General features: G+C 35.1%; 5 protein-coding genes and 1 long non-coding RNA gene across 7 annotated transcripts in view; 2 read left to right on the forward strand and 4 right to left on the reverse strand.

Annotated features, from left to right (window-relative positions):
* Window positions 1-4,262: 4,262 nt before the first annotated feature.
* Window positions 4,263-28,003, reverse strand: LOC108763755 (uncharacterized). Its single transcript, XR_001940236.1, has 3 exons — window positions 27,772-28,003; window positions 7,652-7,751; window positions 4,263-5,290 (listed from the first exon to the last, which is right to left on the reverse strand). It is a non-coding gene; the product is annotated as an uncharacterized LOC108763755 (long non-coding RNA).
* Window positions 28,004-41,269: 13,266 nt separating this feature from the next.
* On the forward strand, window positions 41,270-43,012 carry CycH (cyclin H). Its single transcript, XM_018511603.1, has 6 exons — window positions 41,270-41,503; window positions 41,823-42,047; window positions 42,130-42,303; window positions 42,381-42,606; window positions 42,690-42,801; window positions 42,871-43,012. Exons 1-6 carry the CDS (start codon window positions 41,387-41,389, stop codon window positions 43,010-43,012), a joined length of 996 nt encoding a protein of 331 aa, XP_018367105.1. The 5' UTR covers window positions 41,270-41,386.
* A 1,241-nt stretch (window positions 43,013-44,253) lies between these two features.
* Window positions 44,254-56,264, reverse strand: LOC108763753 (homeobox protein ceh-19). 2 transcript variants are annotated; one of them, XM_018511615.1, is made up of 6 exons: window positions 56,198-56,264; window positions 55,381-55,588; window positions 54,196-54,318; window positions 48,365-48,591; window positions 45,902-46,038; window positions 44,254-44,607 (listed from the first exon to the last, which is right to left on the reverse strand). In XM_018511615.1, the coding sequence occupies exons 2-6, from the start codon at window positions 55,553-55,555 to the stop codon at window positions 44,397-44,399; spliced, it is 873 nt and encodes a 290-aa protein (XP_018367117.1). In that variant the 5' UTR covers window positions 55,556-55,588; window positions 56,198-56,264; the 3' UTR covers window positions 44,254-44,396. The 2 variants fall into 2 exon arrangements, with proteins under 2 accessions (XP_018367117.1, XP_018367116.1); XM_018511614.1 differs by lacking the exon at window positions 56,198-56,264 and having other exon boundaries at window positions 55,381-55,632.
* A 2,428-nt stretch (window positions 56,265-58,692) lies between these two features.
* Window positions 58,693-61,798, reverse strand: LOC108763758 (UBX domain-containing protein 4). Its single transcript, XM_018511617.1, has 7 exons — window positions 61,555-61,798; window positions 61,217-61,351; window positions 60,633-61,081; window positions 60,287-60,559; window positions 59,868-60,173; window positions 59,556-59,788; window positions 58,693-59,345 (listed from the first exon to the last, which is right to left on the reverse strand). The coding sequence occupies exons 1-7, from the start codon at window positions 61,634-61,636 to the stop codon at window positions 59,210-59,212; spliced, it is 1,614 nt and encodes a 537-aa protein (XP_018367119.1). The 5' UTR covers window positions 61,637-61,798; the 3' UTR covers window positions 58,693-59,209.
* A 1,589-nt stretch (window positions 61,799-63,387) lies between these two features.
* Window positions 63,388-68,293, forward strand: LOC108763759 (partitioning defective 3 homolog). Its single transcript, XM_018511619.1, has 3 exons — window positions 63,388-66,802; window positions 67,438-67,953; window positions 68,016-68,293. The coding sequence occupies exons 1-3, from the start codon at window positions 63,952-63,954 to the stop codon at window positions 68,240-68,242; spliced, it is 3,594 nt and encodes a 1,197-aa protein (XP_018367121.1). The 5' UTR covers window positions 63,388-63,951; the 3' UTR covers window positions 68,243-68,293.
* A 2-nt stretch (window positions 68,294-68,295) lies between these two features.
* Window positions 68,296-72,089, reverse strand: part of LOC108763757 (uncharacterized) — an 8,072-nt gene continuing 4,278 nt past the window's right edge. The window contains exons 4-9 of the mRNA XM_018511616.1: window positions 71,810-71,982; window positions 70,896-71,077; window positions 70,187-70,298; window positions 69,923-70,105; window positions 68,853-69,095; window positions 68,296-68,727 (exon numbers count right to left, since the gene is read on the reverse strand). Coding sequence (XP_018367118.1) covers window positions 68,647-68,727; window positions 68,853-69,095; window positions 69,923-70,105; window positions 70,187-70,298; window positions 70,896-71,077; window positions 71,810-71,982 — 974 coding nt within the window. The 3' untranslated portion in view covers window positions 68,296-68,646. The remainder of the gene's footprint in view (window positions 68,728-68,852; window positions 69,096-69,922; window positions 70,106-70,186; window positions 70,299-70,895; window positions 71,078-71,809; window positions 71,983-72,089) is intronic.

Consider the following 72,089-nt stretch of genomic DNA (forward strand, 5'->3'; position numbering starts at 1 on the left):
AAATAAACACTAATATTTTTTGCATTTTAATTGCATTATAATCCATATTTCTTTAAATTTTAGGTATTTATTTCTTTAAATTTTAATGTTCAAATGTTGGCTACACTCCATATTTCTTTTGTATTAAAGCATTCCCCTCTGACTGCCCGCCTCAGCCTTACAACCTCCTTAATAACTTTCAAGCTTCGTAACTCGAAAAGTACTAAAAAAATAACTTTATTACAGTGTTTTGTCTCATTCATCTCGACTTTTGACCTCCTTCTACTCAACTGAATTTAGTTTGTACCTCGGTGAAGTTAAGGTCTTTACATACCTATTGCCGAAAACAGAATTTCGAAAAGCCATTTTGGGGAATCTTGAAAACAGATAATAAAAAGAACAGACAAATGGACTATTGGATGAACGAACAGATGAAAGGAAGGAAGGAAGGACGAATGGATGGATAATCAAAATAACGCTGTAAAATTATAAAGTAGTTTGCAACGCTGAAGTATTTAATAAGAAAAAAATTCTCTTTCAAATTACTTGCGATTGAGATTAGGTGTTATACTGCATGAAGATATGCCTAAATAACTTATGCAATATAAGTGCCATATATGTCTCCAGATTGGCAAGCAAGCGTTTATAAATTATATATTACTAGTTTTGCATTTCGCGGTTAATACAACTGGCAGGAATACTCGACTGGACCACTTCACGATTAGGTATTGAAGTTAAAGCTTGTCAGACTTGACTACATTTTCGAGTGCTTGAAGGTCCTCTTTAAATCGTAAACTTTTATTTGCGCACAGTGTATGTTAGTGTAAACTCTGAGCGACCCGTGTTTTCTTACAGATCCACTTGGCCAAATACGCCTAAATAAGAAAGCTGTGTCAAACGCTTACACACCTAGTCAAGAGGATAAAGTAGGACGAATACGGGAGCTAGAAGGATAGCGTTATCAAATAGAGAGTACGTTGGTTACATGTGCTTATAAGGTAAATCTTTTCTATACACATGTTTAATGTTCGCATTTAGAAATCCTTTGCGTTGCCGGGGGGGCGAGGGTCAAAATTTATTCCAAGTGAAGAGCATTTCGCCAGAGTATACACACGAATCATAATCTTCTTCAATATAAAGTAATTTAATCAGTCTCTCTCTCTCTCTCTCTCTCTCTCTCTCTCTCCCTCTCTCTCTCTCTGAATATGGCAACATGCAACTTCTGTAAATATTATGCTCATGGTATTTACCATTGTTGTTCTAATAATTAATTTCTGATTCACATTGAAAAGTAAACATATAATCTAAGTATAAGCATATTCAAGCCTATGACGGTCAAAGCTAAATCTTTTTTGCCTAAATAATTCCCAGTGAATTATCTATATCGTATATATGTACATGCATATATAGTTTTGTAGTTATTCAAACTGAGCGACGAAATTTTTCCGGGCTTTATCTAACGCAATTAAACTACTGCAATAATATCACAAGTTAAATTAAATTGACAATGTGCTGAAAACCTTAAATAAATTTATTGAATTATCTCGGCCGGGACTTGAACCCGGATCTCTTGTGCCCTTACGAGCGTCCTAAGCCATTAGACCACTGAGGCGTTAGATAAAGCCCGGAAAAATTGGCGCGCAATTTGAATAACTAAAAAAATATGATATACTTGCATGTACATATATAGGATATAGATAATTCACTGGGAATTATTTAGGCAAAAAAGATCTAGCTTTGACCGTCATAGGCCCGAATATGCTTATACTTAGTATTTTAATTTCCTGTCGGTCCGAATAAAATCTTAATATTGTTTATTTATTCAATGTAGAAGAAATCGACACTTTTTGAGAGACGGAGAAAATAATATATATATAAAATTACACTTACGTCCAATTTCAAAAAATAAATTACAAATCCAGGATTACTTCAACTATCGTATATTTCTCAGTAATTTAATTTAACGCAAGGTTTACTTTAATAATGAAGCGATTTGTTCAATGAATTAGTAAAAAATACAATTGCGCAAAGAGGAAAACCTCAAATATCCTTTCTACGTTTTAACTCTTAGCTAATGTTTCTTTTAAATTTTTTTCGAGAAATCTCACGTTTGCTTAAACAGCCGAAGCCAATGATCCGAAGGTTTTGCTCGCTCCCTGCCCTTCCCCCTTTCTCAGGATACAGCGAAGGCCAAGAAAAAGCCGATGGAGCTGGCATTACACAAGGTGCGCATAAAGTCTCATGAATTATCGCGTGGCTCGGCGCGCTCGGCGAGCGCGGCGGACTTACGTGTTCGGAGAAGCAATGCTCCTGGTATGGCCGCGGGATGGCTAGAACTGCCGATCCAACCTATACTTACCGTCACTGAGATAATCTAGCCCTAGCCTAACCCACCGTAATCCGAACAGCGAAGGGGAAGCCGCGAACTCTCGTGTTGAGACTCGCCAGGGTTCACCTTCCTATCCACCCGGCGAAACGTGTTTTGTCTTCAATTCGATATACCGTTCTCGACTTGGCTTTCGAGCACTTTCGACGCAAGTGGTAGCTTAGTTCAGCTTGTTGAGCGAAATTTAAACAACTCTATTTATTGTAGACTGTAGTATATATGTATGTTTATAACAACTTTTGTATTTGCTTCTTTAATATTTAAAAGAGAGTGATAAGAGCGAAAGAAGTACAATGATTGCCAAAACTTTCCGGCCATGTAATCTTACAATAATTTCTGCCAATCTGTTTTTCAGTTTATAAATTAATCAAATTCTTGTTATATTTAATTTAGAAACATAATATATATTTTATATATTAGAATATATTATGAAAGTACAATATAGGTCTTTATTTGCATAGATTTTTTTATCGATCAATACAATAAAATTATTCATTGATCGGAAACTTTCGGCAGTTACTTAAATAAATTTTCGTAACTAATAAAAAAAGTATTTAATGTATATTTATTCTCTATTAGAATTTTAGAACCTATGTAGTAAAAAAATATACGTAACATAAGCATTCAATCAAAATAAGACACACATATTCCAAATTAAAACAATATTTATATTAATGAACAATTTTTCAATTAAACCGTTAACGAGGATTAAATTAAGACTCTTCGGCTTCTAAATTATTATCAATAATATATAGATAATATTCTATCGGCTCGAATTCACGGACGTCCTGTACAAACCTGATAATGGACTGGGTCCGTGGGTGGTGTGGTATCCCATGGATGAGGACGCTTCGACCAATGAGATTGGGACGTGGGTGGTTGCGGTGGTGTGAGTTTTCTTCGTCGGCCGTGGGTTTGCGTGGGCTGCACGGTCCGCGGGATGCAGCATCTTTCAAAATGGTGGTTCCCCGAGAACGCGGCTCTCTCGTGACCACGCTCTCGTGCCGCATGCACGCCATTTCACGAAATCGCAACAATACCCAGAGTCCCACACGCGGGCGTACCACCACGTCGCCATTTTTTTTTACTTGCGCAACATTTTCCTAGTATCAAGATACTCACGCCAGTAAATGACTTCCACGAAGAAATTTCCTCTCTCTCGCTAACGTCGCGCGTAATCGATAGGCTTACTCGCAAACGCCGCAGAAACGTTCCGATGCAGTAGGTAAAAAAAAAAAAAAAAAAATTATCAGCGAAGTGTAAAAATGGTAAGATAAGTGATATTGTTTCCTGGGAACTTGGCTGGCGTGGTGTGACGACTCTTTATCGATTACTGATTGTAAGATTAGCAACGAGTGAAAATTGCCACCGCAATACGGCATGGTAGGAATGTTTCTAATATTGCGCAAATTATACCCTACATACGCTCACTAAATATTGACTACATTTGATCACATTATTGTCGAGCCATATTATATAGGTAATAAATAATCTTAATAAATACAAAATTATTAAGATTTATCGTGAATAAATAAGAATATCAATCTTGTTTTCATGTACATTTATTAATAATTATTATAAAATTATAAAAATGCATTATACATATACATAACATTTATTAAATTCTTTCCTGTTATAATCATAAATTTTAGTTTAACTGGATTTTACGACCTATTCATATTCCGTTCTTATTTTAAAATAGCCTTAAATAATATCTTAATATGTTAATATGTTTCTGTGATTAGTTTATAGTCTGAACACTGTACTTAAGACGGTCTTAAATATAAGAACCGATTACGAATACTGGTATGATAAAATAAAATCATAAAGATAAAATCAGGTATATTAGTTATATACATTATATATTATATATAATTAAAATTGTTTCGGCCACAAGTCTATTCCTAACGAGGTGTTGAAATATCCAAATCTCGCGCGGAATAATTGACCACGACGGTAGAGAATATCGAACATGGTGGACGACAAAAATTTCGAGGGAGAGTGTTTAAGGGCTGAGGGCAATTAAACGAGATCATCCGTGACTGGCGTTCCTGCGTGACCACCCCGCAGCGAAATATTTCGCTCGCTCTCGAAACAGGTTTCCGAGAATTTTTCTTGAATTTTAATTGCGGCTTACACGTATCGTAGGTAGGCACAGGGGAATAGGGCTCGTATAGATACGCTTGCTATCGAGTGCGATCGTGATGTAATATGTACGTCGTGTGTAATGGGCGTGTCGAGATTAAACCGGACCGCCGGCGCCATTCCGGGTTCGCGCTCTAAAAAAATCATTTTTTTTCCTCCCCTCCCCCGCTGACGCACGTATCTCCGATATTTTCTCGTAACACGCGAGAACATTGCGAAATGCGTAAAAAATTTCGCGCGTAGGCTATTGATTTGCGCTCATATCTCGCACCGTGAGACGTGAAAAAATTACATCCACAGGGATGTAATCTGCATCGAAGGAAAACAGTTTCTGAAATTATCTAGTATCCGAGAAAATAATAAACAACGAGGAAAAGCTAGTAAGATTCGTGACTTACTTTTACGTTTTGGATCATGTTCGATGGCTTTGAATCTTCTCGTATAGAGTATGAAGATTATTTCGACAAGCATTGTTTTATTAATATATTTTCGTGTATTAAAAAAAATCATTAATTGCATGATGACATCCGTTCGGAATGTATAATAAAATGAATGCGTAACATTACGCAATTAATTGAGTTTTTCTTCATCTTTTCGCGATGGAAACTGCGCGGTAATCTAGAATTGGATTAATAGTCCGGCGGGTATCATTACGAAGAAATTTGCATATTATTCGATTAATTATGTAATCGCCACCATCGGAAAAAGCTCTTCCAAGGATAATCTTCCAGCTGTGATCTTAAGACTTATCCTTTTTAATCTTCATCGCGCGGGGTAAATCTGGAAGCAAATAAAATTAATCGTTGCTGATTTATATCTCGAATTTCGTAATTTATTATATCATTCTCAACGAGTAACAAATTCAATCAGACATGTTAACATCATCGTTTGCTTGGCGTGTTTCTAATAATTTAATTTCACAGATCGCCTATTCCATTTGATTATTTTCGGCGTTATTACCTTACATGAAGTTCGAATAAGCCGCCGATAAAGCTTAAGGTTTTCGACGCTGCAAGCTTCTAAAAAAGGCAACTTTGCATGATCACTGATAAAAATACAACCGTGGGCTTCCTTCGAGCTCGCGAGATTACAATCGACCGAGGTAGTCGTGACTAGCGGCACTATCATTCGAGCTTCCCGCGGAAGCCAACTAATATCACGACATTTTCAAGCAAGGTCTCACCGATATCGGTGCCGTCAGAGTCATCACGTGTATTTGCAACTTTCCAAATTTAAATTTAACAAAACTCTATGAAGTTCACGTGCCATTGTGTTATGTTAATACAGCACTTGCCATCATGTTTAAGTAGAACTATGTTATTGTTTCGTGGCTATAACTTCGTCGAATTTACATTATACCTCGTATTAACATACTTCCCTGTACATTTTGATAAGTTAAACAAGTTAAACAAGCGCTAAAAGATGAATGAGTTTAAGTAAGTCAATTAATCAATCATTTTAATTTGTTTCGCTCAACTTTATCCTTGCGTTTCTTTCGTAATTTTAAAAATTAAGATTGAGCTTTTAAGCTTAACAAAAATAAAAGTAGCTAAGCACGAATTGGATCAATAATTTTCAGTTTTATTCCTATATAAGTACATATATCTTATAATTACGCTTTTTTTTTTACAGCCAATCCTTTTTATGATACCGGCACTTCACAATCGTAATATCGATGCAAATTCTAATTCGTAGTTCTTTCTTGCTGCTACAATTAGAATGAAGCAAAGTGATCGTGACTACTGGCATTATTACTGAAAGGTCCTGTAGAAAGACTGTTAATATCTCTGGTTCTCAGGCAAGGTCTTCTCCATGTCGGTTCCTTGGAAACAATTACGCCCCGTGGGTTATAATAACGAACCGTTCCTCTAGAATCGTACGTACATATGTATACGTGCCGTGCGCACGAATACATACACATGTACATACACGCGTAGACGAGCTGTGCTTTTATCGCGAGCGTGAGCATCAAGTGCGTACTACGAAGACGGATGGCCTCGTAAATCTATTGGCAGGGCGCATTCCCTCGTTTTCGCATTTTACTTTCTTCTTTTCTAACACGGCGAGGGCCTCTAAAGCCCACTCACCTCGAGATTTATCGCCTAACGCCAAAATGCCGATGGCGAACTAAAGCGCTCTAGAAAGGCATACCATTACTATTCCATTTTCTCAACAGCTATTCGCAACGATAAAAAAATATGTACCTATTCTGTAACAAAGGGATTTATCGCAATCAACAGCAGCAAGATGTGTATATACAAAATAAATTGAAGGTATACAAATGATAAAAAAAAACGTCGATTAACAAATGTATAAATATCAAAATCTCAGAGATTAGCATAATAAGCTAGATGTAATCAACAGCAGCAAGATGTGTATATACAAAATAAATTGAAGGTATACAAATGATAAAAAAAACGTCGATTAACAAATGTATAAATATCAAAATCTCAGAGATTAGCATAATAAGCTAGAAATATTACGAAGATATCCTTGAGGCAAGAACAATGATCGAGAACGATTGTCATTGAAACGATAATGTCACTTTCATTCCGTCAACAATCGTCCAGAGTTCTTACCGCATATTGTTTGCGTGATATTAACTATGAAGGGATTACAGTATTGCAAAAGTTCTTGACATTATCAAACAAATGTATACGATACACAACGTTCTAATCGTTTTAGCAAGCCTAGAGATAATAAAGCAAAGCAGCTAATTCGTGTAAGGCTAAAGAGTTACGCAAGTTTTACGGTATTCAGTGTCTATCCACACCTTTCCAACTTGTACTATAAGCTGGAACTGTCGTGTTATTACACTCGCGTGTCATACGGTGCTCAATTGTCTCAATAATTGTGGAGCAATACAGACCGTTTCGGCTACATCGTTTGCGACATTAGTCAACCGTTCATCTTTTTCGTGCAAATTTCAGTGCCACCAAACGATGTAATTTGCCTCGTGTCGTTTTACGCTTTCCTACTTAATGTATTTTGTCATGAACACCCTAACAAACAGATCGTTGCGCGACGATGATGTATTATTGGCGTAATAATGTGGGCCAGCTGTCAAAAGTAACGAACGCGCATCTTCTGCCCCTTCGAGAATGATGAAATTGATAGAATTGCGTTCCTGTGATGGTATACCTTGTCGTATGACATGTGTGGAGCGTGCACGGCATCGCATGTTGGCGACAATTTTCGGAAAACGCCATAAGTAGGACCCTTCTCGTAGTTCCTCGCCACCCTGAATATGAGATAATCGTGCAAATGTTCATCAGAGCTGCATCTGACGAAGTCATTGTTAGAAAGAAGTGAAAAATAGATTTGAAATATTCAAACTATAATAGCTTTTCTTAATATAATTTTAAGAAAATATGTAAATATGTATATTAATATTGTAAGTACTGCACTGTTAGAAATGTTCTTAAATTTCATTAACTTTTAAGTTACATAATTGAATTTAATTTGAATTTAATTTCATGACATTACATTAAATTTAATGTATTTGTAACTAAAAAGTATATTTATGTACATGTACATAAAATTTAATGTATTTTTCATGAAAATTTATGAAATTTAATGTACACGTTCATTACATTTAGATAACTACTGTAACTTAATTTTCAGTTAAATCATTCATTACTTTTAATTTCATTCATAACCACCAAATACACGTTCATTACATTTAGGTAACTTAATTTTCAGTTAAATCATTCATTACTTTTAATTTCATTCATAACCACCAGCTTCATTTACATATAAAGGAAGCTCGTGGTTACATTTCTAACAGTTGTACATTATTTATTATTAATACTTTATTAATTATGTCTTTCGCGATCATTTAATCTACGTCAAAAACAACGAAACATTTTAGGAAATTGATCACGTTCAACAGAACGTTTATTTTACAAATGTTCAAAGTTTTCTTCGTGTTGATTGGATTATACTTTTAGATAGGAACAGTCCTAATCTCAGCAAAGAAAAACTCAACAGTTGTAAAATAAATTTTGCTAAACACAGTTACAGCAATATGTTGTTAATGATCTTAATTTTGATTTATATTGATTCCTTTTTATTTAACACACATACTGTATAATAAAATCATCTCAGTTCTCTCGCTATTTTGCTTTTCTACGGCTCACTTATAGGACCCAGACACATTCTTGTCCATCGCGTTTCGACCCCCATATTTTCACGAACACGCACTCCGTAGAATCTTCACGTCGATGCTGTCGACGGTGGAAAGATAAATCCTCCCTCTCGCTTCTCGGTTCGCTTTCTCAAGCTGACACTAGCGAATTAACAGATCGCACAGTGGCAATTAAACCCCCCAAAAGGATTCGAACACTCCACGGCACGACGGTTCCCATGGTTCCTCTATAGTGTCCGCGTGCGGGAAGAGAACGGCGGGCGATAATAAAAGAACACGAACGAGATGCTCGCGAGGGGGATGAGGCACGAGTATCGTCGACAACCCCAGCGCGGCGTGATGCACATGAGAAAGATCCCCTGCGTTGCGGCGGGGTCGTGAGACCGTTGTAAAAAAAAGAAGTGAAAACTAAGAGAGGAAGAAACGACGGAGGACCTGGCGAAGATGCTACGTCGGTGCGCAGAGGGCAATATTTACGAGAGGGGTTGGGTTCAGCCATGGAACGTAATTGCACCGGCTGGGGTACCCTGATTTATTGGGTTATTACCGATCTCGGCGCAAGAAGAACGCGTGGTGTATGGGCATCTTCGCCCCCGCGCCCTGGTCCTTCGAGACCTTACAAAATGGCGGGAAAGAATATTGTTGAAACGTATATGTGCGTATTCTACGAACGTATAGTCACAATGGCGACATAAAAAAATTGATGGAAGCTAGCTTAAAAATTTACAAAAGAGATTCCTACAAAAAAGTTATAACCTTTCTTCAAAGAGTTGGATATATGTGACCATATAAATTTGATGTTACCAGAGTAAAAATGTTAAGAGACTAATAAACTACATTTCGATGTGCAAATAAAAATCATAGCAAGAAGAAACCTAAAAGTTGACATGTGGTATTTATATCTTCATAGTGCAGGTCTTTGAAGTGTTGGGTACACACGACTATATAAATTTCATTTTATTAAAGGAAAAGATTTTATCAAAGATATAATATCTCGATAGATAAAAGTCAATAAAAAGAGGCACCAATTGACACTATGCTGCTTATATCTTTATAACTTGTAACACAGCGACAGTTATTACACTAAGTGATCAAAATTACAGGGCCATTAAATCACAATGTGACATTTATTACTTTCATGTAATACCATATCATTTAACTGCCAATAGTGTTCTTCCTCGATAATGCGCTATGTGTTTTTCATGTTTAGTTAATCGGCCTCTAGTTAGTTAAACTGTATAATAACGATGGTCGTTGGATTGCAAATAAAATATAGCAATGTGACGACAAGTCGCTATGTCTGTATGCGAATATGAAATGTAACAGATGTAAATATAATCGTATTTCTCACATGTAACATAAATTATTGATTTTAAGCACCTTTAAATTCATAATGTCAAATTATACTCAACTTGAGTTATTTTTAATAATTTCTGTAGGTGGTCACTGCTCCTATTCTCAATATGTCTTTAATTTTAATTAACTAGAACAATGAGATAAAACAGTTTAACTTAAAAAATGTATTTAATTTAACTTAAAGTTTGGTTTATTATTTACCAAGTGCATATATATTAATATGAACGTCCGTTTACTAAGCAATTCAACTACAGAAATGGATCGATTTACATTTTGACACACATGGAAGTTAAATATAACAAAATGTTATTTAACTTAAGAAATTGGGTTACTATTGCTCTTTTGTAGTATATATCTAACAGTAGATAACTTAGACAGATAATCAATAATCATTAATTTTTTTTTTCTTCATGTTTCATGTGTTGATGTATTGAACAATAATAACGAGTTACAAGCCAAAGGCTTTCTTTGGTATGCCTATTCCATCACCTCGAAAGGACTGGATCGACGTATAAAAGAATGGAACAAAGTGCAGTGCTTTACGTCTACCTAACATCAAATCTCGCATTGCAGCGCGTACGCCTTCACTTTTACGCGTGGCAAATAAAACCAAGAGCCAGTCGACATCAAAATTATACGTATAGATGGCATTGATATATGGCCGAGCGGGTTTTGATAGACCCGACGGCCCTCGCGGCCGAGTTATAATCGCGCCGCGCATCGCATCGTTTTCTCGCCGAGCCGGAATCCTCCATTTTGAAACGCGCCGTGGTAATGTTAATGCCCGATGTTCGTATACTGCAGAAAGGATCAGCGGGATCATTGGATTTCAACTCCTTCTCAAATCATAATTATTATTTCCTATGAATATATAATATTGCGCGTACGTTGTGTTCTTTAATTGCATATTTTTTAACATTGAATTTATTCACTTTGCCTTATTTAAGCTCAACTTATATGTTGTATGAAACACTTGTTTAGTGTATAAGAATAGTTTAATAATACATTGCATACAATTAACGTACGAATTTTTGCATTTATTATTTTACTTACTATTTAGCATAAGAATTATGTATTAATATCGACACTAAACCATATTTAATTCTATAACACCGTATCTGCATTCGAATCTCTATCATGTGATCCACAAAGTATTAAAATACGACGTTATGCTTCGCGTGCCGCAAAACGATAGCCGTAAATATATAATTAATTGAGTGCTAGTTAATTACTTTCCTGGGATCGTAATAAACAAAGACTGTCGTCCAATTTGCTAATAGGCGTTCTTATAGATTTCCGTTTAATCGTCGAAAACATTCTCACACATGTTTTACATATGCAAGTAAACATGATTTCATCCGATTCATATTGTTAGCTTTATTTCGAGTTGTAATTAGTATTACTGGTTATCCGAGTTATAACTAGTTGAACTTAAATAATTATATATTAAAGTCAAAGTCTTAACTTTAGTAACTATATACATTGACTACAACAGACTGCAATAAGTGTGTACATTTACTGACTTAATACTTCGACTATGAGATAATACGCGTAAATACAAGTAAATCTGTTAGAACATTTTAATCCATAATGTAAGAAACGATTTGTTTAAGGCGTCGATTCACGAATTCCAAAACGAAGTTTGGCTTTTTGCCCAGCACGACCTCGAGTCGGGAATGGGTAGAAGCAACCTCGGCCTCAGGATATAAATCTTTCGCCGACAGATGCACCGCCCTCGACGTTCTGCATCGACCAACCAACCGACCAGAATTTCTGAGGGTAACGCCCTGAAAAACCAGACTCGCCTTGGATACCTATTGCATTTGCATGTCATTTCGAAGAAAACTATACCCTGTGAGTAAAACTAAGAGTAAAAACAAGAAATGCAATAAAATTGCCCGATGTATAGCCTTTAGTCACTTTTTCTCAATAAAGCTATTATTTTACATATGTTATACGTATCTATGCACACATTTGATTTAATATCTCATGACATTTGATTTAATATCTCTATTCTTTAACGAATGTAGTATCGAAATTTATTCTTTATTACAAAATAGGTAAAATTTTCATTTACATTTATAACAATTCTATTAACCCTTCGATGCTACACTTTACGTTTCAAAAAGCAAGAAATGTTTTAAAACATTCCAGCAACGATGCAGCAACGTTACACCGCAGCAACGTTAAATTCGCTTTTGATATTTTATCACGTGAATATTGTATAAAAAGTATTGTGTAAAAATATACATAAAAATGAGCATATTGTAACCAATTTTTCTTTAAATATTAATGAATATAACGGTAACAATGCAAATATATGTATCTTTATAAAAATCTTGATAAAAATGTAAAGCATATAAAGTAAGGAAACTTTTGATATACCGTATGAGAGTGTCACCGAAGGGTTAAGGTAAAATTCGATAAAAAATTGAAGATGCATCTTGTGTATCCAACCGTGCAGAGGAACCGCGATGCAATGCTTCTGTAAAGAACGCAATAAAGTGCCACGATAGTAAATAATTGGTAAACAATTCCGCGATGCGGCGAGTTTTTTTTCTACGAATTTTTGATGAAATTAATAAAATAAACGTGGATATGAGAGGAAGTTAACCTCAGGAACAACACGTGTCGCGTGATTCGTGAATTCCCCGCGGTTGGTTTCTAGCTTTTGTTGTACATACTTGCATTCGTGACGATTCGCGCCGTCGGCGAGTACGTAGCATGCGTTCCTGTACGCAACGATAGATCTTGGAACTGTACATGCGCCTTCGGTTACATGCACACCAACATATGTACGAGTTTTCCTCCCTCGAGGATACACGGATGCTAGCCTGTCACGCGATTCTTCAAGAATCGCCTTGAATCCCGCTACTACTTCAAGAACTTGAGAAATTTTCAAAAAACTACTACTTCAACAAAGATATTTATACGATTTATTCTTTGAGTATTGAGACATTAAGATAGTTAATTTTTTAATATTTAAGCATATATTAAAAATATTTATATGGACATTGTATGTATAAAATATAGTAAAAAACGATGCAATAATTAATTAATTATTTTAAACATATTGAGGTTTGAGGTTAAGATAATTTAAATAATATGCAGAAAGGCGATTGACAAAATTTAAGTATAGTAGCGAAGACTATTTATTTATTTAAAGAAATGATATATGCAGTAAGTATCGACAAAAATTCTAATATTTCATGAGGATCGGGACATGTTATACGAGCAGAGAATATCTTATCGTTGCGGACGTTCTTTCCGCACTAATAGTGCGGAATCTCGTTCTCTCCTCGCCGCTCTCAGTCCTGCCATTGTATAACGCGGCAGAGATCGATGAATATTCACGAGGAGAACAAGCCCGATCGCTCTTCCTCGCGACGGCCCTGACTTATGTCTACTGTCGGATTTTTCATTATGCCGTCGTACTTGCCTCAGATTTAATACGAACGTGAAGCTTCCCGAGAGCCCATCATAATTCTCTTCCCTCCAACATGTACTTTTACTGATATTACTCCATCCATTTTAAGGAGAGTTTTATGATATATTTCATGTAATACCGATTTTATAATAAACAACCTAAGGAAAATTTTCTAAAAATATACAATACAAAATACAACTATAAATATTTCTCTATCATATATATTTAAATATTAGGAAACTATGTAAATATATGTATATGATAGATTGTGTATCTCTTTCATACAGATTCTTTAAAATTCTTTAAATTAACTTTTAATGAAAAAAAGTTCTTTTAAATTAACTATATAATAAAGTTATATTATTCACTGGTATCAAGATAAATACGCAAAACATAATATGCGACATTCTCTTGTATGTTACAATCGCGTCAAAGTTTTGTTCTTGCTATTTCGCAAAACATTGTGAAATTTTCGTGCGGTTCACAGTCGTCTGGCGAGGACTCGAGGTCCAGTATCGAGGCCCGGAGGTCGTGCATCACCAGAGTCTGGCAGGATAATAGCTCTCTCTTTCGAGGAGTCTTATTGTCGGACCATGCGTCAAGTGATTGATAGGCACCGAACCGTAGAGCGGAGCGCGCCACGATATTTCGAAAGCTGCACGCGCAGCAAGAAAACGATGGCCGAGAGCTTCGTGATGCGAGGTACGCGTGCGGTACGCCTGCACGCGGAAACTCGCGTGAGAATCTCGCTGTATTCCAGCCGAGTCCGCCCGCAGACTCGGATGCAATCTTCCTGGATCACGGTCATGAACTTCCTACGTGAAGCGATCAAGGCCGCTAGTTTCGCGGCGGACAGAGAAAAGTCGATAGTTTGATATTTCGTCCGCAAAACGTAAATGCGCTATCTTATTACAAGCTGACACAGGGCATCTTCCTTTTCAATACGGTATCGGATAATATTACCAAGGCACTTATCGTACTAATAAAATATCAAAAATGATTGAAAATTATTAGACGTACCAGCGTCATTATGCTTTATTTATGTAATTATTTCCGTCGTGGAATTTTTTGATTATTTTAAATGTGAGTAGTCTCGCAAATTTTTTAATTCAATATTTCTCTTATTTTTAATGCTTTAGAAATCACAAATTGACTTTCGATGCAACAAGTCAATACATAGAAAAACAGTTTCGTTAAAATATCTAAAAATTTAACTAGATAACAGAAAATAATTTTATTAACTATCAAAATAATTACGAGGGTAGTTCGAAAAGTTCTCGGCCTGACATAGAAATGACACCGAGAGTATCAAATGGCTATGATTTTTCTTAAGTTTGATCCTACAGAGGGCCTCCGAAAAAGTTTCAGACAGATGCGGTTAGTAGTTGATCTGTTGCGTCGAATAAAGCAAACAAGTTTTTTGGTATTTCTCGAAAACTTGTTTCTCACATTTCTGCAATTGCAGTCGCAAAACTTTATGAGTTGTGCTTCGAATTGCTGCTACACGCATCGTACTCACTAGATTTAGTCCCCAGTGATTTTTTTCTGTTTCCGAATCTGAAGAAATGGCTCGCTGGAAAAAGATACACTTCAAATACGGAGATCATCGCTGAGACAAACGCTTATTTTGAAGGATTAGAAAAATTGTATTATACTGAAAGTCTAAAGAAGTTCGATATCGTTGATCTAAGTGTATTGATTTACAAGGGGACTATGTCGAAAAATAAAAAAAAAAGCCATAAATCATATGTTTTCTTTGTCAGGCCGAGAACTTTTCAAATTACCCTCATATATAAGACGTTCAAACTAATTACCAGAACATCAAAACTTTTGCAGTATTGCTCATTATGTTTGAGTATTTTGCATATTATTTTGATAATCAATAAAATTATTTTCAAATTGCTATCTATATTTTTAGACACTTTATCAAAAGCATTCTTAAGATTATCATTAACATCAGATTATTAATATTCTTATAAAGATGCTTATTATAGTATAAAAAATTATTAAATTGCTTGTCAATTCGATAAGTGATATTACTATTTTAGTTCTGCTCATAATTGCGTTTCAAGATCAAAAAAGATTTTGGCGTGTCCTCAAAATCAGATATGTAGGTATATAAAAAAATTCGTATAGAAATACTTAAACACTATAAGTTCCGCTTAACCTTTCATGACCGATTTAATCTTTTTTTTATCACTTTTATTGATGAACATTTCATAATAGGTGGGACACATACATATGTTCCACTGGTCACGAAAGGATTAATTAGATTTATTCTTATCGGTGTCGAAATTCGTATCGTTTTTAAAACCATTCTTTCCATGTAGACGCAAATTTATTTTGCAAAATTCAAGAAGCGGATTATCATATATCAAATATGCATGAATGAAAGTTTAATCTTAAATTCTTTCTTCTCTAACCACGCGAGTATATCGATCGTCATACGTTCCAACCATAAATGTCTCCTTTTAAATCCAATTCCGGCAACTCTCTCAAAGTGATTTTCCACGACGGAACTAGAGCCGCAATAAGGAGGGTGTGCTGAAGAAGCCTAGGTAGCAATTTGACCGGCCGGCGGAGTTCGTTGCACTTTCCTGTGTCAAGGCTCTCTCTTTCTTCTTTTAACCATCGCACCGTTCAACTTTTGGTGACGACGACAAGGACAGTGCACAATGTCAATGTTGTGCGCACAGTTGACACGGTGGTAGACGTTTCGCCTACCGGGACGTTCATTATCCCCGAAGAATATTGGTTTCAGAGGTGTATAATGTTGGGGACCGGTGGTCATCTGCCGCGTGATCCGCTCTGTATGTCAGGTGGAGCCATGCAGCGGGACTCGACCTCTCTTGCTCTCGCATATCATTATGAAAATTGTGTTCGAAAGGTGTAAGCCGCGAGTTTGTAAGCCGTGCACATGCGGCGGCGGTGGCGGCGACGGCGGGCACCATGCGTGTTGTACGTAATTCCTGATTGAAGGGATCGTCTGCGGGGAAATAGCAGGCTCGACCATAACCGACACGTGGTTCACGCCCGAACGCGGAACGAACAAAAGCTGGAATCCCTTTAACACTTTAACTCCTAGCCTCGCGTGTAATCGCCGGCGTAAACAGACCATACGTTTCGCGAAATGAGTAACAGTGCTCATGCCGCCGTTGCGCGTTATGATCTTAGTTGCTCGGGGTCCGGTTAGTACTCTCCGTACTGTATCGAAGAATTGGTGCGACAAGGGAAAGTACACTGAGAAAAATGGTCTGGTTGGATTAAACAGTAATTCTGGTGGAAAATGGACGAATCAGAATTTTCTAGTTATGTCTATTAGAATTCTAGTTGAGATAACTAGAATTCTGATTAATATAATTATTCTGGTAAAAATAAGAATTCTAGTAGATTTTACCAGAAATATGGTATCAACCAGAATTCCGATTATCTCAACTAGAATTCTAATAAATTTAATCAGAGAGAGAGAAGAAATTTTTGATTCGTCCATTTTCAACCAGAAATTTTTTTCAGTGTAGAAAACACAATTCTAAGATAGGACAAAGCGCGAGTGAGTTTTATTTTCTTAGAAAAATGTTATTTCAACCATTTGAGACATGCGGAATTTACAGCAAGAACTATACATTTACAAATTAAGTGATGTTCGCCCAATTCAGCCGTAATCGCGGTGATGCATAGTTCATTTAATTAAAATTATGGCTTTATACACTTGCTTCGCAGTACATTCTAACAATTCCAAATCAAACAATCCCCATTGTATATCTTTTCACAAACACTTCCCAAGCGACTGAAGTAACACGGCACAAGCCGTCGGAAGAGCGAGAGCGTACACAGCAAGAATCGCGTGGTGTTAAGTATGGAACCGGCGACTTCCGACGGATGGAAACGCTTGGAGAAATCTCCCTTCGGGTAAAAAATACCTTGATTTCCTCGAATGTACATCAAGTCTCTTGCCGTACGCAATGCACTCTGATATATGCAGGCGCGGAATCTGTTTTAGATACAAATCCTTCTGGCATGCAAGCACGTATCCGAGCGTGTCTACTATACAGTTCAGCATTAGTTCTGTAGACGTTGGCATACGTACATCGGTCGTTGTGGATGTATATAAGCGCCTGGACTATGAGCTACGTTCACCGGAAACCATTCTTCCACCGGCCGCCCTCTTGGTACCTTTTCCGGTGCGGAGACTGTAAATCTCTCTTGGCACGCCAACCGTTCCGTAGAACTCGCCCAGAGTTCTCTAAAGTGCGCTATTTTCATGGCCCACCCGGCCCTGCCCTTCCATGATTGAGCGGCTTAGATCACCTCCGCCGATCAACGAAAGCTTACGAAAGATACCGCCAGGCAAGTTACACCCTCCACAGGCACCTAGGAAGTTTCTGTCGGAACATGGTAAGCTATACGGTGGTTAGTTGATCGCATAGCCACCACACTTACGAATGTGTTATTCGGTTTCGTTTTCGCTCAAACGAGTCGACTAACACCAGGTATCCCGCGCATATCGGTCGTACTTAATTACGCGTAATACGTGTAAGTGAAAGATTCCTAGGCCGCCTTTTAGTTGTTGTTATTTATGCACGAGAGACAGTTACGTACAAAATTTGTATCAGAGACTTGAAGTTCAAACCATTTACATAAATCGTATTAATGTCATATTCAGAAATTATGATTAAATTACACTTGAGTTTCTTCTTGTTGGATTGATTAAGTAGATTAAAAAATTTATTGTAATTATAATTCAAGTCAGATCATAAATATCAGTAAATAATTATTTATCAAATCAATAATTAGTTGAAGTAAATTATTACTACCGTAAAGTCATTTTAGACATCATATTTAAATATCCATCTTGATTAGCTTCTGGTAATTCTACATAGTTGTTATGCATGGAAGACGTATATGTATTATATATGTATTAAAGTCTTATAGCCCTTAAATTGTTCATATAAATTGCATTAATGTTCAGAAATTGTGATAAAATTGCGCTTGAGCTTCTCATTAGATAGCAAGTAGATTAAAAAATTTTATAAAATTGTAATATTCAAGTTTGATTCCATACATCAATAAATAATTATTTATTGAGTCAATATTTAGTTGAAGTTGATTATCACTGTCATGTAGTCATTTGATACATCATATTTAGATATCATAAGTTTTTCAGCCTTGATTAACTTTCGGTTTTTTTACGTAATTTTTATGATCTGTGCATGAGAGACAGTTTACATATAAAATTTGTATTAGAGTGTTGAAGACCGAACCGTTTATATAAGCTGTATTAATGACATTCAGAAACTGTGATAAAATCACGCTTGAGCTTCTTTTCATTGGACAGCAAGAAGATTAACAAATTTGTTTTTCAATATCAATCATTGTAATATTCAAGTCAGATCACATATATTAGTAAAGAATCATTTATCAAATCAAATCAGGTCGCATATATCAGTAAGTAATTATTTATCAAATCAATAGATTGTGGATGTAAATTATCACCATAATGGAATCATTTTAGATATCATAAGTTTTCCTTGATCAGTTTCCGGTTACTTCATATATTTATAGGCATAATAATTATATATATTAGTGGGAAGTTAACGACATAAAGAATATGCGCGATAAACAATCTTTTACTAACGCCGTGTCATCATAACGGTTTGTTCAGAATACTTTTTTTCACTCTATCTTCTCTATCCTTCGGCATCGTCAAGGCGATGCTTCGCAAGCACCACGTCTAAGTTCTAAAAAAGGAGTGTACGACCACAAAAATGCATTTACAGCCATCTACTTCCACCTCCGGTATTCGTCATCCTTTACCTATCTCTTCTTTATTAGTCCTGTTACCTTCAAAATCGTCTTCAAGGCATATTTGATTACACTATATAGTGTTCCCGTTAGAATATTGCGATAAATTTCAATCGACGGTAACTCCTGCTTATCTTCGTCCATTATCACCATTTCGAGTATCTTCATCCTATTTATCTTTCCACATCATGTTCACAACGCTCCGAATCAAAAAATGATCTCATAATCGATATGCTACATTAACTACATCGAAGCCACTCTCGTAGATCTGTAACGGTTTTCACCCAGCAGCAGTAATCGTCTATTCGACCTTCCTCCACTCGTCCTTCCGCTCACGATTACACCGGAGGCATTCGACGTGCGGTCATCAGAATAGCTCTGCATCAGCTCTCCATGGCGAATCGGTCGCATGCCTTGCGGTTAAGAGGTCCGCAGGTTTGAATCGTCGGTATCGATTCGGGGCTGATGCCAGACACCGCGTAATAGATCTACTATTTCGAATTTAGTACACAATCGAATGGAATATTTTCTTGGCCATCTCTGTTTTCTAGATCTTAATAGAGTATTAATCAAATTTAGTTTTATAGATTTGCTTTTTCTTTTCAAATAGAAAAACTCTCCGTGGAAATACAAAATCTACAAAAACAACAATAAAAGCATATGTTTTATTATTATTAAATAGTTTACTAGATCCTGGATCGATGTAATTCAAGATTGGTTCATCTAAGAAGAGTGTAGACGTAAAAAATTTGATTCAATGACTTAAGAATATTGCACAAATATTTCTCTAAGAGAGAGAGAAAAATGAAATGTTTCTCTTAGATTCAAGATATCAATTCGGATACTTTAAAGTCACACAACTGTCGACAATCTTGACACTATCCGCAATGGTTGCCACAAAATATGCGACCGTTCCGATCGCGTGGCTTTTGCGGTCGTAGGAAGAGACGAGTGCAGACCAGACACCGCGCCAAAACGGTGAAATCGATCCGTGTCTGACGGCAGACGCCACATAATGGATCACTGGTGCTCCAGTCTCTCTCTCTGCATCTCCACCTCTTCCTCCCCTTCCTTTCGTGCTCTGTATCTCCGAGGTCTGTGCGGACGTTTGGGTCGCGATGCCTCGCGGTGGCTCTCGCGCGGATTCTGGCCCCCGAGGGGACCCGAAAACCTAGCCTGAAAACGCACGCGGATAATTGGGGATAATGCCGGGGTTGCCGAGGCCCCGTAATTGCACGAGACCAGGCCCTTTCCAGGTCTCGCGCTCCCCACGGTCTCTTCCTCGCTCCGCTCGGCTCGCTTGGCCCTCGCGCTAGCTGTCTGTTCGTCTGTCCGTTTGTTCCTTCGTTCATTCGTTCGTTCTGCTAACGTCCGTCTGTCGACCGCTTTCGCAGAACCCGATAGTACTAATTCGTCGGTTTGTTTCGTGCTGCCGTGTTATTACAGTCCGGACCCGCGTAGAGTGGGTCAACGTGGATCGCCAAGTTCCTGCAATCCGCGGCGAAATGCGGCCGCGGCTGCTTCTGACCCCGAAAGCCGGCGATTTCAAGACAGTGTTCTTGAAAATTACCTTATTGTACACATCGTGTCACGTTACGTTCTTTTAACGATTGCTTGCGTCGTTTGACAACAAGAACAGCGGCTCCATTTTATTTAGGCCGAAGTGTCCGGTAGGACACCGTACGGTGAAAGTAGCAGACTGTTAGGTAATCAATAATGAGCAAATTATAGATATAGCAATAAAGTAATAACATGTTGTATCACTGATGATTTGCATAGATAGCATAAGACATATTAATCATATGGATACGCAATAACGATATCATTTCGCTGTTCGGTCCAAGTCAACTTTCAATATAGTTGCATGGAAGCATAATTTCTTAATTAATATATGTATAAATATCTGCCAATAATCATTATCAGTAACATAAACATAATTAGATTATAATGAAAAACGGTATGACCAAAAAAAATTGTGATTTAAATGAAAATACGAACAGGGAGATACCAATTTTACAACCATCTAGAAATATTATTCTTTGACGTGATTGTTCGATAACTGTATATTCAGAAAAATAAGCGAAGCGAGAAAATAAATAAAAAAAAATGACCGAAGCAAGAAAATAAGTAGAGGAAAATGAGTAGAAGGATGAGTTCAGGAAGAAATGTCTCTTTAAAGTTGTGCATTGCCGAAGACAGGTTTATGGAATGTGTTCCCAAAAAAAGCTACGAAAAAATTACTTTCACTAGCGGAAAGGTTGGTGATTAATAATTAACGGTTTGCACTGCACCGAGTAATTTTCAGTAAGGCATAACGCTCTTCGCGACTGGCTCTCCGGTAGGTCTTGTTTTACTTTCCGAGAATCTTCAAAGATTTCAAAATTGTTGCTTATCAGCGAATCAAATTTATAGTATTTTAAGAGTATACAGCCTGTTTGCTTTGCCCAAATTATTCTTCGATTCAATGTAAAACGTCTTTCTCGTATACTCTCTCAACTATGTCAATTTTCAATACAATAATCAGCTTCATTTTCTAATTATTGAACTCTTTAAGTACATATTTCAAATTGCTTTCTTAACCTTTCGGTGCCACTCCTAGTATGGCATACCTATAAGATTTCTTATACTTTGCTTTGTGTGTTGTAACTTTTCTATTAATACAATTGCTATTATCGTTACATTTCTTGACATTTGGAATTTTGATTTAAAAAACTTTGATATAATTCATTTTTATTTGCTATATGTTTATTTTTAAATGATATTCTTTACAATAGCCAGTGACAGATACGTAGTAAAATGATATAGAGTGGCACCAAAGGATTAAAATTCTATTACATTTTTTAATTGTTACGCAGTCATTTTTTTCTTTAAACAAAAAAAAAGATCATTTATTAATGTCATATAAATTATTAACTTTTTCAGTATAGGAAAAGTTAATAATTTCTATGATATTAATAAATGATTAAGAAAATATTAATAAATGATTAAGGAAATTTTCCTTATCTAATATCCACGAAAAAGAACATTAACATTAATGCATATTTAATAGGCCTTAATGCATGTAAGTATCTAATGCCAAATGATTAATACTTCAAGAGTAATGATTATTTAATCATTAACGATATTCCATCACACCTCCTGAAGGCACACTTTTATCTGGATCTAAATACCATTTTTCTCCCTTCCCACGGTTAAAATCAGCACGAAGGTAAAAATAACATAATGACAGACAAATCTCATCATCATAGAACTGTAAGTAACACGCTCTACAGTCAATGAACTTAAATTACGTCGTATCAGATCGACTTTGATACAATTATCCAATCCGCTAATAAGACAGGGGTAAACATCACTCGCTTCTACTTTCATGTGAATGAAAGTTGATGCATTGATAGTTCCGTTTCTTATCAAGTAAAAGGTCTTACGTGCACAAAAAACGGAAAACTTGTAATAAATTCATTGTTCTAAATAAATAATTATTTTTAGGATGTACAGAGTAACATTATATTTTATCTACTATCATAATGAATCAATAAATAATTATAATTGTTAATATTTATCGTTCATTTAATTATAAAAGTTCAAAAATTGATGGAAAAAAGCCAATCGATCCTCTTGTACACGAACACTTTGCATGACTATTTATTATTCATTCGAGTAAGCCGCGATTTTTGAGGCATTAGAAATTCATGGACGGAACAGCTGTATATTCACCTGGCCTATACCTAGCCACAATCATTGATCGCGTGTCGGGCATCTGAAAACACGCGTATGCATTGTTCGGATCGCAATGTACAAAAGTTCTTCCCCGTAGAAATTCCATCAATTGATAAAATGATGCACGCTATTTATATTCGTATTGTGATCAAAATATAATCTATAATTCCAAATTAAAATTAGTTTAATTAAATTCGCACAAAATTCTGATTTCTATTTTTCAATCTTAAGAAATAAAAAGTAAATAACATGGAATTATACATATAGTATCTATTTAATTAAATAGATATAAAATAAATAACGATAATACGTATCAATAATATTTCTAGTTGTTTTGTTACATGGAATAATTAAGAACCATTTGATTGAATCGATGTATAATATTAGAAAAGAAAGAAGATGACATCAGGACCGATCTCCATACATCGGTATCTTCTAAGACAACGTTACAAATTACCAAATAATCAATTAGCTTGGACTTCCGGCGTGCTTAAGCAAACAAATGACAAAACTCGTAGCGCGGCTCGTAAAATTTTTGGTAATTAGAGACTGCTGGAAGCGCAGGGCGGGGTCAGGACCAGGCCTAACATCGTTTCTTCACTTTCTTCGTATGGACGCATACTCCGCTACGGATGGGATCGCGCGCAAAAAGAGTGCAGCAAGTCTAATTTTACCGAGGGCGACAAAACCCGCGTGGAATCTGCATATAGATAGGGTCATTCCTGCAATGTAATAGAGACGTAGGAACGAGCTCATAGGATTCCAAAGTTTTTCTCCTAAAACTCGGCCGTTTCTCGACTTTCTCGGAATTCTGTGGCTAGCGTGAAACGCATGTTCCGAGACACCGCACAGTTTCTTTCCAAATGCTACCCAGATCGAACGATATATGTAGTTGTTACGCGCGAGATCGTTCTTATCACGAACAATAGACAGGGAATTTAATACGTCGTTATCATTTATAATTATTATATCCCACCAATGTGTGTGCGTGTATGTGTGTGCTCAGTAATGTTTAGCAATTCTATATGCGTTCATACAGTTGTAAACGGAAAAGATACTTCCTTGCGTTCGACTCAAATTTTAAATGAAGTAGGTTAGTCAATTCATAATTCATGTACAGTGTAATAAATACAGTGAAAAAACAACAGTAAGAGAAGTAAAAATATAACACCTCAGTAGCTACTTTATTATTAAATATTCTAACTTGCTCCCCAGAACTTCTAAACACCTGGAAGCAACGTGATAGAGTGAAATGTAGGTATATGTGAAAAACAAAATTTTAATTTCAAAATCGTTTACCGAAGAAGCTTGGAAGCTACTTTGTAATTACTTCGATCTAATAATAGTGAAATTAATGATGACTGTTTATTATCGCGCACGCGTCGCAAGGTACACGAAAGGTTCCACAGAAAATCGTCAAATCCAAAGCCGCCAATTTGAGGGGCTTCAATTCTTCACACTCGTCGGCAGTTCCAGTTCCTCATATGAAGGTTTCCGTCATCAGGATCATCACACGCGATATCCCGACGATCTCGATTGGTAGCCGACCGTAATGCCTGATCGACGGCGCCAGAATCCGAGGAACCCGGTTGCGTCGCCCGTCGCTGTGAGACACATCGGCACGTTCGGGCTATCATTAGGCCGCATCTGCCGCGCGGTTGCGAGAGGAAAGATATAAAAAAAGGCTGTAATAACCACCTTAAACGACGTATATTCCTTCATTCTTATGTCTCAGTCTTTGTTTCCGTGGCCGCGGGTTCATCGTATCATCGTTAAAGTGATCCTCCGCGACTGGCTCGGGTCGAAGGTGCTCATTTAGAGCCTGGGGCTTTAGGCGTGTTTCGACTATTTCTTCTATCCGGTACGGATGTATTCTGTCTCGTTTTCGAAGCAATGGGACACGAGTAGATGTCGCGTGTCCTTCGTCATTAATTTTAGACAAAATAATCCAAACATTTTTCAGTCTTAATCATTTATGTCCCATCAATAGACATATCAAGATATTTCTTACATAATTTTAGACAAATGTGTCTGCTATAATAATTTCCAAGTTATATTTAATAATTTACTATTTTAAATATAAGGATTTGGTAATTTTAATCTAATTTACACAAAAATACTAAAATTATTGCGAAGACCGATGAGTGGTAGCAGGTGTTAATGTTTTTGCCGTCGGAAAGACAAATGAGCGTTGCGACGGTCGACGTGCATGCTTCGCGGAAGAAATCGCCGACGGTGATTTCGTGCGGCAAGTTCAATCGGCAGAGAACTTTTTAAAATCAATCAAGGACATCCGCGTGGTCGAGATCGCGATTAAGCGTCCTTGTGGTAGTTCAAGGCTGAAGTGTCTCGGACACAAGATGAAATCGGGAGGTGGACCGGATCGCCCGCGGCTCCATCGAAATCCGTGAACGGGTTTCGGTACATTGATCGAGAACAGGAGTCCGTTCGATAACTAGGAGGATCTTATCTTAGGGGGCTCCCAGTTTCGACGGTCGCCGTACCTCGAGCTCTTAAAGGATGTACCCTCGAGGGACGACCGTGCTTTGAGGGCGCCGCATCGCGCCAACCACGCCTCCTCCACCGTTATTTACCTCCGTCCTCTTCGCCCTTGCGATTTTATTGCCTTCTTCTCCCCCTTTTTCGACGTTGGTCCACCAAGCCCGGGAGCGATAGATACCTTCGGCATCAATAATGGACGCAACTGGTCCGTCGATCTCGTCGATTTTACGAAAAATCGTAACGTATACGGAAGATCTTCGCGTCGAATAAAATATTTGCTATAATTCTTCGAATAATAACGAAGTTGTACAACAATATTATTGTTCTAATTTATGGATTCGAATATAATAATCATAACTTTGTTTTCTGAAATTAGTTGTAAAAATTAAAGTAATCACAGTATTACTGTACATATAAAAGTTGCATTATATAATAAATAATTAATGGCAAAATTTCCAACATTAACAATAAATAATTTTGCATAACGTTTATGTATGTATACATAAACAATAAATTATATATATATATATATTTATTAGATTTAAACAAATTTAATTTTAGATTTAAAAACAACTGGTAATATGTGACCTATTTGGAAGTGATATCTTTATGGATCTTTATGGAATTATGGATCTGATAAATTTACACTATAATATATTATTATTATAAAATTCCAATGGATTAAGTATCAGCCAAATAATTCTTATACTGTTGGATATTACCTTTACAACAATACCTAGCACTCAAAGCCCAACTACTATTATGATACGGTAGAGAATAATGCGTCTAATAAGTGTACCTCCGTGTTATCTGATTTTGTAAACTGACGTTTTAACTCCAACTTGTTACATATACTTTCTGAAATTACCAGTGGACAATGAGTAGCGTCTTTATGCATCCATTAACGCTCATAAGTCGAGTAAACAAGCGCTTGTAAGTGCCACATCGCATACCGTGGTATCTTAACGCCGTCGAGATAATACCCGCGTTTAACTTTAACACACGTTTGAAGATGATTCTGTCAAAACAATTTTACCATCGACAAAATAAACTTCAGAAAAATCTATGCTTTAATTTTTACATCGTGATCGGCTTCTGGGAACAGTTGCACGATCGATTTTTTTGCATTCTTCATTTTTTCTCGATGACTGAAAGGGCGAAGAATGCCCTCCTCATAGCATCAAAGTCTTTAATAGCACCCAGCTCTAGATCAGATAAGTTCTAACAACGTTACGTCATGTAGATCGCCTTGGGGGCTACAAAGGATCATCGACATCCCTCTTGAACTTCCTTCTTTCTTTTATTGCAATAACCTCGGTATCCGAAATTCTTGCGTAGGTCAGAGAAATGCTCACGGCTGAATAAGGGACGAAGAAAAGAAACTTTGAGCACAAAGTGAACACCCCCGTGAGGACGTAACTTCCAAGGATATAAATCTCCCGGGACAGTGATGCTCCTGCCGCCGGCAGGGAATTTAAGAAGAATTCATTCGGGGAGGCGCTATATGTTGAAGACGAAGAAGCCGTGCAGGATAGCGAATTCTTTTCGTAGCGACAACTAATAATTAAAAATCGTCTGTTAGTAGCTGATTGATTATTTCTATCAGCCAAGACAGTCAATTCTATATAAAAACTATTGTTCAAGCTGCTGCAACTGAGCATTCAATTTCTGAATAAAATAAAAAAATTGTAAAGTTTTATCAGCTATGGGATAATGATACTTAATTTGCTTTAGAAAATGTGTCACTAGTAAGCACACGTAAATATCTCAATTACATATCGACTTTCATAATCTTATAATTATTAGTAAATTCTAACGTTAAGGGTTTTCCTTGAACAAACTGAAACATTGAAACAGATATCATCGGCCTGTGTAGCACAAGTAGCTATTAAGCTATAACCTATTTAGAAGACTATTCCATCGGTTAGCTTAGGTAGTATCTACCGCACATGTGCACATTCCCATTATGCCAAACATTCGAAGTAAAACACTTAGCAAAACAACAGAGGAAAGAAAGTAAACTTTTACGGGAAATCGTACTTGGTCAGTCTTCACTATCACAGCAATGCTGTTCTACATGTAAAAATTGTGTGTAACGCCTAGCGGGAGAAGGATGAACGTTCTCCAAAATGGCGACCATCTGTCTGCGCTGCACGCACTCGGTAGCACGAGTAATCACGCACATGTCTTGAAGCTAAAGAGTTTCCTTGATATTTCACGGTTCTCATGCGTCCTTATAACACGTGCGAGCGAGAACACTTCACTCTGATGTCACCATAAGGGAAATAAATATAATCGATATTACGTCACCTGTCACAATTTCAACGAATGCAATCGCAAGGTTGATGGGCGGGTTGACGCGCGACGGGTTCTACAAGGATTATCTTTCAAGGTCGTCAAGATGGCGGCTTCCGACGCGCGTCTCGGCGCTTCGGAAGTCGCGGAGTCATCCCCCGATTAGAGTGACATTCGGAAACACGTTGGTCTCGTTGCGGATCGGAGCGCACGAGGCGGACAGGTGTAACGCGCAGCGGCAGTAGACACCAACTGATCTCACATAACAACGGCCGATAAAATTGTTGCGTTTCTACCAAAAATTATCCTCTTTTTTTCCCTCGCGGTATAAAAAGTACAAAATTGTGGTAATTTAGCCCCCACCAAAACGGCGATGGCGACGGTGGCGGCGGTAGCGCTACTCCGCTTGTTGCTTATGGAGAAGAGGAGAGGCATCGGGGGCACGAGTGAGAGAGAGAGAGAGAGAGAGAGAAAGAAGGAATTCCAGAAAGAAGAAGAAGGAGAGTGATAGTGCAAGACGAAGAGAGAACCGCAAAGAGAATGAGAGAGGTAGAGGAGAGGGGTGGACAGAGGGACGGAGACGAAACGGAGGCCTTTCGCTTGTGAATACACCGCACTAACAACTCGGGACAATTATGGTTCAATACAGCCGACGTTAATAGCAATAGCGGCTGGTTCGCACGCTCGGCATTCTTCGTGTTCCGGCTTCTATTCCGTATAGAAAAAAAAAACATGAATCGCACGGAATTTGCGCTTCATGCCATACGCGTTAAACCACATGTGTGACAACCAATCAATAATTGTCAAATAATAATAACAACATTGAAGGAAAAACAAACGCGCCGCCTACAGAAAATTATTTTCATATAATTCAAATGAACGATAAAATATATACAATAGGCACTTATTTAATTATTTTTTTTTTATTTTTGATGGTAAGAGAACTGCCAATTTAATACTATCTAAGTAAACTACGTCGTTTTATTCGTCTTCTATGAGAAACGTACCTCGAATTTGGCGCGGTCCATCGATAGCAGTTGCGATCAGTATTGAAAATTCGAAATCGGATATGACCGACGCAGAGAAGACTCCTCGAACCGCTCTGTATTTCGCGGGCACTGTTACTCCTGGCTCGCGTCGCCGTTCGTGTGAACACGGCCGATGCTTTAAGCCACCGAGAAGGGGCATACTATGAAATTAGTATAATCACGATCAAAATTACTCGCGCCGGGTAACGCTGAACCACCAACCGCCGCTCAAATAACCCGCCCCGTCGTCGCCAATCGGGACTCGCGAGTCGGCGGCCATCTTGCGCGGCGCCGCATGCGCGTCGGAAGCCACGAATTACCGCAAAAGTGGATAATTTCTGCTTGCAGGGTGCGCACCAGGCCGTCCACTGTGTACCGCTCTGTCATGCTCGATCCAGTTTCGAAACCTTGCGGAAGAACTTTGATAGAGCGGACAAAAGAAATCGATCCCTACGAATAGCCTCGATAAATTAACAACTGCACGAAATAGCTACGCTCTATGTCATTTTCTTAGGGAGTGATTACGATAAAAAAAAGAGAAGAAGCGGGGTTGCTTGAATGCTCGAGGGGAATGTACGCAGCAGGAAAAGAGAGCGAACAAACATAGAGGTTTGTTGGAAGAAGTAATAGATAGGGGAGATAAACATATTAAACTTATCGCAGAATTGCAGGACACAAAAAGCAGGTAGAAAAGAATAGGGTAGGGAATACGAAAGGACATTTGTAAGAAAATGGAAGAAATAAATAGAATTTGAATTATTCTTTAAATAAATTGGTTAACAGCAATAATGTTGATTTATTAACTTTTATTATTATGTAATGTTGTGTTATATTTTTCACACTTGCAAAAATTGTATCTTACGATATTTGCATGATGGACTTGGCAAGTTGAAATTCTATCGAATGTAATAGAAAGTAGTTCACTTGAAAGGAGTGTACTTTTTATTAGAATTAGAAGCCTGTCTTTTTAGCTAAACTTCATCTTTTCTCTTTTTCTTTTCCCGTTGGATGATAACTCTGATGAGTTGAAAGAAATAGCTAAAAAGAACAGATCCTGGATATGAAAGTGATAAAAAAAGTCCATCTACTTTACACTACTAGCATTTACGAATACAGTACTCATTACGTTTTTTTGAAGTCAGTCATCATAAACTAAATAGTACACCAACACATCAACATTAAGGGATGGTGATTCTCCGCAATCACTCGCGGTACTTTCTGTCACAGGCGGGCAGAATGCCACTGGCGATAAATTCCATCGCTTTCCTCATGCACGTCATTCATCATTGTAGGTACTTTGCTCGCGTATGTATGTACATATACGCATGTACACGTATTACTTTTCTCCTGATGACCGCGAAGAAACATCTCACGCGACTCGAATCCGCAAATCGCGCTTGCAATGTCGCTCACCCGGTTTTACCGCCGCAAGGCCCTCAGCTCCCGTTCGCAGCAGTACCGCAGTACCGTGTAATTAGTAAGAGCGAAATGTTTAGGCTGCTCTCATCCGTCGCCGAAGAAACGCCCCTTCATATACAGGACATATAGTACGTATTCCTTTGCTACCAGAGGAAGAGGAAATGGGATTTAGTATCTCGGAAGATCATAATTTAAGTAATGGTCTTTTTATTCCCCGTATAAATTTTTAAGTATGAAAAATTAATAGCTGTCGTCAAACATTGTTCCATAAAGATACAAAATCACGAAGATAGAAAGATTCTTCCATTTTCTTACAAATGCCCTTTCATATTCCCTATTACGATAATAGATCGTTTCAATGATCCTTAGCAATGATAGAGAATAAAAGGTATTTTAATAAGTTAAATGAAATATGTTAATAATTCCTGTTGTCTGCAAACTGGAATTTAATAGCGTAGGACTTAAACAATTTATCGCATATTGTTAATCACTACAACTGTTTCTCGAGCGTAAAACTTGGAGTCCTGTTCAGCATCAGTATAATTGCACGGTAGATTGGCCTCATCATAATCTAATTAGTGACATCTGATAAATTGTTCTTATGTGCTCGTACACGTGCAATTACACCAGTGTGCAGAGAGCTTAATGCGGCCGAGGCCCGAAAGGCGCCATGTTACGTTACGTTACATGGAGTGGTCCACTGATTATAGTTCGTTAATTATCGGTGGCCGCAGCCAACCGAAATTGGAGGATTCAGAGTCGCCACTCTTGTTCGCGCATATTAAGCCAGAGTGAGAATAAAAGCATAAAGATCGTCTTTCTTCGCATTGCGTACAAAAAAAAATATCAATCGGTTCCGACATGGTTTGCTCATATAGTATAAAGATAAAAGGGGTAGTTAATGCATGTTTACGCTTTGTGATTAGTTATGTCCCAAAAGTCACAATTAAACTTTGCAACGCTTAAATCGACAGAACAGTAGAATAATTACATATGAACTGCCACTACGTATAATAGGTATACAAATAACGTTATACTGAAGTATAAAATAGTAAAAAATACGAAAAGGCAACACTAAGATTGTTAAAACACACTCAATCCATCTAGAATTTCCATCTAAACTACATTATTACTTCTTCTCCATGAACCTCCCGTGTCTTTCACTTACGGAGACGTTATGTTATCCTACAAAAGACTCTTGCTTATCCTATCCAGATCTGCATTGCAAAGGAGAAGAAGCAAAGAAGAAAGAACGCGGCGAATAGAAAGAAGGGCGTAGTGCGGGAGATTCTTGCCAGTCCTTCCGCCGTTTTTCGAGGCGTATCCTATCTGCTACACCCGGGGCACGAATACGAATTAGGACCGAGTCGCAGCGGGATCGGGGCACGGCCGATTTCGTGTATGCTGGTGCCTTGGGCAACGGTAAGTTGCTGCAGTGGGTCTAGCCACTGCTCTGCCCTCTGTAATTATACCGTGTACAGCCCACCGCCGCTTTACTCTTTCTCCGAGAGCCTTACTTCTCTCCCTTCGCTCCCTCGTACATTTCTGTTCCTCGGCAATGTCTCGTGTTGTTCAATGTGCGTCTCGCCGGCCGTGGTCCCGCCGGGGGCGAAGGTTGCGCTGAAAGCTGAAACAGCCGTCTTCGAGTACCTCCCTTGCCATCTCCCACAAGCTCTTGTCTGACTCCAACATGTCGATTTCTTACCTTCAATCACTATCTACATTCTGTTCCTGGTGTTGGCAGCTAAATGTGTATTTAACAAAATAATGATTTTGGAAAAGAAAAAAATGTTATAATTATTAATTTCTATTTGCGAGGGTAAAGCTCGTGTGTGTTGTGTAGTCTTATTTTTACATAATTACACGTTGACATATTATAATTCGCTATAGTTATTAAAATATAAATTGTAGTATATAGACGATGTTGTAGACGATTTTAACTATTACTAGTTATTAAAATATAAATTGCAGTAGTCGTTGTAAATTATTTTTACAAGTGCCTCAACAAGGTAAAGACGGCTCTATTGATCGCAACCGACGATAAGTCATCGCACGTCCAACCTTTTACTATGACACTCCTCAAGCATGACTATCAGGTTATATATCGTTATTGCTTTCTTATCATCGTATCGAGATTGACTTTACGCGGCACGTAATTAGCATCGAGGAATTATTACAAGTAGCGCGCGCCTTTGATTTACGGGACGTAGGGTGCGCTTAGCTGCGCGCTGCCGCGCTCCATGAACCGCTTTTCTGATCTCGTGATTTCGCAATCTTGTATCTACCGCATTACGCAAAATCGTGCGAGCAATTATCTCACACACGCACGTCGGCGCGGTGCGTACCCTCCATTCATTGCGTCGGACATCGTCGCGGCCGATATTCAACGAGCGCATCATCTACATCTCGGTCGCCTGGAGCAGTCGGTGCCCCGTTGTGGATATTGGAGAGAAGGATAATTGGTTCGGGAGCGCCATTTCATTCGCGCGATCATCCCGATATGTATCTCGATACGTATCTAGCAGCGTTGTTCGGCGCAATGGCGGCGCGATGGCGATTCCGAGCCGATTTAATATTCGTGAAAAACGCGCCGGGCGCCTACTGACGGACGATTGGTACCCAACCCCCCCCGGGTGTCTTCATCTTTGTTTTTCCATCGGCTTATTTATTCTGTAAAATTATCGAGACGGTCATCTGCGTACGTCATGCCACCGTGTATAATCACAGGGAGAAAAAGAAAGAGGATGACTGGGTCATTGCGCTGTGCGACAGCACGGATTTGCATCAAGTTTACCTTTTGCTCTATTTCTTTCTGTTGTTATATAAATTGCTAATTATTGTTATTTTCGTGATTAATTTGCAGATAAAAACGTGCCATGTTTAAGATAATTTTATTGTGGTTTATACGTACGTAGAAAGAATAGTTTTGCTAAAGTATCTAAAAATTTAGCTAAATATAAACCTGAATATAATCTTGTTATTTTCAAATTTATATCTAGCTAAATTTTTAGATACTTCAGCAAAACTATTCTTTTCATGTATATGTATAAGTCACAATATATCAAAATTAGAATACATATAAGAAAGTAAGTAGTCAAGATATTACCGATTCAATTGACATTATTTTTATTATAAATTATGAGATTATTTCCTTTACTCACAGCAGTGTACAACAAACGGATGTAGCTATCTACAATTAGTAAGTTCAGTAAATAAAACTGATTTTTTTATTTAAATCTTATGTTTTTACATGAGAAGAATCTCGCTAGGTTATCGATGTAAAAGTCAATGACGCCAGGCTGACGCGACATGTCAAGTACTGCTCGATTTATAACGAGAGTCCATGGCAGTCTTGATAAATTGCCGTAATCTCAGTTAAACGTTATGACTCATATCTGCGATATAATCAACGAACGTTAGCACGGGTCTGAATGTGCAGCAATCTGTGTGTATGATACTTACGTACCTGTGTGATGCGTATGAATATGAAGATTCTCAATTACAATAATGATTATTAATGGATTATCATCTTGAAAAATATGTCATCTTGACAATAGTATTAATCCATATGCCAAAAAATTCTATTTTCTCAAAGGTATTTACAGCAATAACAGTTTAATGAGTAAACTATAGCTAAAAAGTAATACAATATACTGAATAAATCAAGTAATTGGACTCCTTATATTTGCATATAAAAATTAATTACAAAGGGACTATTATGGAGTCAACGCTGTAAGTGGTGCGCAATTCTTTATATATAATATTATTTAATAGATAATATACAAAGAATATAAATTGACGTTTCGGCTATTGTGTGATTTTTGCCATTCTCAGAATAAAATTAAATCCTACCCTGATACATGCATATTTTCTCGCTATGGTAGTAGGCCGCAAATATAAGCTCCGTGCACTACACACGGAGAGAATTTTCTTTTAAAATTTACTCTGAAAATATGGTAATTGTGGTACAATACAATATTTTAAAGATTTTTACCATGCACTTCAGTAAAATTGATCAAACTTATTTTATACTTTATTGTAGTTTTATTAATGAATGAGAGAGATTTATATTAAAATTCTTCGAGTCACAAAAATTCATAAGTAATGGTGGAAATCGTCAGATTGTTATAGTAAATTAAAACGAGAATAGAGACGTCAACGCTCTTTGACGGTTAATTTTATAATGTTGTTAAATATTATATATATAATAATAATAATAATAAATTTAACAACATTATAAAATTAACCGTCAAAGAGCGTTGACGTCTCTATTCTCGTTTTAATTTACTATAACAATCTGACGATTTCCACCATTACTTATGAATTTTTGTGACTGAGCGGTAGTGCACGGAGCTCGTGTTTGAGCTCAATATCTCAGCCAAGGAGCTAGATAACTTCGTGGACCGAAGATCGTGCTTCCTCATGGTTTCGTGTACTATGGACATATTATTATTCTTAGATTTAGTAGTACCATAGGGAGAAAATATGCATGTATCAGGGTAGGATTTAATTTTATTCTGAGAATGGCAAAAATCAATAGCCAAAACGTCAATTTATATTATTTGTATATCATCTATTAAATAATATTGTATAAAGAATTTGCGCACCACTTACACACACACACACAGAGTTGACTTCATAATAGCTCCTTTGTAATTAATTTTTATAAACTATAGCTATTTATGTTTAAAATATAGGTTTAAAATTTGGAGAGAGAGAGAGAGAGAGACATTGAAATTTTTATTTTCCAAAATTACGAAACTCCATGAAAATGCAAATTAATTTCAATTTTAATTTTAATTCAAAATTTCTGAAATTTTTACATTTCACTCGTAAATAATTCACGGATTAGCTGCTAGAAAGATTTGAGATAGAATTAATAAATGATAATGTATGTAAAGAACGCGTATTATATATACATATATGCATGCATTCTTGTGCAAGCCACTGTACTATCTTGGTTCTCCATTTGGTATATGTTTGCTGGTACATTTATGTTTTATTACACATGTTTAAGATTCCGCGTGCAGACATTGCTCCATAACGTACCTACATAATCGTTTTACTAATAAACTAACGCTATCCGAGACACCTGATAAAAGATAACGTGCAATGTCTACCACCGCTGTAAAATATTGCCTGTTAACACGAATCTAATGACGAATTAAAGAATTAACGGGAATCTCTTGCCCATATAATCTTATCATAAATCTGACGTCGATTTATTTTCGTTTTGATTTTTTTTACATGTTTTCTTTTATCTAGTTATTTATTTGCACATATCAGAATCTGTGCAAATGACTTGTGACTCATACTTTTACAAGTTCCTTAATTAACTGTAATTCTGTGAGAAACGTTCCCTTGGCTCATAGACTTTAATTTTCTTGCACGTGTACAGAAGGATGGTGGCGATTCTCCCTGCGGTGTTATTACTTATGTATACATATGAGATATTTTTAAATACATCGTCTCTTCAGGCAAGTAGGTAATTAATTAATTGACTGTTTGCTAATTATGTGAATTAGATGATTATTCACACGTGATATATTACGCAAATGCAATATCTGAGACCTCAATGATAAAATACCTATCAACCTAATTTACGTTATTATAATTACTGTACATTGTCTAATTAATCAGTTATTTGACTATATTTACGCACATTTCAACAAACTATACATCCATTAAAGAGACGAACATACATGTGTCAAACAATCTTCACGATTATTATTGTCTTTTGAGCGTTCACTGAAAAGTTTCACTCGAAAGCTGGTTTTCTATGGAAACCGAAGAGCATAAAAACATTTCTTTTTTACTTTCAAGCTGTGCTCCGGCGAAAAGTTTCACACAGCTGGCATCGCTGACAATACGCGCAAAAATAGATTATCAAGAGTACCGACTTATGAAGGATCGTAAAAGTCACCATATTGAAAATCAGTCGCTCGGCAAGACAGCCCGGTGATCATCGGTTCGATATACATAATATGCAGGCATATGACGTCTGTCATGCCGAGCAACGCGTTTTTGATCCGAGTTCGCGTGCGCGCAGATCGATCACGAGTGTTAAGACCGAGCGTGATACCGCTCTTTGCTGATTAACCAACGATGTTACCACCGTACCATGCGATGTACCAGATCGCAAAACTATATTTACGTGTTGATTCTGAGAATCGCCGTAGCTTCATTTAATTCTTATCAACAGAAGACCATCATTGGAAATTACGCAACGCTTTAATCGTGGAAATATAAGAATTATGAGGGAATTCTTAACCTTTTGCAGACCGACGACCCCATTTGAGGTCACCTCCTTTTATTTTGTAAACTGTTCGCTTGATTTGTACTTGGCCTATGAGATAACTTAATAATGTCTTATTGAAATGAGATCAAAATTTTTTAAATGATTCAATATAATAGGACGGAGAGAATTTTTTTAAAATAATTGGATTATCATAAAACTCGGTTTTAGGGAATTTTTAATTGCAAAATACAACATTAAGTTTCCAATTTCGTTTTATTTGCAAAATTAATACGCAAATAGTTAGTATTGATTTTCAAATTGACTTTTAAATTCTAATTATGAGCACTGTGATACTAGATTTTCCTTCATGGAGGCTACCTTCAAACTCAGCGATACTAAGAATTTCTTAAAACCGAGTTCCACAATAATTAAACTATTTCTTTGAAATCTGATGATAGAATTTTGAGGTCAGAATCGAAATCGGTAATCTCGAAAGCATTTAGATCTTCTATAAGTTACTTTGTTAGACAACTCCGCTCTTCAAAGGATCAAATGTGTATATAATAATAATAATAATAACGCATATTTGCAGTATTAAGCGTGGTCAATAATAATTTATTTAAATTTCCCTACAAAGCAATTTGCTTGTTTATATAGACAGTCCGTAAAGTCATTTACATACACCCATCGATAGAAATATTCTGACGTGTGATATCATTAGAGCTGAAACATATGATAGCATACATTAGCCATATGTTAAAACGCCCTTTTTTCCATCTCAAACAATCCACTGATATCAACGGGTATTTTCCAGTAAGAGACACAGATGACACAGTATAACACAATGAATCGTTGTATCTTTGTTTGCCAATGTTAAATAAAGATAAAATGATCACTGTGTTACGCTGTGTCTTTTGCTGAAAAGCATCAAATATCCGTAACCGTTGTCCACGTTTTGTAATTATCGTATAATTTATTAGAGGAGAAGATGATATTATGACCAGTGTGGATATAATAGCTCCTTTTGGTATCTCCACTATTAAATGGCAAATTCTAGTGATAATTTATGGAATTATTTGCTCAATAATTCACCGTTATACTATGATGTTAATATATCAATACACAATAGTCAGCATTTATTATAATGCATTTTTACTTTCAAAAATTTCAAAACGTTTTTAAAATACATTTTAGCATTTAATTGCATTACTTTCTCATTTTTCTTAAACTTTAAAGTATTATCGCACGAATATATATATATTTAAGTGTATTGTTTGTTATTTAACATTTTATTTAGTTGTATACATTTCGAGATAATATAGCATGGAATTTTGCTAATGTGACCCCCTAAGGCCGGTGTCCGATTCATGCTAACAACGCTTATGAGTATTGTTTGTCTTCGTTTAATATTTGACAAACAACAAGAATAAAATGATTTTTAAGCGTTATGAACGTGAATCGGACCGCGGATTAAGTGTGTTGATTGCTGATGGTCTCTTTTCGGAAATTTTTAAATCAAAATAATTATCAATCAAAATAAATCGATCGTAACTCTATCATTAATCTATAATTTATGTTATATAAGTACTATAAATTTTTAATACTGAGCAGCCTATATGCAAAAGAAATTACATATACATTTGTAAATATGCATTTGCCTACATTCTGTAATATTTTACTCTTTTATTATTTTTATGTAACAAATATGGATTTTTTTACAAAAAAACTAACTTTTTAAATAAATAATATCTTAAGTAACATATTTCGTAACTTTGAGCTAGAATCGATCAAACAACATTTCGACGAATATAACCATTAAGTTTTAAATTTAAATATTGATCATTAACCAAGTTATTGTATAAAATATAAACGGAGTGCCATGATACCACCTTCTCCTCGAATATCTCCCGCGCGACTCGCTGGAGAGTCTCTTGTTTGTGGCAAGTCTGAGAAAGTGTGAGTGGTAATCCACTTTATATTCATCACACCTCGCGAGCTAACCCGGGCATTGATTTCGCATTAGCGCGACCGACACATCGCGCCCATTCTCATTTCCTCCTTCTTCTCCACGCCACATCGTCCACACCACGATGCCGATATGTACACAACGCGCGCGTGTATGTACGCGCTCACGTGCCCTCGCCGCGACTCCATTCGTTCAAAGGGAGCGAAGCTTGACACGGCTGGGCTGCAGCACGCAACGTCGAGGGCGGCGGCGACCGCAATATTAGATTAATGGCGGATGTACTTCACTTTCGGAGAGCGTCCATCTCTTTCTCCATCCACCATAGAATTTCTGAGGAAATTAAAAGCTCCTCAAAGTCGTCACGACTAGCTGACTTTGTGGATCTCCTCTCTCTTTCTCTCTCTCTCTCTCTCTCTCTCTCTCTCTCTCTCCCCCCCCCCTCTCTCTTTTTTATCAATCTCAAATCCTGTATCTTATTTCGATTCTTATATCTTATTACAAACAAATCTTTCGAGAGAGAGAGAGAGCTTTTAGTGTACCGTTGAACGTCGGTGATACATCGAATCGATAGTGCAGGAGCCTTGACATAAATCGCAGTTGTGTACCACAATGTTAGAAAAACGATCGATGCACCGTAAAAAAATTAAGCAACCAATTTCCATAAATATTTAAGGATGTTTTGGCTGTACAGTATCTTTTGGCTATACAGTCATCTAAAAGTATATCAGTCAAACAATCAATTGAAATAAGCTAATACCAGTCAATATCATTCAAAAATTTTGATGATGTTAACCCGTGAATGTTAACGCTCTGAAACTAATTACAAAAAATAAAACAACGAATAATTTGGTTTACATCAATAGTTTTATGCAGCAAAGTGACTATATTTTTCTGCAGTTTTAGATCAATAACTTTTAAACGAATAATTGGATCCAAATAAACTTTAGCATGAATATTTATTATTGTTTGATCAGTAAATGTTTAAAATTTAATTTAATTCTTAATGTACTTCCCCATCAAATTTGCAAATAAATTTTACATAAAAATCAAAATTAACAAAAAAAATTAAAGAACTTTTAAACCAATAAGAGAATGGTGCTCAAATTTTACACAGATATTTAAACGTTGTAATGAAATCTGAAAAATTTTTTTATTTTTGGTAATGTTTTGATACATCCTTATATTAGATCAGCTTGATTTTTTATAATAAAAACATATCAAAGAAAATAATATATTTATCGATTATAAGAGAAGATAATGAAAAAATCTGAGATGCATTCTATCTATTATATCGCATGCATAAAAGTGGAAAGACTGTAATTTCTCCTATCTCTAATTAAACATAAATCATCGATATTCGCAGGTAGTCGAATCCATAAATATTAACCGATTTATTGCCGCCGCCGAATACAATTAACCGTTCGAAAAATATCGAATGTCATAAATCAGACTTGCGCCTCTATCCACGCGTATCGTATCCTCGTATGTAAATCTGGGTATCTGAACCAGTTTCCATCTCTGATCGATGCGGGATGGCGACTACGATACCAGACGATCGGCGGGCCAGATCGCGATGTGACGGCGACGACGAAGTTGCGGCGACGTAAACCAACGTGGAAAAAACGACGCAGAGAGTTATAACCGTCGATGTAACGGGAGGAAGGAGCCCGTCTCTTCGCTTGAACAAGCGGCAGCGACAGCGATGGCCTCGAGGGCCGAACGTGGCGGAATGGGGAGATCCCCGACTACGATCGCGCGATAAGATGCAGCGGCGTTGTCGGTTGACAAAGGGTCGTAGGAACGCCTACTCAGATCGGACGCACAACCGCTTGCGGGGGCGTCCATATTAAAATCTCCTCCCGTCTCCTCCCTTCATCCCTTACCTTCATGCCCTGCCATCGGGACCCCCGGTCCCGTGATCTTGTTTATTACCCGCAACGTACCGGTTGCCAGAAAACGCAGCGATCCTTTTCTAATGTATGCTGCAACTGGCTTGAAGTATGACGTTTAGACCGTTTAGACGACTACTCACTCTACTTATGGATTAGCATTGTTATTATAGCTTTTAATGATTAGAACTTTTATAATGTTACAAAATTACGATTTTTATTGTTAAAAAAGTTAATTTTGCTTTTTTGTATTCAGTAAAATAGCTACAAATTGATATATAAACATAAAAAAATACATTTATACATATCTTAAACTTAATCTATTTTCTCATTTTCAAAAATTGCGTAACAAAATTATACGTAATGATTAATTGTTATTTTGACATTTAATGAATTCTACATGTAAATCGTAAAATTCCAAATACAATAGAAAGTGCGATAAAAATCCATTGAAAAATATAATAAGAAATGCAATAAAGATGCAACAAAATATGAAAACAATTTTTTTTAGATCTAATGATTATATATATGTTTATCTAGAATAATTTTATGTATCTATAATTTTAATTATAAAAATTTGAATGCAAATATTATACAGGCATAATATTTTTCACACAAGAGAATTTGATGATAAATGGATGAAAATAATTAAATAACTAAATAAAGCACATATATAAATTCGTGTTGGTAAGAAACTCGAAAATATGACTCATGCTGCACTCTAGAACAGATCTCTTCAACTTGTTTCTGTCAGAAAGTAGTATCTGTTGAGCAAATGATAATGCTTTTTTTATTTTGTGCAATCAAGATATTGCATTTCAATTAATTGCATATATATATAATACATTACATTAATAAAATATACATTGTTGTTATATTTAAACAAAAATTAGAATCAAATTTTTATCTTTACTCTTCCATTTGATTTGGCAGTTGCCGCATGGTGGAGTTGCTTGCCTGATTCTTTGTTTATATTTTATATTGGTTTATATTTACGATTGAAGAGTGTTAATTCGTGTGTTACGATTCTAATAATTGATCGCAATTCGCATTTGTTTTATTTTTCTTTTTTATTACTCGCATCGCCAAGATGTTTCCATGTAGCTCGCAAAGAAAATATTGGATATTTAGCGATGAAAGCGAATTAACCATGTTGAGGGAGAAAACTAATGCTGATTTTATCGAAAAGCATGGTGCAAATATGACTGTGAGTCTACTTTTTCAGAACTACTCACTTAGAACTGTGGTTTTTTCAAACAACAATATTTGCGAATCTATTTCTGTTGTATTTCTGATTACCGAGACTAAATATTGTCGATGAAATTCTAGGTTATGTAGGCACAAATAAACATATAAGTATGTGTATAAAATATTGCTCTTATTATTAATTTAATACAATTTACTCCACTTTTCCTAAATATCTCTGTAATGATAAATTGATTAAAATAATGATTAATACAATTATATGAAAGTATAATAACAAATGCTATAGTTACAAGTGTTTAATCAGTTTAATTACAACACAGCCAGAAGAAAAGGAGGAATATTTTCTCTCGCATTTAGAAGAGCGTACATTACTCCGTTTTTATGAATTACAATTAAGAGACTTCTGTCGTCGATTCAATCCACCAATGCCTCGTGCTACTGTCGCCACTGCCTTACATTATTTTAAAAGGTTTTATCTCAGAAACAGTGTAATGGATTATCATCCAAAAGAGATTTTGGTCACTTGTGTTTATCTAGCGTGCAAAGTAATTATTCTCCTTGATATATATATTTTTTATAGTCATTTGTAATTTCAATCTTTTCATATGAAAAATACTCTTATTTTAGGTTGAAGAATTTAATGTCTCTATATCTCAATTTGTAGCAAATATTAAGGGAGATAGAGAAAAAGCATCTGACATAATTCTTAATAATGAATTACTTCTCATGCAACAGTTGAATTATAATCTTACTGTTCATAATCCATTTAGACCTGTGGAAGGATTGATGATTGACATAAAGGTTTTGATATAAGGATATTATTGATGTATGTTTTCCTATGTGTGACAGAAATAAATATGTTATGCATGTTTTTATAGACAAGGTATACATCTTTGGAAAATCCTGAAAAATTAAGGCAACACATAGATGAATTCTTGGAAAGAGTTTTTCTAACAGACAGTGTTCTTCTTTACGCTCCAAGTCAAATTGCGTTGGCTGCGACTTTGCATGCAGCATCCAGGGCTTCTGCAAACTTAGACAATTATGTTACCGACATACTCTTTTCGAGAGAACAATTGGGTGGGATTATAGAAGCTGTGCGAAGTAATTATATTTTGTGTATTGCATGATATTTGTATATACTGTAACTACATAAGCTATTCATCATTACAAATCAATTCTTATAGAAATACGTTCGATGGCTAAATGTGGGGAACCACCTTCACGAGAAGCAGTAAAAGCTTTAGAGAAGAGATTAGATAAATGCAGAAATCAAGAAAATAATCCTGATAGTGAAATGTAAGTATATTTATATATAAGTTCAATATTATTTTTTAAGATCATCCGTATAAGTTTAGAAAATTTTAGATACAAACAGAGAATGCAGGAAATGCTGGCTGAAGAGGATTTACAGGATAATGAAAAATATGCAAAAATTATTCAGGATCAGGCAGCTCATGATGATAAAATTTTGGGAGTTAATAACATTTTATCTCCCTCTGTTCCGTGATAATAAACTTTGTTATAATAATAAATATTTCTTCTTATATAATCCAAAAACAATAATAATATTAGGACTCTTGAATATTAAACAATATAACAAACAAAAAACATAGTAGGCTAATGAGAGTCAACCTTTCGACTCTCTTTGGAGTCCTCCTCGGCAAGAATAGGTCTGCTCGCGTTGCATGAAATCCCCAAATATTTTTGCACTTAAAATGAAATAGATACATATTTTGCCTTAAAAAGAGAGAAAGTGAAGATGTCGAATACCAAAAGTGCAAGCAACGCGAACAGACCTATTGATACAATTCCAATTAGCTCACATGTCCGCAATGCTTAAGTCACTCACAATATGTCTCTTCGTATATAATCCTACACAAAAAATTTATATTCCTTGTATAGGAAAAATTGTATAAAATATTTTGTAATTTTATTTTTTCTAAATTTTATATTTTATATTTTATATTTTTTTCATTCTTATAAGTCAGATTTTACAGCAATATTCGTCTCTATTTAAAAATATGTAAATATTTTCTTTTTGCTCATTTTCCTTGAAAAAAGTCAAGTTACAAATATATTATATTTATATAAGTTTACATACAATATTAAGAAATTATTTTATGCGTGTACTATATGTATATCCTTATTATAAATGCATACGTGAAAAGATAGTTGTACAAATACTAGCAATTTATTATTTTTATTTTACACATGCTTTTCATCGCCGAATTTTGTAATAAATACATTTGCTCAAGAAGTGTTTTGTGCTAAAAGCAGTTTATTTATATTAGCTTATATTATATTTCCTATCCAAGTAAAAAATATATTTAAATTATAATCTAATATCTTTACATTTCAATATCTTATCATGAAATGATTTAATCTTTTGGAGATGTGATGAATCTGTGTATATTGGTCATAATAAGAAGTAACCACAATAAACTTGATTTTATTTGTTTTAAAAAATATATCTCGGTTGCGCGCTCTATGATCTAAGAAAACATGGATTGCTCAAAACATTTCTTTCATCTATTTCTCATCAAGCATACGAACTTATTCGAATTTATTTTAAAATTAAAAAATATTCATAAACCTATATGTTTAATGAAAATATAGATATTTCATATAATTTAACTTTAGTGAAAAATTAAAATAATATTTCATATAATTTAACTTTACTAAAAAATTAAAATAATGTTGAGATTATACATATATTACGTAATCGATCGATATCTTGATACGATATGAAAAAAAGTACGCTACTTGTAGCAATCGTTATCACTAGCAAACAAGTCTTTCATAGCCTCGTATTGCATATCGTAAAGAATTATTAATTAATTATAAATGACTCGATCATTACTAATAATTTTGGAGACGAATTTACTCAAAAGCTAAGGATCATGATGCCTGAAGTCCAATCTCTGAGTTAGATGATGCGAGAGGTGACTAGTTGGTACGTTTTGAAAGATGGATGTTTGTTGCCTCATCGATAGAGTACTGGGCAATGGTTGAATAATAGGTAACGTAGGGGGTAATGGCAACGGTGTTAAATGCTGCGGAAATGGTACTCCTGATTGTGCTTGTCCCGGATAGTTGAAAAACCTGCAAGAAAACATATGTTAGTGTATACAAAATGTAATTTATATTTAACTAATTAAGAAGAAGATTGTATTTGCGAAATTATTCAGCAAAATTATTCATCTTTGTATTTGTTTTTAATATTACGGAATCATTGTGTCTAAATCACCTTTTTTATTTTTTTTCTTATGTGATTGAGTTGGGTCAGTTTTTTTCCTTAAATAAGTTTTGTTTAAATTTTAATTATAATTTGGAAAAAGTATTTTTCTGTAACTTTGACTTCTCATAGCTTTTGACGAAATTATAATTTTATTTAAAATTTAAAATCAATCGATCAAATTATATCAATTTTTGTTCTAATATTTTCTATTATTTAAAAAAATAAAACTATATTTTTTATACGTAAGATAATAAGTGGCTTAAAATTATAAAAGGAACTAATAAGGAGCATATAGCCACAACGCCAGTTATAAGTAGCAAAAATATATTCAATTTAAATCAAATAAACGTTTCGGTAAAATTCTGGTTGATAATTTATATATTGTTTAATATGAAATTTGATTGTACTGATGATGGTCAGATAGTGACCGAAACTTTTTTATTTTTAAATATATTTTCCTCCATAAGAGATTCGCAAAAAATTTATATAAGTATATTAGTAATAAAATGTCGCAAAACAAATAATATTATATAAACAATAAGAATCTTACTTTAATTAGACTGTGAGAACACAATCAATAAGAAGTAAAATTAAATGCCTATAACGGTCGAAACTGGATCTTTAATGCTTAAATAATTCAACGTGAATTATATATATGTATACTATATAATGAGCACGAGTGTGGTATAGCAGACAGCGCACTAATCTGATATACTAGAGATCCCGGGTTACGATCCCCGGCAGAACCAAAAAATTTTCATACACTCGTAACTCCTCTCGGAAGACAATGGCAAACCACCGAGTAGTATACTTACTAGAAAACCTCCCTATTAAAAATTGCTGTTCGGAATCGGCGTTTAAAGTTTAAACTGTAGGTCTCCATATACGTTGTATACGATCAGCGTGCAAAGGTATGTATATGAGAGGGAGGCACCTACACGCTGAGATAGCGTATGGCACTTGAAAAAGATACTATATATGTACATGCATATTTATTATATTTATGCATGTACATATATAGTATATATATAATTCGCATTGAATTATTTAAGCATTAAAGATCTAGTTTTGACCGTTATAGGCAAATAATATAATCTTTACAAGGAGAAAAAAGCTTTTATTGGAAAAACTATTGGAAATTTTTTATTAAATCTATACCATAAGCGATCACCGACAAAAATTGGTCGTGGTGCTGGAATTCCTAAGCTCGAGTAATATTGCTGCGCAAATAGCTCGACGTCATTAGTGTACTTTCTTTTCCACTTAGTCCGTCTATTTTGGAACCATATCTTTATCTGTAAAAGTTAAGAGAGGTTTACGCGTGATGCATGAAATATGGAAGTTTGTCAATTAATTAAAGTATTTAGGAGGCTAATTATTGAGATCAAGTATTAATTGTAAATTTATATTCAAAAAGTTATTGCTGGTGCTTCCGATCATATAAGTTTTAATGTCGTTTTTGATAATACGTATATGCCACAATCAACATAAATAAATCTAAATAAAAATGAAATAGAATGGTATTATATAACTGTCTATCAATTAATACGAGATTTATTGATACGGATGAATACATTTTAAATTTCTACTTAGATCGATTTTATATATTTCAGATCTATTTATAAAATTGCTAAAAAATGTTGTTCTTTTTATAGTTCAATTTTAATGAACAGTAGCATATTGTACACGGAGAGAATTTTCTTTTAAAATTTATCCTGGAAATATGATAGCTGTGATACAATATTTTTAAGATTTTTACCATGCACTTCAGTAAAATTAATCAAACTTATTTTATACTTTATTGTAGTTTTATTAATGAGTGAGAGAGATTTCTATCAAAATTCTTCGAAATACAATGTTGTCCCACGACTATCATATTTTCAGAGTAAACCTTGAGAAAAAATTCTCTCCGTGTAGAAAAATAATGCCATCTTTTATACAGATCAAAATTTCTCAAAAAGTGTCTACCAGCAGTACCAGCCAGTTCGCGAACATAAGGAGCCGACGACGTATTCTAATTAAAAAATCGACGCCTCTCCGGTTCGTCGCCTCGACGGCGCGCAACAGCCGTCGCTCGGTACATTTTGTTCCGCGGCGGATGCAAGCCTCGCGACGACGAAACGTACGAGATGACTGAAACGTGCGAGAAGGGGAAAATAGGGGCTCTCCCGAACTGGCTCGTTAACTCCGAGAAATATTGTGACAGTTATGTCTGCGACACGACGCGTCTCTTTCTTGCCTCTGATCTGTCGTCCGATCGTTCTTCCTTTCGACCGCGATTGCAGAGATAATTATCCGGCTCGTTCGCGATATTTCGACCGGCGCTGGCAATTATTGCCGGCAAGTAACTGTGCGATGACGGCGTGGCACAATCTCTGCAATGGCGAGTATTCTGAGGGTGCGGGTCATAAATTAATTAATTTAAAGCGCGGGCGAGTATTAAGCGCATGCTACAAAGTGCATTGCCGAGACTTACGCAACCATTGCACTTTGCCAGCTTTGCGGAGGAATCGTCATGTTAGAAAATTATAGTCTGCTCTTTCTGGACCGGTTAATATTAGAAGATAATATTACAGAAAGTGGCATGATTATGGACGATGCAGGAATAAGAGCAAGATATCACAACGAAAAAAGAAAATTGTAGAATGCGTTTAGACTAACGAATGAAAACTATTAAATTATTGTAAATATAATATTGATAACTTATGAAATAATTTTTAATATTCTGTGTGCTTTAAATTATACAAAACATTTTTGCGTAAAGCTTTCTTTTTATTTTATTTTAAGTACTATGGTCGAGTTCCGGTTACGGATAAAAAAAACCGTCTGAAAAGGTTAAATACATGACAAAAAGCTTCCTCCCATATCAGTTCACGAGAAAGAAGGGTAGAAGTGCTAATTGGTTTTAAAGGACGATCCTCCCCCATGGCGCCACGACTTGGCGCCTGCACATATGGTGCTCCATAGGCTCATAATTTAGAATTAGTTGATTTTAAAGAACTCAAAGTACAACAGACTTAAACTCCTTCAGGTGTTGAGGAAGGTCTACTCGGAAGTCAAACTCATTATCGCGATTTATTGAGTACAATATCCTGTTTTCGGGTATAACTGTTTCAATCTTCTCCGTTCTGTTCCAATTAAACTTGTTTATGATTAGTGAACTCTATAACATACTGAAAAGCTTGCAAGGAGAAAACAATCCCCAGGCTCGGTTGTTTCCACGGTGGCAAGCTTTCCAGTACGTATATTATAGAGTTCACTGTTTATTCTAGTTCTGTTCATGATGTTTCAAGAGAAATATTTCGACGCACTGTTTGCAGAATTGGATATGTATATAAATTTACACTGAAATATTTAAACACATTATGATTTTCTTTGACCGAAAATAGGATTTCTCTTACTTAATTAGACTTATTATCCAATTCCGTATTATAACTGTTTATGACATGAAGCTTAATATAGGAATATACTGGACTGGTTGGCGGCGGAATTATAGTGTTTGTAAGGATTAGGATAAGAAGACAGCTAATATTTAGCCTTGAAAATTGCAATATATATAATATTATAATGTAGTTTCTTTTAAAAAGAAAAATTAATTTAAGAAGAAAATAAAATATTTACTTGTGTTTCCGTGAGCTTTAAATTTTTGCTCAGCTGCAACCGTTTTGCCACACTCAAATATTTATTTCTTTCGAATTCCGCCTCCAAGGATTTAATTTGCGTGGCGGTGAACGCTGTGCGTGGTCTCTTCTTCCTTTCATCGTCGCTAATAGCGGCGACAGTCTTCTCCTGGATATCCCTGTCCGCGCTCGTAGTTGAATTCGCGCCACTACTGCTGGTGCACGCCTCTGTAAAAATATTCCGTCCCTTACATATCGGAGTAAGGCCCGGTTGCACCAACGTTACTTTGACTTTAAGCGAAACTTAAAACTCTCTCTGTCTCATTTTAAAGCGAAAAAGAGACAGACGGAGAGAGTTTTAAGCTTCACTTATAAAATCAAAATAACATTGATGCAATCGGGCCTAAGTAATACGAACAAAACAGCTCTGCTAAAACAGAAGCTCTTTAAGATAAAAGCTCTATACTCTCCAAATTATTCTGCAAGCAATTAATGAAAAATCAGTAAACTAACAATTTAACTATAAATATACATAGATCTGAAAATGATTTTATTAGACTATCAAAATAATTATATGGAACACTTAAGCTGGTTGCTAGAAACCTGGTAGAAATTTCATGCATTTTTTGAGCAGTTACTAAACAGTTACACCAACTTCTGTCTAGTAACTGAGAAGGAAAACTACTTAGGATCCCAATCAGGATGTAACACTTTGTTTGCAGCATACAAAAGTTGCGTAAAATCTGAATCCATTTACTGAATAGAAATACAACAAATAATGAATATTAAATAGATTAATAAGCAAGCCAACTGCTTGTGAAATGGACAGAATAAAACTCTATCAAGTTCTTGTCCATTTCCTACTGAGTATTGGCATAATTAATGAGAATACAGTAATATTAGATAGTAACTGGATAGGTGTCTAGGAAAACTGCATACATTTCTACCAGAGAATATCAAAATTTTTTGCAACATTGTTCATTATGCTTCAGTTTCCTACATGATTATTTTAATGGTTCAACAGAATTATTTTCAAATGTGTATCTAGTTAAATTTTTAGATACTTTAGCAAAATCATTTTTTCCGTGACACATGTATCGACAATATTTATGCGACGCATTATTTAAATGCTTTTTTGACAAACGAATGCCATATATCGGAAGTAAATCATCTAAAATATGACTCGATTATTAAGTGCTGCAAATTATGAAACGCAAGTTCCTCGACATGGGAAGGAGAAAGTATCAAAACGGGATGAAAATAATTGATGCGAGCATAGAAATCGCGTCATCATTCATTCACAACCTATTGTGTATCTCGCGGACACTATATCTTTATCCTTTTAATCGCTTCTAAAAGAAGGGAATAATACTCGTAAACCCATGCTGTTGAGTGCGAGCGAACTCCAATTACCCCCATGGAATCCTCTTTCTCATCAATCTCGTGACTTTTTGTACGTCGAGTTGTTTATATTTATATTTATCCCGGCTTACAAGACTTGCCGTACACGACGTCGAGCCGCGTGTCATGAAAAATGTCTTCGGGCTTGCTTTTAGGTGGTTAGAAACAAGACCGCGGTCTCTTAAGCGTCGGAGGATCATCTTCTAATTATCTGCCCATTCGTCATCCGACGAAAAAGTGTGGCATCAGCCGACTGAGCTTTCACGCTTTCGACGAACGCTGAGAATATTATGCTACTAATATTGATCGTCGTTGAAATAATCTCGAGAATTTTTCAACAGCTTTTCAAATGATTTATTTTTTCTAAACAGCAGTGTTAATATATTAATTTGAAATATTAATTTCAAAAAAATATAATTTATTAATTATATGTAAATAATATTAAGATTACAAGTTGAAAATTGAAATTATAATTATATCTATTAAGGCTAATAGTCCGTTCTTATTTAAAATTTTAAATAATATCTTGAGCTGTTAATATAGTTTTATTAGTGATTGGTTTATGACATTTTAAGACTGTACTCTTAAAATGATTTTAAATATAAAATCGACTATTAATAAACCCGGCCTAAAAAATTAGAATAAAATTGAGAATAAAAACTGACAATTATAAAATCTTTAAAATAAAAACAATACCTACTCCATAATTATTTAAATCCATTGGCATAAGTTGTTTTAATAGAAAACCATTCGACTTACGGGATGAAAAACGGGAAAGTTCAACTTATGGTTCAGGTGGTTTCTTCTCGTGCGGTAATAAATATTCCGCAAAAGCTATTCGCGGCGACATTATGCCAAGAAGCGCCGTTTACTGGCTACTAATTGTCAGATGGCGACGTAATTGTCGCGTTTCTCGCGCCTTTTTCGTGGCTTCCCCGCCTATAGTCGAATTACAGAATTGTCGGCTAAAACTGTACCGTCTCTAATTCACCTCGCGCGAAACGCACTACTGACGTGCACATTCGATGTAGTTATCCACATCCCAAAAGAAAATCATGTCAGCTGTTGTGGTAATATTTCGTTTCTGGATCACTATATCTTTTAGATACACAACATTTGCAGAATACAATATTGAAACTCCGTATAAAAACTTCAAATTTCTTTTTGTCTTAACAAACATTAACTTTTTTCATATTCCTCAAATGTTTAATTTAAAAAAAATTGTTCAATTACTTTAAACAAAGATATATTAATTTATAGTACACTGAATCCGTGAATATCAATTAAGCATAAAGATAAGTTGATCAAAATTATTTAACTTTTACATAAATGTATATTTGTTACTATGTGTATATTTATTACTATAAATTATTAAATGATTTTAATCAGCTTGTATTTATTTAAGAACATATAACTCTAAAATTAAATAACATTTTGGCAGATTATTGGTTACTTATAATATACATATTCATATAATATACAATATAGATAGATATTAAGATTAAGTTTAGTGGATTAGTCCTTTGACAATGCATATTTAATTATCACAACCTGCTCACAACCGGAAGCACACAGAAAGAAGGGGAAGAAAAGAGACTACAAAGAGCGAGTCTCGCACGGCTCATTTGTCGTCGAGTTTCTGACTCGGTTGCATTGACGAACGAGCTCTAGAAAGCAGTAGAAAAGGATTGGTGCAGAGGAAACGACCGCAAAAAGGAGTCGACAACACGGAGGGCGAAGAAGAGCGACGCTCGAGGAACAGGGACACGTTAAACGCGTCGCGGAAATAGAATACCACGCCTTCTAGTTTACCTAATTGCCGCGAGCCATGGCGAACTTGTCCCCTAATTATTCGGTGACGAATGGCACGAGAGCAGAAGTACGAGATAAAGCGCGGCCAAATCTCATTCTGACGTTGCTGGCCACTTCATACTCGGCATCAACCCCGAGTATAATTAATTTATACGCGAGTCGCGAAGATTGGCAAATCTGCCTCGAAGATGACTTTATGATTGGGATCCTTTGTTGCCAGTCAAGATCTTAATGATATCCAAACAGTTAAATTACTTATCGATTATTAACAAACTTATTAATAACATAAGCAAGAAAATATATCCAGAAATTCATTCTAACACTTCTAAATATCTAAAGACGTTAGATATTTAATACTTCAATTTCTACAATACATTCATAACGTCGATAATATTTTGAGAGATATAATATCCAAGTAAAAGATTAAAAATATAGTGAAAAAGATGTCGTATATGAATGCAAAATTGTTGCTCGATATCATAATAGGCTCATTCAAGAAATGCTTCTCTCGTATCATCCCTTGCTCTTTATGTTGTTCTTTCACGAAGATTTACGTTGACGGCTTTGTAGTTGGACGCGACGTCCCACATGTCTCAGTCTTAACGGCGCAAACGAGAATTGTCCTCTCCTTAGATCTCGAATTTATCGTGTCGGCCATTACGGTGTGTAAATCACGACGTGGTTACGTGCCCTCGGATGGAAATTAGTCGTTGAAGTCCTCGAAGGCGTGTATGAGATACCGCAGAATTAAGTCGCTCGACTCTCATTAATTATACGTAAAACATAAACTGGTTCTCCATTATGCCACGTCGGATAACTGAAATACGTTAAATGCAATGCTGTTTCTAGCGACCGTATTTTGGCAGTAATTGTTCTCGGAAATAATTTCATGTGAAGATTTGCTAAACAAATTACAGTGGTATAGTATAATGAACTATGTATAGAAATAATAAATGAACCATTATGTCTTAAAAGAAGTTTTCGTTTCTTGGACTTTCAAGTTTATAAAGTTACAATACAAAATGTAAACAATTCTAATGATTATAAGCACAATTTTGAAAATAATATTTCAGAAAAATTATGGACTAGTTTCACCAGCACCGTTCTTTTACACTTAACTGCAAAGAGAGAGTTGTTGCATGGCAGAATTAGCAGGGGAGACAGATAAATAGTGGACGAAGAGCAGAAACATTGAGTAGGCGTGGAGCCTGCAGGAAGTAATGGATCAAACTCACAGGCGACAGTCCTCTCTGCGCGATCTTACAGATTCGTTACCGCAAGAGAAGTCTCATGTAGATTTTATAACAATTAGTTTCTCTAATATCCGTAATAATGTTGCCAGCCGATGCAAAATCGGTCCCGGCGGTATACAATTCTCGAGTTCAAAGACTCGAAGTAATCTTTGAAGATTCACGTATACTTGCGCTATCATTATTTAAGAAGACTACTTTTATTTCCTATTAACCATCAAGATTTTATGGATAATAAATGTCATGAATGAAAATTCGGAAAAACTTCCTGACGATATATAGGCAATGTTAAATAATTATATAAAATTTTGCTTTTCAAAGATAATCTTGCTCATTATTTGTATTTTGCTAAACGTGAAGTAACTTCTATTTTAAAGTCAAAATTTCTAAAAAACTTCTTACTCAACTATATTATTTATATAATTATTATTTGTATAAACATTATAATCTCGGAAAAGAATATAATGTTTATAAATTTGACTATCTTTAACAGAATTGTTAAAATATAAAATTATTTTTAAATTTGCGTAACTATAATACGGTAATATATAGATATCATTAACATTTAATTGAACAATTTCGATGCATCCGACATATTAACAATGTTTAACTGTTAAAAACTGATTAAAAACCGGTGTTGCTACCGATGAATATGGTTTTATCTGATTAAACAAATACATATGTGCACTAAACACTTCTCAATGAGATTATAATACTTGCAATAATGGCGATAATTATTTGGCGATAAGCATTTGCAATAATTGTTATAAAATTGAAATATTGCCATAATTTTCATTATATCTGTTTTTGACAAAAGGACTTGATAAATTAAGTGATTTAATTATCACTTGATCAGTTAAGTGACAAAATAAACACAAGTGTTTTATACCTGTGTAACGTGCAAATTCTGGCTTTGGCATTAAATTCATATAAGCAAATTTACTCTTTGCATATATGTATCCATGTAATAAAATGCTAGGCTATTAAATATTTAACAAATTATTTAAAATGTGTACTTAAAAAATAAAATGTATATATTTCCGTTATTTATTTAGGCACTTGAATATATTCTATTATAATAAATAAGTCGAAAAAGTACTTCTAATTCAATGTTGATCCTAATCAATTTTGTGATCTTAAATAATGATTTAAACATGTAAAAAAATGCAATTAGGATATAGTTATAATTATTTTTTTTATTATTAATGCCAACTTGTATATATATCTTGGGAAAATATTCTCTTTTTACTTTAATTTAAAGCAACAGGAAAGGAAAAATATTCTTTTAAATAGAATATTTTACGTTATAGATATTTATGCGATTTTGTTAGAAAATGTAATAGAGCGTAATGATTTTAATTAAACTCACCATAATATATTTCTGGTTCAGGAGATGTCGAGCATACTATGTCGGTATCGTCGAGTTCGATTTCTTCCGCCATTGACATGGATGAATCAGGTGCAACAAGCATTCTTGTCTCCAATTCATTACCTGCAAATGTGATTATTTTATTTGATTCTTATCACGGATTGTGTCACGTCAATATTGTTTACAAAATCTGTTTGAAATTTAAAAAATTCACACTTTGCCACAAAATTATCTTCAATTGTATCAAGATCTTGATTAAAAATGTATTCAAAAAATTGATCTTTATATCACATTATATGCATGGGTGTATCGTGAAATTTTTTTCGGAAGGGTTTTCTATCAATCAAGGGATGTACAGTACACCAATCGGAATGACAACAAAAAAAAAAAGGATTTTGGTATTACACAATGAAAAGAAAGTCAATGTACCAATTTTGTTGTGATTTACAACAATTTTTAACATTAATGAATTCCATTTGGATATTTTTATAACTTTTAATGTCTCTTCGTACATCTTTTTGAAGAGGAAAAATGTTTACGTTTTGTACATTATGTAATTTTTACTTATTTTATTAAAGACATTTTTTTAAAAGAAAAACAATATAGCTACTACAAGCAAAATGTTTAATTCTTTAATATTGTTATTGTATGTTCGAACTAATATAAAAAATTGCTTATATGATCTTATAACAAAAAGAAAAAAATATTTTATGTAACAGCAAAAGCTCACACAAAGTCAAAAGTAAAGTTGTATGTTGTTTATAATTAAAAATAAAAGAGAAATTTCGATAAAGTACATCGCTTAATTGGCCAATTTAAAATGAAATATTCTCATTAGTAAAGCATGAAAAATTATTAGGCATCGACCGATGTGAGTGGATGTATGCTATGGATGTGCGCTAACGAGACCCTCTCAAAATGAAATAATTAATAAAAAATTTCGGGGGAGGGGAGATTGAACCCCCCCCCCCCCATGATTATATGTAATAAATGATTTATAATATATTTAATAGAAAATACAATTTTTAAAAATTACATTATGAAGACATTTTTTAACAATAATAGAATAATTCAAGAATTTGTTGAATAAAAGCGAAATAGAAATAAACTATTTGTTATCTTTTTCTGTAAATGATTAACACTCAATTGTAATAGAGATTAGGAAACAATTTAATTATTACTCACTTTCTTGGTAAAGCAAAGACAAATCGGTTCGTTGTGGGAATTTATTTTCTTCTTCATCTATCTTGCTCGGTCTTGCTAGTAATCTTTCGATGCTGAAAGAACATAATCTCGGATTTTCCGCAGAATCGCTCGTTTCCTTCGATGAGTCTGATTTTTTCATCTCTTCATCGGACATCTTGCGTTTTGTCAAAACAACACTCAGAATATTCTGCTAGTAACATAAAATCGTCTTTTTGATATTCTCGAGTAAATATTTCGCACCCATTGAAATGTATTCTACATCTGATAGATTAATTTTTCAAGGATTACATTTTCAAGTTCTTTTTATCACAATCTTAATATCACTTAAAAAAAGACCCGCTTTAAGCGTTGTCTACAATGAACAGTAGCAGTAGAGGACGTAGGCACGTCGAGAATAAGCTGATTTTCCGGCCCAGCCAGAAATGGTTGATCTATCAACGTCAAATCGATGCTGATTCAACGTCGTTCAACGTCAAATCGATGTTAATTCAATATTAGTCGACGTTAATTCGATATTGAGCGCTCAATCACTTGTAGCTGAAGATGTAATAGGGCGTAGATTAAGTCCGTAAGCGAAATAGATTTTAACCATTTTGCTTACGGACTTACTCTACACCCTATTATATCTCCAGCTACAGTCGAATTAACATCGATTTGACGTCGAGCGACGTTGAATCAGCATCGATTTGACATTAATCGATCAACCATTTCTGGCTGGGCCGGAAAACCAGCTTATTCCCGATGTGTCTACAGCCTCTACTGCTACTGTTCATTGTAGACGTTTTACACTACATACTTATAATTAATCGACGTCCCAAGAATTAGGCAATTGATGATAGAACTTCACTGAAATTTAATTACACAATTTCGGTGTTTCACTCATTCTCTTTATCAGTTAATATGTATATGTTACGTTTACATTTTAATTAAAATATGAAAAAAACATAAGAAAACGATTATACTAACACAATAACCAAAAGATTATACTAACAATAATCAAAAGGTAAGAACCACCAAGGAGTTACATTGGTACCCCTCAATGTGTTCGAAAGATTAGAGCCGAAACCAGCGACTGTTTTGTCGGGGTTACTCACGGTGTCCACAATATTTTTTTGGCACTCAAGTCAAATTCTTCGTTTCTTGAGGCGGTATCCTAAAGCCACGTGCTCACGACGTCATCGCGAGATCGACCAATCGCACGAACTTCTGGGCGGATCTTGGCAAACACGTGCGTTTCTGGAAGAAGCTTTTAATGATCTTGTATCGCGAGACGGTAGCGACCACTAAACGGTGGTAATGAGGCGACTATAAATTTCTGTCACTGCCACGGAACGCCGTTTAATAATTATGATAGGTAGCAGATGCGATGCGAAATTAATTTAGTTATAAAGCTTAATAATTTAACAGAAAGAGCAGAAAAAAGGGGATCATAGATTCTGACTACAAAACTATGAATAGTACATTTAAATAACAATGGCTAGATTAGACTTGAATTTAAAAAATATTTTTGTACATTATTGTTATATTAAAATAAATTTAATTACGTATTTATTTAATTAAAGCGTAGCAGAAGCAAAGCTTACAAAAATATATTGATTATCCATATATCATTCATAAATATTTATAATAACTCTATATTATTATTAAAACATCTAATAAATAATTCAATAACGTGATATTTAATACATTTGATAAATTCGTGTCATTCATGTCATTTAAAAATCACTATTTCGGTGATTATTTGACGTTAATGATAATTTTTATGAAAATCATCTCTCGTGATGCACACATTTACAAATTATCATATATAATAATGAGATCATTTTGAGTACGTTGCCTAAAATACGAAAAACTAGGCCTTCGAAGTATTATTAGACATCGTTAAGAAGCGGTGTCCCATGAATATTCATGAATTTATCATACCGCTATTTGACATACTTGTTCCTTCATTGATGAATAATTAATGAAATTATTTTAATGATGATACATAAGATGAATCAATATACAAAGATAACAAAATAAATTATATAAATTTCTTTCAAAATATATAACAGTTAATACAACCTGCTTACAATTTCATTGCACAAATCAATTTCTTAAATCATTATATTTTTTAAATAATTTTCAAGCTAAAATATAATTTAAATTCTTTAATTACGATAAGAAGTAATTTTTTTACATAAAATTATTTCTAAAAATATTTGCTTGGATCAAAGATCGAGAACTATTTTATTTGATTTAAAGCAAGAATTTTGTGAAGCGCGGACGAAGAGTTCTCTAGAAACTGTCAATGGGTGTGACTGCAAGATCATGTTACCGATGTATAGTACCACTCTGATAGGCTGTTGCCGTTTCACGTTCAGAAAATTGAAACCTTCGCGGTGGTTAGTCAGCCAAAATGTTTGTTAATTTCACGCTTAATTGGCAAGTGGCAAGTGCAACAGTTAAAATATATCTTCATTTCTCTTAAACACATTTGTCGCATGATGCGCGACTCGGAACGGCAGGTTCCTCGAACATATTTTTGGAGTCATGTTTCAACACATGAAAAATCTTCGCTGTATTCGCACTCATATGTATGTTAATTATGTATACATACATATATATATATATATATATATACACATGTATATTATACATATATAAAGTTGATATTGCGCCATGTTCAATACGTAAATATTAGAAAGCTATTAAATGTAGTCTAATATAAATTACCAACACTACCATAAATATATATACGTGCATATTTCGTTAAGTTCACGGAAAAGGATTTAATTTAATGAAAACGAGATAATGCCATGAACCTTTGTTTATTTCCTTAGGCATTAAAAGACAGACCTGCATCCTTTATATTCTGTGCTCAATTATTATTTTCAGAAAAAATAACCATCCCTAATTATATTATTACTTTCACAAAGACTTTTACATGTATGGATTCCGGTATCTAGTTATTTTGACTATGCGTGTAATTATCTTGACTCATAATTACACTCCTATTATGCTATTAAATATAATGAAAAAAATAATAAATCAATAGAGTAGTCTCACGCGAAGTGTCACGCGCAAGTGTTACACGCGCAAGACACAGACCGTGTATCTGTACACTAATAATATCAACAAAAAATATATTCGTTGAACATTAATATAATTAATCTAATCATTATTTTTCTTTAACAACACTCGGATAACATTCCATTATTTTATCCGAGATTGAAAAGATTTAAATCTAATAAAAGAAAAAAGAAAAGGAGAACAAACTCACATCATTTCATCAAACTTATAATAAAAATAACTGACATTAAAATTTAAAATATCTAAAATCAAGACATTCCCGAAACTTTTGTGATTTGCACATTAGTTTTTACGAACCTTTTCGCATTTGGTCCATGTATCACTTGTGGCTCAATACTTCCACGATCTTTTCTCTCATGAAATGTACATTATCATTTATTATAATGCACTGATGTTACATTTTAGCATTATAATAAACGTTATATTACGATAAGAATCCACAGATAATGTTCACATTATTGCTAATTGTGAAATATTAATTAATAAATATTCATTCTTGCAATGCTACTGACGAACTTGTGTTACCATGATAGAACTCGCTCGTTAAAACTTAATGCTTGTGCATTATTAATAAAGAATATGTTGCAGATAAGTTTTGGCGTTATACAACAAAGAGTGAGAAGTGTTGAATATTAATTACAACATAACGATTTATATAACGAGAATAGTAACTGATTGAATAGCGATTGCTTGCAACGCTATTCCTTGCTGTGACTGGAGCGAGATTTGTGTTCCTTTACATTTGCTGCGTAGAGTTACCATTCCAAGTATTATTCTCATCATTATCATCCCCACCTGAATGTAGTCTGTGTATATTCCCTTGCGCTCTGATTGTTGTCCCTCCTTGATTACCCAAGTATCTTCTAAACAAACTGTATCATGAATAGAACGTTTATTTAATACATGAAATATATATGTATATATATATATATATATATATATATATATAAACATTAAATTAATTACATGTTTTATATACAATTTTGTTAAATATATTCAAATACAATGCAAATGCTTGTAGCTTTATAATCACGCTTGTGTATGCAAGACAGTTTAACATGTGTTTATTGGAAAAAACCTACCCCGAAGATTGAATTACATTTCGCTGATTTGGTGAAATAGCTCTGTCGGGGTTGTTTGTCGTTTCTACGGAATCATTATTGGAATCGCCACTTTGATTCGCACCTCCGTTAGTGCCGGAAAAGTAACCTACTATATAATTGTAAATACGAATAACGGGTGTGAAAAAGGACCATATGAAGCGTGAGAAGAATCCAACATCTTGTGTTGAAGTTACCACTGCCGTGACATTAGACTGAAAAAATATAAGAAAATATAAAGTGAATATAATTAAAAGTATAATACTTTACAAAAGAAAATCTTATTCTATTTACATTTTTCAAAGGAAGAATTAAAATAACGGCGGTCGGAACCAATTCTAATTCCAACAGAGTTTTGTCATTTTCCTCATTAGTCAATTCTCTTCTAGGAAATGATGTCGACATGGCGAACTGTCGGAAGGGTAGATTGATGTTTTCGGTAACGTAGGTGCGTAAGGTGCGCAAAGTATCGGATGGTTCAAATTGTCCTGTATGAGAATTGCCGGATGGTAATCTAAATTGAATTCTGGTAACTGTGGCGTTACTAGGTGTTGGATTATATTTGGGTTGTTCTTGATTCTGTGGTTGTTGTACTTGTTGCTGTTGAAGAAAATAAAAAAAACTGTTAAAAAAAACTGTTAAAAAAAACTTTTAGTTAATTCTAATTAAATATAAAAATCATTAACGATTAAAATGATTAAAATGATATTAACCTGTAGAGCAAGTTCCTTTTGTTTTCGTTCTATTTTATCTTGAGCGATTTGTTGCCTGACTTTTTCACGAGCTGCAGCCTCTGCAGCCTTCTCTCGCATCCTTTCTTCATGAGCTTGCTTTATTTCTAACTCTTGCTGCATTTGCCGCATTTTTTGCACATCGCGTCCCATCTTGCGTCGTTCAATTTCACGTTCTCGGTCCTTTTTCTGCTCCTCGTCTAGTCGTTGTTTTCGTTGGAGCTCAATTAACTGTCGTGCTCTTTCAATCTTTTCCTAGAAATGTGAGACAGATATAATTTGTCATTAAAACATTACATAAATATCCTTGATAAATAAATTCACATACCTCAGCTGTCAATTCTTTATTTTGATTATCTTGTTTAGTTTCGACATTTATTTTTGCTGACGCTTCATTATTGTCTTGATTCCCTGTGTTTAACGAAGTTGCAGATTTTGCTGCGTCTTCCGTGACATAGTTTTCGTTATTTGAACTATCTACTGATGTAACAGACTCTGTTGTACCAGAAGTTAAATCTGCATTTGGATTGGAATTATTATCATTTATGTTAGATGTAGTCTCAATGACATTGTTATTACTGCTGCTACTGGCAGCTGTAGCTTTTTGTTCTGCGTCAATCAAGTTTAATGAAGATTGCTTATTACTCTTTCCTGCCTTCATAAGTACATTATCAATTTTGGATGCTAATTCAGATGCAGTTGCACTACCAGCAATAATTTCCAGTGGTGTACCATTTTCTCCGATGAAAAATAAGGATGGTACTGGTACTAATTGATCTGATTGTTAAATTTAAAGAAAATTTTAAAATATGATAAACATAAATAATACTAAAAACAGAAAGATAAATGTTATTATAATATGATAAACTTAATATTAAAACAGAAATATGTAAATGTTATATAAAAGGATACAAATTTGCGCAAAGAATCTATAAGCTTCGGATCCACTCTCTAATCTTATAGCTATAAAATGCTCTCCTTCCAGGCGGGAGGAGACTTCTGTAGCATCGATTGCTTGAGCAAGTTGCACTGATGTGTCATCTTTGCCTAAAAGAACATTATACTAATATCTATATAACTGTCTCAATTTATGTAAATATGGCTGATTTGTTGTTGAAGTATCCATTTTGTGTACTTCACATATTTCATGCATTCGTACGTTATATATATTTATGTATATTAGATTAAAAAGGTAATTTCGAATTGGATGAAACTAGAGTCAAATCTAACCTAGAATTTGGATTACATACCTTCTACGAATACAACGAAAACTGCCTTCCTCGATTTTGACGTCGCAACCGCTTCGTTAATACTTCCCGCAAACCACTTCATTATATGAGAATATTTCGTATATTTCGTTTCCTTATAATCTCTAACAATATTGATGACGTAACGAAGAAACTGCGGAGTGAAACACTAGAAATTTTGCGATGGTTTGACGTTTCAAACGGAGTAAGGTTCAGATAGGTGTACGATGAGTCGTCACTCTCTCCTGTTACCTGATGACGACAATGATTTACCCCCACCTATGCCTATCACTAAATCAAATGTGTATTTTTTATCGTAACTTAGTGGAATATTTATTTACCAATTAGCATATTTTAATAACTCATTTGATAAATATATGTCAATACAAAAAACAAAGTGCTTTATTTATTCTGGATACTTGGACATATAATTATAATATCATTGGTGGCAAATCTGGACTGTTTTTTTAGGGTTAATAAAATCTTATTTGTTATAAATTAAATCTAACATGAAGAACGTCCACAGAACTGGATCTTATAGCTTTTGAACGTCTTAAGAATAAAATATGCTATGTGGAGATGTATAATCTTTGTTAAACATAATCAGAGCTGAATTAATAAGACTCATGCTGCCTCTATGCAATTAAATCATTGTCGCCCTTATTCAGGCCTGTCCAATTTTAGCTCAACACTTTATTTATCAACACTTTGTTTATCAACAATCTTTGAAATCTTATACTCATGTTGAATTTTTTGCGTCGATCTTTATGTTTTAGATCAGCCCTATTCTTAAGCACATACAAATAATATTTTCGCATGCAGAAAATGACAGTTCCTCGACTGATCGATTGTATACGGAATTGCTATTTTCGTATGCGATATTTATTCTTTGAGTATATAGATTCGAAGTATTTGTTTAAGAATAGGGTTCCTGGAGTTCAAATTGGACAGGCCTATCCAATCCTTATTCAAGCCGTTCAAGCTTAAACCGAATCTACATTGATTGTATCGTACTCATCAAGGCCCGTTTACAATACACGGAGTAAGAAGTAAGAGTAAGAAATTGACCAATCACAGTCGAATGTGAGAAGAATAATCGACTGTGATTGGTCAATTTCTTACTCTTACTTCTTACTCCGTGTATTGTAGACGGGCCTTTACAAGTCGCAAGTTGTGTCAGCCAATCCGATGCGTTAATTTTAAAGTCGTACGACGTTTACGATGACGTTATAATACGATCAATGTAAATTGCTAATTTGTTAGAAATTCTTTTCAAAAATGCCACCCTTCTAAATTTTCTGCCTTCATGTAAGTTAGCTTAAGCACTAATACATTTGTCGATCCAGTTAAATAAATCATTGTAATTTATTAAATTTTTCTAATATTTTATTAAAAAGATGATAAATCGGATTAAATAAAAAATAAGTTATTTCGAAAATTACTTAATAAAATATATCGACGTAAAAATGTTGCGACGTAAACTATTTGCTATCATTATATATTATAGATACTTACTTTTTTATTAAATGGACAAAATCGGAGCAACTGTCGCTCGTTGCGCCTGTAAACAGCCCGCAATTACGTAGTTATGTCGCGAACAAGAAACGGCGGACTAGAACCATTTCTGCTCAGTCTGTGCTACGTAAATGATGTCGCAGTAACTTACGGGGAACGAATTTCTTATTGTTTTTATTAATATTACGACTCTGAGTGAGAACACATTCCTCAAGAATGGCGCAGTATCTGAAAAAAGGTGCGTATAACCTATACTGATGTTTATCAAGTACGATCACATGTCGCTCTCGAATCGAGGAATCGTTCGGCACGTTCGTGGTATCTGAGGGTTGGTGGTGGAGGTGATGGTCATGTGCGCCGCCATTTTATTCAATTCCGTCGTTTCGGCCGTGCGACTACCGACTACGATGAAACGGTGGAATGAAATGTTATAATGGCGAGTGCGTCTATTCCGCATATTTGATGTCGCGATAAAGTTGGGCGTACGCGTCCGCCTTATCGGTTGTCCTGCCAAGATTTCAACACCCGCGGACGTTCTCGTCTAGCCGTCGTGTCGCCGGCTCGACCTACGGATAAGTTGCTCCATTACTGAAGGTCGCAACGTGCCGACGCGCTACGTATGTGAATCATACTCCGAGATATGAAGAGGTGCGACTCGAGTAACACGCGATAATCGCGTTACTCACATCAATTTCGCGACACGCTACATTCCGGAACACGTGCGAACGACACACGCGCGTCTCGGCGACGGGCCGACGGACATACATTTTTTACGTAATTTCGCCATTGTCGCGTAAATCGTCGTGCGTAAATCCTCGTGCGTATATACCTTTGCACACATCTGCGCGTGCTCATTTCTCCATATAATATGATATCGGAGCGAGCATGAAGGTAACTGTGTGCTTCGACAACGTCAGGGTGGTGGTTCCATGCGGAGATGGAAGTCTACTGGTCAAGGATCTAATGCATGAGGCCATCCTGAGATACAAAAAAGCCACTGGCAAAAACGATAACACCTTGACCATCAATAGTCTGTCTTCGTTGACTGGAGGTGGCTTGTTGGATCCGGATGATAGACTGTGTGACGTAGCCGATGATAGAGAGCAGATCGTAGCTCACTTTGCCAGCTCCGATGTCAATCACGTAGGTGGAGATGGTGCAAGCTCGGTTGGCACCAACAGTCCTGACTTCTTCCATAGAGATGGCAAGGAGCAAGCTTATCCAATCGATATCCATTCCTCTGTTTCTAGTAGTATTAAGAGAGAAAGTGCCAAGCGTTTGTCAATGCACGCATTGTCAACGAGAGAACCTTCTCTCACAACGTATTCTGCTCAATCTCTACCAAGAGAGTCTCGACGTAGGGAACCTTTAGGTCAAGATTCTAAAGCTTCGTATGAATTTGGCAATAACATCGAATCTGGGAATCAAGAGGTGCGAGAAATAGTGATAAAAAATGAAGCAGGGCCACTGGGGCTCCATGTGGTGCCATGTTACGACTTATTAGGCAATGATCAAGGACTTAGAGTGGAAGGTATCGAACCAAATGGTCGCATCGCCAGAGACGGACAAATTGATTTACACGATAATATTATAAAAATAAATGGTCATAATTTGTTGCATATACCATTTCCAAAGGTCCAAGATATTTTTAGAACATGCATGAATGATCCCTGTCTACAAATTTCCGTTGTTAAACATAAGAAGAGAGCGAGGAGCGAAAAATCTTTGCATAAAAACCATGGGAATACCAGTGGCGGATCGGAGAAAACCGAAGGTGATGAGAACATCAAGAGACTTCAATGCAGCAACTACAATCTTTTACAGACTGCGAACACTAGGAAAATTGGACGGATGATAGAAATAGAATTAGTAAAAGGAGGTAACGGTTTAGGATTCAGTGTTACTACACGTGATAATCCTGCTGGAGGACATTGTCCTATATATATTAAAAATATATTACCAAAAGGTGCTGCGGTAGAAGATGGTAGATTGAGACCGGGTGATAGGTTGTTAGAAGTAAATAATAAGGAGATGACGGGCAAAAGCCAAGCAGAAGTCGTGTCATTGCTCAGAAGTATTCCTGCTGGTGGTAAAGTAAGGATGGTAGTATCGCGTCAAGAGGAAATTTCTTCAAACATTCCAGATTCTCAGGGTATTGCGACATCTGCTCCCCCGACTACTGAAATAATGGATAATTCAAAATATTGGAACGCATTAAATAGATCACCAGCAAAAAAGAATGACGTACAAGATAAAGTGAGCACTCACAATTACGAGAAGTGCACATATAAACCAATTAAGTCCTCTGAGGATATTGTTTTATCTCCACGGAAGAATCGTGTGATAATGAACTTAGATATACCAGTACATGATTCCGAAAAAGCTGGTTTAGGTGTTAGTGTTAAAGGTAAAACCAACAGTTCTGATGATAACACTAACATGGATTTAGGTATTTTTATAAAAAGTGTTATCCATGGAGGTGCAGCATCCAGGGATGGTCGTTTGCGGACCAATGATCAATTGCTCAGAGTTAACGGCGTATCTTTGTTGGGATTATCTAATTCTGAAGCAATGGAGACTTTAAGGAGGGCAATGCTTAACACAGACAGCTCAGTAACTGGTGTGATTAATCTTATAATAGCTAGGAGGGTATCATCGTATGATACAAGTGAGAAAAATACTGTAGATAATTTACAATCTCACCGTAAGTCAGAATCTGTTAGTAGCATATACATATCGGATTCTACGAAAATGAATGACGGCATAGTAAAGGAGAAAAATACTTTAAATTCTCAAACCGATGTATTGGATAATGGTGGATTATTATCTTGCGTGACAGCTTCGCCATGGAATCCTGTCATTGATAGACTAACGGAGCAATATAGCAAGAGTAGTTTAAGAAACGAAAGTTATTGTCTTGCTACCAATAAGACATGGATAGAACCTATTAATAATGTAAAGAAAATTATAGGAACGCGCGACGATCGGGTTGAAGCAGTATTGCTAGAAGAATCTAACAACGATAGCTCTCAAGGAAATGACACCAAACGAAATGCCGAGGATAAAGACAGCCAATATTCCGGAGATCTTACGTATGACAGCCAGTTATCTTTGGAAGAGTTAAATTCTTCGTCAAATAAGTTTTCTCGTGATGCTCTTGGCAGACAGAGCATGTCTGAGAAACGACACGCAGCACTCGATGCTAAAAACACAGATACCTATAAAAGAAATAAAAAGTTACGTGAAAACAGAGAAAATAAGAATGCGGATCAAGTTAATCAGAAATCAACTAGCCAAACAAGCAATCACTCAAGCGATTTGGGAGATTACTCGAAGAGGAGCAGTAAGTCGAACAATTTTGAGAAACATTCAAGTAAAGGGGCCTTAGCTGGAAATACAAGTGCCGACAACAATGTGAGACACCATGAAAAGTCTGTTGATGTTGCTCAATCGGAATATATGTATACTATACCCGGATGCAATAATAAGTTTCTTTCGCCGAAAAAACATTGGCTCGTAGACGATGTACATGATGAAGTTACAAGTAGCAATAATATCAAAGACGAGCGAGAAGGTTTTTCGAACAGTCGCGGAGATGTAAAGCAAGCTTCTCTTAATTCAGCATTGGATGATCGATATAAGCGGAAGAAAAATGGTCTTCGATCGATACTTCGATTGAACAGAAATAGAAAATCACTTAATTTTGGGGATAGCATAGAAGCAAGGCACGAAACTAGTAATTACTGCAGCGGCAGGATCAGTTACATCGCATAAATGCAAAGAAAATATGCAAAATAAATTTTCATAAGTAAATAATATATATATATATACACATTATCGCGCATCTGCAAATATATACACATTTTGCATATATATAAATATATATTTTATCTATATATATATATACGATCTGTTCCAAAGTGCCTTATATCATTAAAAGAAAGTAAATAATTCTGTATATATATGATTTTGTACTTGTCTTTAATTGATACGGATCATGTACTTACTACGATATAAACGTTATACATGTAATTTATGATACGGATCATGTACTTACTACGATATAAACGTTATACATGTAATTTATATGACACCGGAATTAAATAATTAATAGTTCCAAAAGAGGAATTATATTCTCTTGCTAAATCGGTTCAAACTTCCGAAATACATTTTCGTCGTTCTCATCGATTTAACTGTACCGGTAGTATCTTCAATTCATAACAAAACATTAATTAACATCGAGGATAAATATTGCCAAAAAAGTCAGAAAAAATTATGGTGGTAGGTATAAACTTTTAATTGATCGACTTTCTTTTTTTGTAGTTAATTTTTTATAATAATTTAACGATATTGCTTTATTATGTGTTTCAGCATTTCAGATTACTCCAAACACAATCCTTTATCAGCAGAAGCGTTTTCGAAGCAAAATTAATATACAAAAACCCAGAAAGCCGCATTATTTCAGAGGATTGGTAAACGAATTTTTGACGCCTTTTTATCCGATTAAAAATAAAAACAAGAAATTAGAGGAATTATGTTACAAAGCAAGAACTGTGAAAGAGAAGAAAGAGGTGGAATATAATCCTTACCAAAGAATAATAGCACGTGAGGTCCGCAATTGGTTTGACAATTCCAAAATGATTGCCATTTGCCATCAGAATTCTATGACATCAGAGGATGAGTTTGAGCTAGCAGTTCCATTAAAGAAATTAAATATGTACTACAAACGATATAGCAGTAAGATTATGAAATTAGCATTGACGGATTCACCTTATATGGTAACAATGCCGTTGTATTCGTCGAAATTCTGCATTGTATTTGGTTCTGACATGAATGTTGCTGGCTTTGAAAAAATTATTAAAAAGTGTCCACAAGTTATTTTATTAGGTAAGTAATTTTAAAAAGCGCTAAAATAAATGATGCTAAATTTATCTATTTTTTTTTTATAGCGGGTATACTAGAGGGACAAGTGCTGAATAAGAAGGACTTTTTGAAATACGGTAAAATGGATCTTACATCAGCGCGGGTTCATCTTGTTCAGGTGTTACAAAGTGCAGGCGGTAATAACTTGAATCAGCAGCTCACGCATCATCAGTCCACATTAGTTGCTCGATTAAAACAGATCGGTACAGATAAAACAACTTCCGACGAGAACGAGGAATCGGTGCCTGTATAATTGCAAAAAATTGCTTGTATCGATAATTTATTATATATTAGATTTATCGAAAGCTTTAAGTAAAATATGATTTATTTCCCTACACTTTGTATTTGCGATAAAAATAAGAAACATTGATATAAAGTTAGGTGTGTTCCTCTTTTTATTAGAATCTTACTTTCAATCCTATCAAGGACGGTGTCGCGATAAGATTACAATCATTGAGCAAGCAGCGTATAATTTCTATTACATACTGATTCATCAGGATCCGAGCTTATACTAAATGTGTATAAAAGATCTTCGCATGTCTCATCGAGTCTGTGAATTATCGTGTCAATATGAAAGCATATAATATAAAAGCATTTCTAGAATATCTTATTGTCACCATAAACTTCCTATTTGCCTATTATTGTAGTTGTAATTCTTTAGTGGCAGTAATTGCAACGGGGATGACACTTAACTCCGTTTTCACCACATTTGCAACCACCGGACATATCCCCTTTACCCTGCGACAAGTAATGAATATGATCAACAAAATCATAAAACATGTCGTTAATATTTAACAAATCTCGTTAGAGAATCTATATAAGATCTCGTTCTAATAAATTACAGAAAATAAATTAATACTTACTCCTGGGCCCCAACGCGGTCCTCTAGTTACCCAACATATCTCCGTTTTGCACATAGAGCAAACTAACCAGTCGCAACCCCATTTTTTCATAAGAACAACGGCACATGTGGGACATGCAAGTGCCTCTCCTCTATCAACCATCTCTTTGAGCATTGCTGCTGTCCTTTTAGATTCCTGGTCAATTTCTTTCGAAAGTTGTAATTCTTGCTGATATTGTTTGCAATTCTTCCCAGTATGAACAACCTTTGAAATCAAAATTTATATGCTCTTTATTTTATCTTAAAAATCTATTTTCTAAATTCTTTGGAGAATCTCACCCAAAAAATATGAAAATTAAGTCTTGAAAAAGAGTGACTCAATTTTCAATCTTAAAGAATGAAATTTTAGAGTAAGATTTTTTAAGATTCTTACTATAAAAATTTTTAAATATATTTATTTTATAAATTGATCTCCTTTGTAAATACTAAATAATGTAGAATCAATGTTATAATTTCACGCTCAACAATATCAATATTATGTAACACATGTTTTACGTAACATTGACAGTGTTGAATGTTAAATTATAACATTGATGTTATGTTACCTTTAATTGATGTTTATTGAATTTAATTTTTAAGTATATGTTTTGCTAAATGCATTCTGTACTGCAATATGCTACGAGAAAAAAGAGATGTATAGAATTTTTAAACATTTCTTTTTAATTAAGTATCATGTTGATTTTAATAACAGTATTGTGCCAATATTTTATTCACTTGTAATTAAAATGAGAAACAGTAAAATGAAAAACTATTGAAATGAGAAACGAAACAATACAAAGAAAGAATTTTCTTGCTGTAATTTACGTGCATATATATTTTTAAAAATAGCCTTTCAATTCATTATACATATAATATCTTTAATACTGGAAATAAAACATGGAATTTTATTATGTACTTTTTGTTAATATCGCATATCAATTTCACGCATATCAATTAACAGTAATATTTTTATATCCATCGTACATACATTTCCATTATTCGGTTTTCCTAAGTTTATCTCTACGTTTTTCGATAGATATAAGTAACACTCACCTGACAGGTAAGACAATTATTAGCTTCACATACAGGACATAAAAAATTATTTACGTCGTCATCGTAAATGCACCAACCAGGACAGTCCGGTGTTTTGCAGTGGAAAGCCTTGTTTCCGGCATTGTTCTCAGCTTGCGCGATCGACTTCGCGAGGTGCTGCTGATAAACTTCCGGTTCGACGAGCTAAGTATAAACAATAATAGAATCATCACAATCTTTATTAAAACTTCGATCGGAGAGAGATAATCTTAAACAGAAACTTACCGCCTTAATCTCACGTTCTTGAAGAGTTGATTCACACGTATAATCGGAATCTCTGTATGGACATTTCACTTCCGCTTCTTCGCAATACGCGATCGTATTGGCGATACATGGCCTTTGAATATACAACGAAAATTCATTATACGCAGAAAATAATTCATGTTAGTCTTGATTAATAAATAAACAAATGAAAAATATAATTGGGCCATCGCGCGTTTTTTTTGTGAAGTTTGCCACATGATAAAATCTAGGATATTCGTGCATATGATCGTAGTGTGTCTTGCGGAAATATTAGCGTTATTTTCGCGTTAGTAATGAATCAGCTTATTATAGAACAGATAAATATATCTGTGATGCATTACAACTTAATATGTAATAGTAACACATATCTATCTATATACTAAATACATTTCGCTAGGATGAATTAGAATCGATACAGGTGACTCCAGAGAGAAATGACTCATTGAATTGATAGCGAATTGACAACGATATGATAATTTTGACATCAATTCGACGTCTAATTATTGACGGTCATTTCTCACTGCGTTCTAGCGAACAGCTACAATGAGCGAAAGTGATCTATTGTAGATTATATCTTTGTACAGGGGAACCACCTATGCAAAAGCACGATACAGCTACTGAAATTGATTCCTGTTCTCTTAACGGATTAAACAGTAATTAAAGCTGGGATGTGAAGATTAAAGGGTTCTACCTGCAGAACATGTGTAAACAATCCCTTAGAATTACACCTTCTCGTGGACCATATGTAACGAAGCATATTGGACACTCGATTGGCTCGGAATTTGGAATGACATCCCAATTCTCCAACGATATCAGTTCCTCATATCGTCCTATCTTGATGTCTTCCGACATGTTCATCTCCATTGTTTCTTGCTATTGTTATATATAAGCATACAAAACATATATTACATATCTGCATCTTTGATCAATATATGCAGCTAATAGATAAACAAATAAAAATTAAAAACACCGCAAATATTTAATAAATTAAATAAACGAAACTAATAGCGTTTTTTTAACACATTGAGAAAACTGGTGCGGCACCAGCGCCGTGCTATATTTCAATAAAAACTGCACTAGTGCAGTAATAGTGCAGGTTTAGTACGGTTCAGTGGAACATATCATAAACATCCCCATTTTATTGATATCCATTTTATAACACATAAAAATATATACGACTATGTTCAAACTTAAATTACTTATTTATTTATTTAAAATATTTTTTTAAATTAATTTTTTACATTTCAAGAGTTTTAAACGTCAAAATATCATTGCGTAGCTATTATTAGAAACATCAAAACTAATACAATGTCGTTGTTGTGACATTAATTAGAATAGTGTAATATCATATCATAACGTAATATCATACCTTATTAGCACGAACATCTCAATTTCAACTTGCACTGGTCTCCACTGACTTCAAGAACGGTGGAGAAAAAATTGAACTCAGGGCAAGTTTTTTCAGTGGAATATTAAACACGGAAAATATGTGAACTGATTTTCACAGTAGAACAATAAAGTTGCACTCATTATACGTACTAGTGTTACACTAGTTCTCTCAGTGGAAAACGCTATTACATTTGAGATAGCACGTCGATCCATTACCTCATGTTCATTTGTTATCGATATTATTTTATCTGCTTCTTTGGTTTCTTGCTTTTCTTCAATTGTCTGCAAAACTTCCATTGGTGGATCTTGTGTCAATTCTTCAGGAACTACCTCTGCTGGCTGTGGCTTGTTCACTTGCACTGCATTGTCGATATGCAATGCAACACTATCTACAATATTGCAGCATATCATAATTTATAACTAAATAAAGATAGTATAAAAATATTCCATTTAATAATTAATTATATAAATATATCTATAATTATTTAAAATAAAT

The sequence above is a fragment of the Trachymyrmex cornetzi genome, unplaced genomic scaffold, assembly GCF_001594075.2.
Source record: "Trachymyrmex cornetzi isolate Tcor2-1 unplaced genomic scaffold, Tcor1.1 scaffold381, whole genome shotgun sequence".
Taxonomy (NCBI): domain Eukaryota; kingdom Metazoa; phylum Arthropoda; class Insecta; order Hymenoptera; family Formicidae; genus Trachymyrmex; species Trachymyrmex cornetzi.

What these genes read in the sequence shown, in the direction of transcription:
- LOC108763753 (XM_018511615.1), bottom strand. Translation starts at nt 55,555, where the DNA reads ATGTCCGATGAAGAGATGAAAAAATCAGACTCATCGAAGGAAACGAGC. An exon ending in TGAACCAGAAATATATTATG is followed by an intron (nt 48,592 to 54,195) that starts GTGAGTTTAATT and finishes ATATTTTTACAG; the next exon opens with AGGCGTGCACCAGCAGTAGT. An exon ending in TAAAGCTCACGGAAACACAA is followed by an intron (nt 46,039 to 48,364) that starts GTAAATATTTTA and finishes TAACTTTTACAG; the next exon opens with ATAAAGATATGGTTCCAAAA.
- CycH (XM_018511603.1), top strand. Translation starts at nt 41,387, where the DNA reads ATGTTTCCATGTAGCTCGCAAAGAAAATATTGGATATTTAGCGATGAA. An exon ending in GTGTTTATCTAGCGTGCAAA is followed by an intron (nt 42,048 to 42,129) that starts GTAATTATTCTC and finishes CTCTTATTTTAG; the next exon opens with GTTGAAGAATTTAATGTCTC. An exon ending in GATTGATGATTGACATAAAG is followed by an intron (nt 42,304 to 42,380) that starts GTTTTGATATAA and finishes ATGTTTTTATAG; the next exon opens with ACAAGGTATACATCTTTGGA.
- LOC108763758 (XM_018511617.1), bottom strand. Translation starts at nt 61,636, where the DNA reads ATGAAGTGGTTTGCGGGAAGTATTAACGAAGCGGTTGCGACGTCAAAA. An exon ending in TTTCGTTGTATTCGTAGAAG is followed by an intron (nt 61,352 to 61,554) that starts GTATGTAATCCA and finishes ATGTTCTTTTAG; the next exon opens with GCAAAGATGACACATCAGTG. An exon ending in ATAAAGAATTGACAGCTGAG is followed by an intron (nt 60,560 to 60,632) that starts GTATGTGAATTT and finishes TCACATTTCTAG; the next exon opens with GAAAAGATTGAAAGAGCACG.
- LOC108763759 (XM_018511619.1), top strand. Translation starts at nt 63,952, where the DNA reads ATGAAGGTAACTGTGTGCTTCGACAACGTCAGGGTGGTGGTTCCATGC. An exon ending in AGAAGCAAGGCACGAAACTA is followed by an intron (nt 66,803 to 67,437) that starts GTAATTACTGCA and finishes TATGTGTTTCAG; the next exon opens with CATTTCAGATTACTCCAAAC. An exon ending in TCCACAAGTTATTTTATTAG is followed by an intron (nt 67,954 to 68,015) that starts GTAAGTAATTTT and finishes TTTTTTTTATAG; the next exon opens with CGGGTATACTAGAGGGACAA.